We start from the raw sequence: 68,871 nt of genomic DNA on the forward strand, positions 1-68,871 counted from the left end.
TATTGAGTGTTTGTTCTGGATTTTTGGTTGCTGATAAAAAGCATACACCCTTCATGGCTGCGTCAAATGGCTTTATGTGCAATGCTTAGTTGTGTTACCGTTTTGTAATGCGCAGGTTTCAGTTTCTGCTGTTGGACATAATGTGAAAGTTGCTTTCCATCCAAAAACTAAAATCATTACATTTCAATTTGCTCTATACACTATTTGTGCCTGTATGTAGCACTTTATTTTTAGTTCACTTACAATGAAGGCCCAACAACTTTACAAATACAAACAATAATCCCAAAGGTAACTTTACTAATAGCAATATGAATTGGATGTCAGTACTGGACATGACCACACAGAAACCTTGCTGTCATTCTTTAACCTACCAAACAAATAAGTATCAGGCCACTTTGGGGGCTACAAGGTTAGGCCTGCTGCTAATCAATCAATCTAATGTTACACTGTGTACCTTCTATTGTCCAGTAACAACACCTGAATGTATTATCTTTTTACAATGAGAACTTCCTAATTAGGCTTTGTTCCTAAATGTAATTAACTCACAATAGCAGATTGTTCTTCACTATAACTCTAGTTAAAGAGAAATGGCATTAGCTGATTTTGTAAAGTGAAATTCCCTGCAAAAATAATCACAGAGTATAGTCAATTGGAAGAAGGGCCAGTTTACACCACAATTTCTGTGATCCCGATGTGTTTCTGCATGCTTGTTTTTGATGCGTATCAGGGTGTTTTTCCTATTTCTCTTGAATTGAGGACCTGTGTGTTCTGGTGCTTTTGTTATCCATTCTGCTATGTTTGGAATACACTGCACTGGTGTGAACTAGAGCCATTGGAATCCATGTTAAACACTGACCATGCGTTTTTGATGTAATATAAAAGCGCACTAGACTGCATATGGTGTGAACCAGCCCTGATGGAGCTGATATGTAAAGAAGTGGTAGCTATTTCTACTTATGCCATTGTCAATTATCTTCCTTCCGCACTGGTCTGGAGGTGCTTAATTAAAAATTTAGTGTGAATCCTTTGTCACTACTAACATCTGAATTCTGTGTCATTTACTACTGACCTGTGAACATTTCTGGCCATCGTTGGCTAGAATCGGAGCTCAGAACACAGTGATTCCAGGTTCTGACTACTGACCTCTGAACCATTTGTCACCACTGGCCCCTGAACCCATTGTCCCCACTGACCCCGGAACCCCTTGTCACTACTGGCCCCTGAACCCATTGTCACCACTGACCCCGGAACCCATTGTCACCACTGACCCCGGGACCCCTTTTCACCACTGGCCCCTGAACCCATTGTCACCACTGACCCCGGAACCCCTTGTCACCACTGGCCCCTGAACCCATTGTCACCACTGACCCCGGAACCCCTTGTCACCACTGACCCCAGAACCCACTGTCACCACTGGCCCCTGAACCCCTTGTCCCCACTGGCCCCTGAACCCCTTGTCACCACTGGCCCCGGAACCCCTTATCACCACTGGCCCAGAACCCCTTGTCACTACTGGCCCCTGAACTCCTTGTCACCACTGACCTCGGAACCCCTTGTCACCACTGACCCCTGAACCCCTTGTCACCACTGGCCCCTGAACACATTGTCACCACTGGCCCCTGAACACATTGTCCCCACTGACCCCGGAACCCCTTGTCACTACTGGCCCCTGAACCCATTGTCACCACTGACCCCGGAACCCATTGTCACCACTGACCCCGGGACCCCTTTTCACCACTGGCCCCTGAACCCATTGTCACCACTGACCCCGGAACCCCTTGTCACCACTGGCCCCTGAACCCATTGTCACCACTGACCCCGGAACCCCTTGTCACCACTGACCCCAGAACCCACTGTCACCACTGGCCCCTGAACCCCTTGTCCCCACTGGCCCCGGAACCCCTTGTCACCACTGGCCCAGAACCCCTTGTCACTACTGGCCCCTGAACTCCTTGTCACCACTGACCTCGGAACCCCTTGTCACCACTGACCCCTGAACCCCTTGTCACCACTGGCCCCTGAACACATTGTCACCACTGGCCCCTGAACCCCTTGTCACCACTGGCCCCTGAACCCCTTGTCACCACTGACCCCTGAACCTCTTGTCACCACTGGCCCCTGAACCCCTTGTCACCACTGACCCCGGAACCCCTTCTCACCACTGACTCCGTTAGTTTTTTTTTTTTTCTTATTCAGAACTAGTGTTAGGGATATGAAGTTTCATTTTTGATGGGCAGGGTGGAGTTCATTCCCTGGTAAAATCCCCCGGCCGGCGGTACTCTCCCGATATACATGATGATGAGAGTAGTGGTCTGTAGAAGGTCCCAGTCATGACCTGTCATGATACAGACTGGTATGACGTCACACTTCCTGCGTACAGAGGCGTCTGACTCTGACTTTCAGTGACTTCTCCCCCACGTGTCACCGTGAGTCAGGGTGGGGAATCCTCCCCATGATGTCATGGCTGAGGAAGTTGTTGGGTGGCCCCCTCTCCTCCCTGCTGACGTCTATGGCTCAGCTACAATCATTGACTCACACTGACTGAACTCTGTGAAGGAGCTCATTAGAACGCCGCTCTCCCCTCTGTACCACACCGCACCCCTCACTCCGCCGAGGCGCGCTCCCGAGGTGCCCCCCACGCGCACACGCATCCCTCTCCCGCGCCACGCCCAACCCACTCCCTGCCCCGCCCCCTGAGCCCAGAGCCGGGTCCGTTAGAGAGAGCCGTTCGTCCGCCCGGTGTGCGCAGCCATGTTCAGCTGGGTTAGTAAAGACGCCCGCAGGAAAAAGGAGCCCGAACTCTTCCAGACGGTGGCCGACGGCCTCCGCAAACTCTATCAGCAGAAGCTGCTTCCTCTGGAGGAGACCTACCGCTTCCATGACTTCCACTCCCCGGCCCTGGAGGATGCCGACTTTCACAACAAGCCCATGGTGCTGCTGGTGGGCCAGTACAGTACGGGGAAGACCACCTTCATCCGACACCTCATGGAGCAAGACTTCCCCGGCATGAGGATCGGGCCCGAGCCCACTACAGACTCCTTCATCGCAGTCATGCACGGCCCTGTAGAGGGGGTCCTGCCCGGGAACGCGCTGGTCGTCGACCCCAAGAAACCCTTCAGGAAGCTCAGCGCCTTCGGGAACGCCTTCCTCAACAGGTCAGTGTGGGGGAGGGGCCGGGGCACTACAGGGCCCAGCATTCCACAGAGTATCACTGCGCTGGGGACTACAACTCCCAGCATTCCACAGAGTATCACTGTGTGGGGGGACTACAACTCCCAGCATTCCACAGAGTATCACTGTGTGAGGGGACTACAACTCCCAGCATTCCACAGAGTATCACTGTGTGGGGGGACTACAACTCCCAGCATTCCACAGAGTATCACTGTGTGGGGGGACTACAGCTCCCAGCATTTCGTAGAGGGTCACTGCGCTGGGGACTGCAACTCCCAGCATTTCGTAGAGGGTCACTGCACTGGGGACTGCAACTCCCAGCATTTCGTAGAGGGTCACTGCGCTGGGGACTGCAACTCCCAGCATTTCGTAGAGGGTCACTGCGCTGGGGACTGCAACTCCCAGCATTTCGTAGAGGGTCACTGCGCTGGGGACTGCAACTCCCAGCATTTCGTAGAGGGTCACTGCGCTGGGGACTGCAACTCCCAGCATGGGGGGACTGCAACTGCCAGCATTCGGTAGAGGGTCACTGCGCTGGGGGGACTGCAACTGCCAGCATTCGGTAGAGGGTCACTGCGCTGGGGGGACTGCAACTGCCAGCATTCGGTAGAGGGTCACTGCGCTGGGGGGACTGCAACTGCCAGCATTCGGTAGAGGGTCACTGCGCTGGGGGGACTGCAACTGCCAGCATTCGGTAGAGGGTCACTGCGCTGGGGGGACTGCAACTGCCAGCATTCGGTACAGTATCACGGCATGCGGGACTACAAGGCTCATCATTCTCTCATATATATGTAGTGGTCCCCAGACACACACATACAAGTCTCAGCATTCCCTATTACTGAGGCACTAGAGGTCTCAGCATTCCCTATTACTGAGGCACTAGAGGTCTCAGCATTCCCTATTACTGAGGCACTAGAGGTCTCAGCATTCCCTATTACTGAGGCACTAGAGGTCTCAGCATTCCCTATTACTGAGGCACTAGAGGTCTCAGCATTCCCTATTACTGAGGCACTAGAGGTCTCAGCATTCCCTATTACTGAGGCACTAGAGGTCTCAGCATTCCCTATTACTGAGGCACTAGAGGTCTCAGCATTCCCTATTACTGAGGCACTAGAGGTCTCAGCATTCCCTATTACTGAGGCACTAGAGGTCTCAGCATTCCCTACCAGTGTCTGACCTCCACAAGGGCTATAGCAGATTGCTCTCTTATTCTCTTCTAACCAATGGTCTTGTCACTCTGGTTATGATTGGCCCCCTTCCTTACCCCCGTTTGTATTGGAGAGTCACCTGCCTGACCTCTCACAATTGAGGTGACCACACAGGTATCCATATGATCAGCAACTGCCGCTCAGATGATCAAGAAGAAATATAATTCACAAACCTCCATCTGATTGATTTCAGATCTGACAAGTCGATTGGCTGTGGTGGAATTGTATAATTTCCGATCGATCAAATGAATATCTGCATGTGGATGTCAGACAACCGATCATAACCTAAATCAATGAAATGTATCTTTTTTTCATAGATCATTTCTAATTAGTTGTGATCCTGTATGTGTTTGATATTTTACTCAATGATGAATCACTTGTTTGAACTCGCACATACCTAGATTGATCACATCCCCTTGTACATGCACAGCCACCTTGACACCCCGGTCACATCGGGTACAATTTGGCATGCGATTTGCATGGCATGTGACTTGCAAATTGTATTCCAAGTCGCACCCTGTTGTCCACAATTGGAGCGGTCATAACGGTGCGGTTCCGACTTGGTCAGAGCCTCACCGATTTCTAAAGTAGTACATGAACTAGTTTTGGTGCGATTCTGCAAAGACCTCTGTAAGCGGTATTTTACCTCATCCGAGTATGTGTTAGGATACCGCATAGCATTTTTTAAAATAAGTTTTAATTCACTAAAAAACGCTACTAAAATACCACATGAGTTATTTTATCAAGTCATGCAGCGTGGGGTCCCTCCTCCCATCCATACCAAGCTCTTCGGGTCTGGTTTGAATTTTGAAGGGAACCTCGTCACCCCTCCTTTCCTGACCTGCATGCTTAGATACGGGCTTGTAATGGATTTTTGGAGGGGATTCCATGCTTTTTTTTTTTTCTCTTCAATTTTGGCATGGGCACACCCCTAAAAAATCCAAACCATACCCAAAGGGCTTGGTATGGATGGGAGGAGGAACCCCACGCCGTTTTTTTTATTTTATTGCCGGCAATTTTCTTTTACATTCAGCTGTCAGTGGGGAACCCCTCTGACAGCTGAAACATTAACACATGGTTTTCACTACTAAAATACGGCATGACTTGATATAATAACTCATGCGGTATTTTAGTGGTGTTTTTCTGGGGAATTCAAACCCTTTTTTTTTTTTTTTTTAATGCTATGCGGTATCCTATCGCATACTCGTATGCGGTAAGATATCGCTTGGTGAATTGTGCCCTGTGTCAGATGCCTTGCAAATCGCGCCTGAAATTGGCGGTTCACCTGATTTTTAAATCGTGCAACTTCACTGTAAGTCTCACGATTTCAAAGTCGGGCTTGATGTGACCGGGGGCTGAGGATAGGTTAACATAGCGTGTCCGGGACACACCAGAGAAACATTCTGATCTTTAGCAGATGCATGAGGGTGCCATTCATTCTTAATGGCACCCCCATACATCAGCAATATGCTCATGCGGCACAATTTTAAAGTGAGTAGGCGGCCTACGCACAGGCTATAAAGGTCTGAACAGCGTTTAAGCGATGGTAAAGGCAGTTTAAAAAAAAAAATCCTTTCCTTGCAAATTATGAGCACAAAGTGCTAGCATGCATGGCATAATGGCATATTATGAGGAACTCACCCCTGACGGGGCTTTCATCTTCACCCTGGTTTGCTGGGCATACCGTCCCTCCAGAGCTCAGTGCGAATGCCCCGGTGATGTCACCTGTTGCAGAAGTAGTGAATACCTCTGAAATGTTGCACGTTATAGTGGTAGTAAACTTCTTTTTTAACTTTTATCTACATTTTGGCTTATAATAAAGCTTATCAGTAGGTAAAATGATTATCTCTTAAACGTGCACCATTTAGGAGATATTTGCTGTTTTTTAGAGACTGTGCATGCGCTCTGAAGGGATGGAATACCTGTGTTGCTCCTTCAGAGTACTGTGCCGTGATTTGGGACTCCAGTGGGAGTGATGTCATCGCGGCTCGGCCAGTCAAACGGCCGGAGCTCGCAAACCCAGAAGCAAAACCGAGGAAGATGGAAGCCTCAACATCGGTAACAGCAGTGACAGCGCACCACTAGATGGCTTAGTTTTGAGGCAGTTCTTTCACAATGTGCTAGTGTGTGATGCATACTAGTACGTTATGACATTTCTTTGAAGGGGTTTTTTTTTTTTTTTTAACCTGCAGTTTACTACCGCTTTAAGGAGATGTTCCTACAGGTAAGCTTTATTATAAGCTTACCTTTAGATACAAGTTAACAAATGGTGTTTACTACTGCTTTAAGCTGACCATACATGGGTCTGTTTTTGTTTTGTTTTTCATTCAGCCATAACATTGTATGGGAAAAAAACTGACCCAATTCTCCCATCCACACATTCCAGGTGGATGGGGGAATCCTCCCCACTCTGTCATTGTATTCTGACAGCAGAGAGACTTCCCCGCTGTCAAAATACACAGATCGGCTATAGCAGGCAGCACTGATCAAGTGGCTGTTTTGCCAACAGTGGTTGAACAGAAATGGATCGGTAGGTCAACGTCTGTTCAACCACAATGGCCATACATGGATTGAAACTTGGCCAGTCCTTGCTGAAGCTGCCGAATTTCAATCCATGTATGGCTGGCTTTACTTCTGAATACAATTTTATACTATCTTTCAATTCACTAATACATACTTGGCCTGTATTGTATTTGTCTCAGTTATCTGCTTTTTTTATGGCACATTTAATGGCATAGATTGACCTTTTGAACCACAGCAAATCAGGCAAACCAGAGCTAAATATGATGAACAGAAATTGCAAGTGAGAGTGCGGGAGTGGATATTCAGATTCCTACATAATTTCAGTTATGACCGGTTCCTTTCGGGCCTTTTGCACACTGCAGCTTGAAAAAGCTCAGTACAGCATTTTTATTTTCTGATCTAAAATGTAGTGCATTGTTTACAATGTGCCTATACACACTGGCATGTAAACGAGCGCTGTGTATTCATGAGTAAATAAATAAAAAAAAAAATAGACAAATCTGTGTTCCCGGCACTAATTTGCTTGCATATGAGCATAAATATGAATGGATTCTGCATAGGAATATATTGTGGACGTGAATAAGAGCAAAACAAATGTCTGAAATTACGTCCAGAAATGCTGATGTTCAAACATCAGTAACATGTGCAAGGGGCCTTTGAGTGCACCTGTCCTAAAACTGTAGCAGTGTATATCAAACACTAGGGCGCCTGAACCTACATTAAACGCAAACGTTTATTCTATTGCAGCTTCCCATTTCCTAGATAAGGTGGCTGCATTCATTTTCTTCTTTAGGCTTTCTTTCTATTTTCACCTGGTGATCTAGACCAGGGGTCTCCATGCTTTCTAAAATGAAGGGCCAGTTTACTGTCATTTAGGAGGGCTGGACTGTGGCCCTCCTAAATGACAGTAAATTGATAGTGGCCCATTGTTGGTGTCATTTGGAGGAATATGGCCCAATCGTTGGTGTCAGTGGGAGGAATAGTGCCCCGTCGTCCGTGTCGGTAGGAGGAATAGTGCCCCGTCTGTGTCGGTGGAAGGAATAGTGCCCCGCCGTCTGTGTTGGTGGAAGGAATAGTGCCCAGTCGTCTGTGTCGGTGGGAGGAAAAGTGCCTGCTTTAAAAGTACCTATAACAAATTAAATGTATGCAGCCAGTCTCCAGCCATGCTCTGTGGTCCTTGTAGCTGGGGTCCCTGGTATAAATCTGTGGCTGCTGGCATATCTCCCTAGTGGGCACACAGACTGCAATAAAACCTGACAAGAGCTCTACTCCTTCTCCACTTTATCCAAAACTACAAAAACACAATTTTTGCCTTTAGTGACACTTGAAGACTGCATTGTTTGGGGAATGGAGTGAAATCTGTTACATTTATGTACTATATTGGGAACACTGCTGCAAAATCATCACTCGGCTATCTTGCCTTCAGTCTTAAAATTATGATTTGAGTTGTAGTAGTTGTCCTAATAAAAGTCACACCTGGGATTTTCCCAGTACAAGAAACTATGGAGGCAAGTTCTACTTTAAGGTATGAGCACTCCGCCTTGGCTAGGTTAACACCTATTTGTTTTTCAATATGTTTGCAGAAACGCACTACAATCCACTTTCTTTTGGAAAAGTGCAGAGACTTTTTTACATGCAGCATGTTGCGTTTTTGGCTCCATAGATTTCAGTGGAATTTGACGCATTTTCCTGCATGACAAGACACCTGCCCCAGCAACATTAACACATCCCAAAAACACAACGCATCAAAAACGCATGTGAAAAACATAACGCACTGCAAAATGTGCCGGAAAAAGTCACCAACCACAACCTGCTTTGTGTGAACCTAACCTTAGTGTGGCTTTTAAAGTATGTGCTTTAAAATGTCAGGATAAATTTGGTTTAAGATGGTCATTTTAATCATTCCTGCCAGTGTTAAATGGATTGTCTTATATATGTAAACTGATACATTCTGCTGGAGAGCTTGTGCTTCTGAAAAACAAGACTTCCTGGCTGGTTCACCAGATAACAAATAGAAGAAATCCTAAACAAGAAAAGGAATGCGAGTATCCCATCTAAGAATTGGTAAGCTGCAATATAATAAATGTTTGCTTTTAGGTTTAATACTGCTTTAAAGCCTAACTTCAGCGTTGTTATCACTTTAAATAGGCCCAATCGAACTATACCCTTACGAATACATGCAATTGCCGTGAGCGCTGCATAAACTGTGTGCCATACAGCAGTTTTAGCAGTGACACAGGAACTTCCCATTCCTAGAACAAATAGAATTGGGCAGACCGCTGTGATCGGTGCTCAGTCAGGGCAGTGATTCCTCATCTGAGTATTCACAAATACTGAACATTGTACTTGTCAGTATTAGTTACTCTGGGATCACTGAGATAGGTCAGGTCTTATGACTTATAAGATCTACCTATCTGTGGCATTCTATAAAATATATATTGTGAGGTTTCAGTATTGTAATTCTGCAGCAACTGGAGTGACATACACTATTTTGCCAAAAGTATTGGGACACCCCTCCAAATCATTGGATTCAGGTGTTCGTCATCTTCATGGCCACAGGTGTATAAAATCAAGCACCTAGGCATGCAGATTGCTTCTTCAAACATTTGTGAAAGAATGGGTCGCTCTCAGGAGCTCAGTGAATTCAGGCGTGGTTGCCACCTGTGCAATTATTCCATCCGTGACAATTCCTTGTTACTCAATATTCCACGGTCAACTGTTAGTGGTATTATAACAAAGTGTAAGCAACAGGCAACAGCAGCAACTCAGCCACAAAGTAGTAGACCACGTAAAATGATAGAGCAGGGTTAGTGCATGCTGAAGTGCGCAGAAGTCGTCAACTGTCTGCAGAGTCAATTACTAAAGGCCTCCAAACTTGGTGTGGCCTTCAGATTAGCACAATAACAGTGCATAGAGAGCTTCATGGAATAGGTTTCCATGGCCGAGCAGCTGCATTCAAGCCTTACATTACCAAGTGCAATGGAAAGCGTTGGGTGCAGTGGTATAAAGCATGCCACCACTGGACTCTAGAGCAGTGGAGATGTGTTCTCTGGAGTGACCAATCACGCTTCTCTGTCTAGCAATCTGATGGTTGTGTCTGGGTTTGGCAGTTGCCAGGAGAATGGTACTTGCCTGACCTCATTGTGCCATGTGTAAAATTTAGTGGAGAGGGGATTATGGTGTGGGATTGTTTTTCAGTGGTTGGGCTTGGCCCCTTAGTTTCAGTGTAGGGACCTCCTTAATGCATCAGCATACCAAAACATTTTGGACAATTTCATGCTCCCAACTTTGTGGGAACAGTTTGGGGATGGCCCCTTCCTGTTCCAACATGACTGCGCACCAGTGCACAAAGGAAGGTCCATAAAGACATGGATGAGCGAGTTTTGGGGTGGAGGAACTTGATTGGCCTGCATAGTGTCCTGACCTCAACCCGATAGAACACCTTTGGGATGGATTGGAGTGTTGACTGCGAGCCAGGCCTTCTCGTCTGACATCAGTGCCTGACCTCACAAATGCACTTCTGGAAGAATGGTCAAACATTCCCATAGACACACTCCTAAACCTTGTGGACAGCCTTCCTAGAAGAGTTGAAGCTGTTATAGCTGCAAAGGGTGGGCCAACTCAATATTGAACCCTACGGACTAAGACCGGGATGCCATTACATTACATGTGCGTGTAAAGGCAGGCGTCCCAATACTTTTGGCAATATAATGTATGCTGAACCATTTGTCTGTAAGGTCAGCAATTGACCTTGTGAATATATAATCCAAGTATTCAATTCACAGATATCCATTAACTCTCTTAGTGGCAATTTTTGGCCTTTCCTGACACACTTCAAGGATGAAACATGCGATCTCCACCTTAAACTGTGTACCTGCTATGCACTGACTTTTTGCAAAACTCAGGATAATTGGTCGTATATCTTTTTGTCTGTGTTGATTGATTCTCACCTCCTTTTGCCTTTCTGTGACCAGAGAATCAATCTTTTATGACTTTGGCCTGTGTCTGTATATGGTCTGGTTTTGATCAAACCCCCCCCCCCCAAATTCATGTGATCCTTATCAGTTTCTAATTGGGGCAGAGAAAAGTTGCTCATTTGATCACCCTATAAATTTAGACCAGTTTATGGGGGAGCTCACAGACAGAGGGGGTACAGTCGCAGATGGGGGGCATTGTCCTGCGTGAGTGCATTTTCTGCTGGAGTGCAAAACAGCAGTTGAACACAGCAGGATAACTCAAACAGCAGGAAGATGCAACAAAGAACTCTACTTTTCTTTGGATGGACTGCAAGCAAACACCCTGGGAAACATCTCCTACAAGTTTGATTCCCACTCCTACCTTTTAAAATGCCCCCTATACTCCTCCTTTTCATATTACTATCCTCTGCTCTCAAAATCTCCTTTCTTTACCCGTCTGCTCCACCCCAAAGTTTATACATATCACCCTCACTTCTACCATCTCCCTACTACTGCTCTCATCACCTCCTTATAATACTTTACTCACCTGCTGACCCAAACACCAGGAAAGGAAGGCATGTGCACTCGTATACATCCATCTTACTTTCCTCACCCTCCTTCTAACCTCCTGGGGATATCTCCCCAAACCTTGGTCCTCCAGTATCTCAGCCCCACACCAGGCACCCTCCTTTTCTGGGAATAGCCGCAATCCGCTTAATTTAATCTCGATCCTAATGCTCCTAAAAAAAAACACCCTCCCTTTTTCATGTGTGCTCTGGGTTGTCCGCTCTGTCTGTAATAAGCTCACCTCTGTCCATGGCCTTTTTGTCTCCCACTCTCTTAACCTACTAGCAATTCCAGAAACCTGGCTTCGAGCATCAGATTCTTCTTCTCCCGTAGCACTTTCCTATGGAGGCTTTCTCTGGACCCACTCAACCAGACCCAGTGGTCGGAAAGGAGGTGGAGTTGGTTTGCTTCTATCCACGCTTAGCACCTTTCAAGTCCTCCCTAACCCTCCCTCTCTATCCTTCTCTTCTTTCGAGACTCTGCATTCGGCTGTTTTCTCCCATTTCTCTGAGGATTACAGTGATCTACCAGCCTCCTGGACCAGTGTCCCGCTTTCTTGATGATTTCTCTGCCTGGCTACCCTACTTTCTGTCCTCTGAAATACCCAATATCATTCTTGGGAGATTTTAGCATCCCCATTAATGTGAACAACCCGGCTACATCCCAACTCTTCAACCTAACCTCTTTTGTCTTAACACAATGGATACAGTCCTCCACTCACTCTGATGGGAATACATTAGACCTTGTTTTCTCCCATCTTTACACTCCCTACAACCTCACATGCACCCCCTTTCCTCTCTCTCTGATCACAATCTCATCACGTTCACAGTGTTCTGTCTTCAAACACTTATCTCTTCAAGCAGCAAACCATTACCTGCAGAAACCTTCACAACTTAAACCCTTCTCTTTTCTACTCTGCAACTGACTGCCTCTATGACAGAATCTCTTCCCTGACCTGGCCACTGCTGTCTACAACAGTTCGTTTTCATCCACATTAGACTCACTTGCTCCTCTAACAACACAAAGCATCAGGCCCCGACCGTTACAACCATGGCAGACTGACGACACCAGAAATCTTAATAGACACTGGAGCAATTGTGGTGTAAAACCAAATCTCAGCAAGCATTCAGCCTATATAAATCTGCTTTCTTAACATACAATTCCTCCCTCCATGCTGCCAAACAAGCCTACTTTGTCACTCTTATTAATACCTTGTCATCCAGTCCTCGTCGTCTCTTCTCTACTTTTTAACTCTACTTTCTCCACCTCCACCCAGTAACTCACTCACTGCTTACGAGATTGTAAATCATTTCAAAAACAAGATTGATGCAATTCGTAGGGGCATCTCCGCTACACAGACCTCTATCCCTCTTTGCATACCTTATACTAAACCTTCCTCAACACTTTCCTCTTTTGAGATTGCTGCTACTGAAGAGGTCACTAAGGTTTTCTCAGAAGCCTGTCTCACCACATTCTCCCTGGATCCTCTCCCCGCTCAACTACTACGGTCACCCTCTTCTTCTGTCCTATGCTTATTCACTCACATCTTCAATCTCTCCCTCTCTAACAGTGCCTTCCCCTCCCCTCTAAAGCATGCACACATCACTCCCATACTTAAAATCTCTCGCTGGACCCCACCAACCTGAACAACTTAAGACCCATCTTCCTGCTCCCGTTTTACCTCTAAACTCTTAGAACGCTTAGTCTACAATTGCCTGAGCTCCTACCTCGCTGACAACTATCTTCTTAACCTTTACAGTCTGGATTTTGCTCACCCCACTCCACTGAAACTGACCTACTAAAACTCACTAATGATTTACTAACTGCTAAAACCAATGGCCACTACTCCATACTCTTACTATTTGTCCACTCTGTGTCTTTTGATACTGTTGACCATCCCCTCCTCCTTAAAAAAAACTCCACTCTCTTGGCCACCGAGACTCTGCTCTCTCCTGGTTCTCCTCCTACCTATCGCAACGCTCTTTCAGCGTTACCTATAACTCTGTCTCCTCCTCTCCACTTCCTCTTTCTGTAAGGGTCCCTCAAGGTTCTGTCCTTGGACCCCTTCTCTTCTCCATTTAGACTTCCTCCCTTGGTCACTTGATAAACTCCCATAGCTTTAAGTACCATCTCTACGCTGATGACACACAAATCTATCTTTCTACCCCTCACCTCACCCCTTCAGTCTCCTCGCATTACTAACCTACTAAGTGACATATCGGCATGGATGTCACTCCACTTCCTCAAACGCAATCTTTTCAAAATGGAGCTCTTAGTATTCCCTCCAGCCTGTGCCCCCTCCCCTGACTTCTCCATCAAGATCAATAATACAACCATCAGTCCCTCCGCTCATGCCAGGGTACTAGGTGTAGTCCTGGACTCTGATCTGTCCTTTCAGCCCCAAATCCAATCATTGCCCAAATCTTGTAGACTTCACCTCCGCAACATCTCCAAGATATGCCCGTTCTTAACCACTAAGCAACTTATTCACTCCCTTGTTATCTCTTGCCTTGACTATTGTAACTCCCTCCTCATTGGCCTACCTAATCGCAGGCTATCCGATCTTCAGTCTATCATGAATGCTGCTGCCAGACTCCTGCACCTTACTAACCGTTCCATATCTGCCAATCCCTCCACTGGCTTCCCATTGCCCAACGAATAAAATTCATTAACAATAACATATAAAGCGATTTATAACTCTGCCCCAAATTACATCATCAGTCTTGTCTCCAAATATCATCTAAACCGTCCTCTCCTCTCCTCCTACGACCTCCTGCTCTTTGGCTCCCTTGTCTCCTCCTCCCATGCTTGTCTCCAGGACTTCTCCAGAGCCTCCCCCATCCTCTGGAACTCTCTTCCCCAATCTATCCGACTATCGCCTGCTCTGCCCACTTTTAGGCGATCTCTTCAGGGAAGCCTGTCCCACCTTCGGCTAATAACGGAATCTTGTATTCCTCCTATCAGTTCATCCCCCATCCCCTCTTTGCTTACAATCTAAGAGGGAGGGGCTGGTGGTACAAAAGGTAATAAACCTTTTGTACCACCAGCCCCTCCCTCTTAGATTGTAAGCTCCAAGGAGCAGGGCCCTCCTCACCCTCTTGTATTGAACTGTATCGTTGCTGTATTGTTTCCCTTTTTATATAAAGTGCTGAGCAAACTGTTGGCACTATATAAATCCTGTATAATAATAATAATTAAACTGTTCACTGGCATTTGGGCCGGTAAGGTGAACTTTGTCACAGATCACACATAAAGATATCCCAGCTTTTTAACAAAAGTTCTCCACAAGGGACTCTGTGTATGGTCTCTCTAGCTGTTGGTTAAGTGCAATACAAGGAGGATCAACAGGTAAGGGCATGTAACTATTCAGTAGGCAGGCTTTACAATACATTTTTTAGCTGCCATAAGTGCTTCTTAGTGCACAGAACTGATTTTTGCCCTCCTTATTTCGGTGTCTTGTTCACCACTGTAAGGCCTCATCCACACTTGACTGTTTTGTACCTTGAAGCTACAAAATGCTGAACATGAAAAATCCCATTATTTTAACCACTTACCTACCGGGCACTTATACCCCCTTCCTTACCAGGCCAATTTTCAGCTTTCAGCGCTGCCGCACTTTGACAATTGCGCGCTCATGCAACATTGTACCCATATGAATTTTTTTTTCTCACAAATAGAGCTTTCTTTTGGTGGTATTTACTTGCCACTGGGTGTTTTACTGTTTGCGCTATAAACAAAAAAAGAGCAAAATATTTGAAAAAAAATAAGGTTTCTTTGTTTCTGTTATAACATTTTGCAAACAGGTAATGTTTCTCCTTCACTGATGTGCATTGATGAGGCTGCCCTGATAGGCCATGAGGTTCCTGTCGCTCACTCATATTCTTTTCAAGCAGGTTTGGTTGTGTAGACTTCTTTTTGAGCTTCTGAAAATTGCACAAATATGTGATTCTGTCCTGTAGAAGCTCTTGTAGGGCTCATTGTTACTAAAACGCACAAAAAAAAAGTCAAAACACAAACTCGGGTGTGAACCCACTCCAAGGCCCTATTCACACTTCATGTAGTGGAAATGTGCATTACCACTTAGATTTTCTGTTGCACGATTTTTAAATGTTTCTGTGGGTTGCACATAGGGCAGCTCATTTGTTTGAATGGGCTGCCCTATGTGTGACAAACATGCTGAAGAAGTCCTAGAACCTCTTCAGGCATGGAACATTGCATGTTTTGGTGCATTTTCAAAGTGACAAAATGTGCCACAAAACATGCGCCTGCTAATGGCATTTGGGTTGTCGTTCATTTTGACTGGCACCTGAACACGCATTGTGTTTTTTGCCACGATTTTAGCATGATGTGGAATCACAAGATTTTGCCTGTGATTCCATGATACTCTAATTTGTGAACAGGGCCTAAATGAGATGTGCATTGCAGCTTTGTGCACCTTTGTTACCTTCACAAGTTTTTAATTCTCAGGACTGCAGCCTTTCAACAGTGCAGATAAAACTGTTTGACTTCTAAGAGCTCATGTACACGGGGCGTTTGGAAAACTTTTCTGAGCGATGGAAACTGAGTGCTAGAAAACGTAGGTTTAAAAAACGTCAGTTTAGCCGAGTTTGCATACGGGTTTATGTGCGTTTGTGTTTAGAAGTGTTTTTAAAAGATAACCTCAGAAGACCTTCCCGAATGCACTGAAAAATAGTAAAAAAAATTAACTATTTCAGACATTTTGCGAGAAACAGAGAGCAGAAGCCGAGGGATCAGTATGTGCTGATGTCTTTTCTGGTTGTATTCACTATGGATCCCATCATGGGCATAATGCGGCACGTTCTATAATTTTTTTCCTTCACGCGAAACCTGGAACTGACTGCGCTGGTGTACCGGGTCCATTTGAATACATGGAAAACACTTTGCATGCATTTCTGATGATGAAAAAAGGCTCTGAACAGCATCTGGACACGGAACAGTTAAACGCTTCTAAACGCGGTTAACTGCGTTTACAAGCGTTTGGTGTTTGAAAAAAAAAAGTTCAGATATGTCAGTGGTGGTAATTGAACTCAGCTAAGCTGTACTGTAAAGTTTAAATAGGAGTCCTGAACTTCAGGGTAGAACATTGATAGGATACTGATAGACGCAAGACTATCTGGAAAGAGTTCATATATTTGAAGGATATGCAGTAAGCATTAACTGCTTGAAAGAGTTGCTTTTTTTTTTTTTTTATTCTTGACCGGAATATCACTTAAAGGGCCAATCCGCACTTGTGTGTGTGTGTGTGTGTGTGTGGGTGTGGAGGGGTATATAATATATATTATAATATAATTTTTATTTTTTTTTTCTTTTAACATTGATGCACATGGTTTTGTCCGATTAAATTTTTTGAGCGTTCCAAAATGTCTTTGGGCAATCATAAACTTCCCTATTTTGACTGTGATTGAACTATTTGTATTATCATTGCCTGTCTGGCTGAAAAATGTTTTTCTTTCAAACCTGTCTTCAGGATATCCTTACGTGAGTAAAGCAGGAACTGTATGGACACATTTTTCAGCGTTTAAAAAAAAAAAAAAAAAAAAAGTTTTTGGGAGGGGTAGAGTGGTATGTCATTCTTTTAAATTGCTTACTCTGTTTTTATTACAGCCCCATTGTGCAAAGCAGCCATGTGTAAGACTGACTGTAGTTTGAATCAAAGTGAATTATAGCATACTCCTGGTCAGTGATACTAGATAATACAGACCCATATCTGCCAGCCACAGCATTCCCTGAGTAGTAGATGGAGGGATTTTTTTTTTTGTCTTCCTTTCACACACAGCAGACTGCGGTTGCGATCAGTTTTCTCAGCAAGGGATCTGTCTGCTTATCCCCTGCTGAGCAGGCAGATGACAGGTCCGTGTCTGCTCCACTTGTGTGGTTGGATGTAAACAGATCACCTGTCCGTTTACGCCCGACTACCATCTGATCCCACCTGCTGGACAAAAGGGAAACTGATCTCGGTCTCTTATTGGCGGATCAGATGGATGTAGGTGAGTGTAAATGGAGACATGTCAGTTGACGCACTCTGCTCTATAGAGGTTCCAGTTGGGCCCACCTAAAAAAAACAGATAGACGAACCCAATCAGAACATCCGTGTTAAAGGGGCCTAAATTGTGACCGCTAGTGGGGGAAGAAGATCCCCCCTTGCTCTCATAACGGAGGATCGGGGGGAAAGAATGCTGGTCCTTTTGTAACATGTTGCACCCTGAATATGAGTGTAACATGTTACGAAAGGTGAACTCATCCTTTAAAATACACTAAAGTTTTCAATGCATTCAAAAGTTCTTGCAGATGCTTCATAAACGTGCTGCTGTTTTATTTTGTCACTTTTTCTCGCCATGTTATATTTAATACAGGTTATATATAATGTAACTTTGTCATCAGTTACTTTTATTTGGTTTGTTCTTTCTATGGTTGTGCTGCAAGCATGTTTACTATAGAATATTTGCTGACATACAAAGACCGCTAAATTACACAGTTGCCCTGTTCTGTTTAGCTGACTGTACTAGCAGATTTGACCGTCTGCAGTTTTAAGAGAAGGCAGAATTTGGGGATCTCCAGCGTTGCTGTCACACTGTGTTCTGCTCTCTGAGTCATGGGTTTTATTTCTGGGAATGCCCTTAAATTCTTTACAATGTGAACTTGAATGAGCCATTGTTTGTGTAATATACTAACAGCAGTAAACTGGACTAAAGCTGGCCATAGACATTAGACTAGGGTATGGTCAGATGTCTGCATGTCACAGTTTTTATTACTAAACAGGGACCAAGTGTTCCTGTTTACCAGGTGGGGGGGGGCTGGAGAGACAACTGTGTTCCCTACAGACAGTCCCAGAGTTGGTTTATCTTTGTGTAAGAAAAAAAAATGGTAACGATTGTGCCGGATTGTGTGAGGCTGCTAGACTGACCATTTTAACCACAGATAACACACAGTAGTTACGAATTTAGCATGCAGGTTTAGATCTATACAAGAGAAGCTGGGAGAGTGAGACTTTATTGGTGCTGGTGTATTGTGTTCTTCCAGCAGCAATCGCTGCAGGTAATCTGTGGATGGGTGGACAGCCACGAAAAGCTGTGGCCACCACTGACCTCTCATTGAAGTGTAGAGGGCCCTGCAGCAGTAATTAGATGCTCACACGTGGCTGAAACATCTGTAGGAATCAGCAGGATCCTGTAGCTATCATATGCACCTGCGCTTGTTGTCCTTGTAAATGTAGCCTTAAAATCTTATGTTCATTTCATGTCTGAAACAATAAACGCAACACCCCTCCCACGACTGATATCTTTTTTTTTTTTTTTTTTTTTTTTTTTAGTAATTGAATTCCCCTCACCTTCGTGTTCATAGTTAAAACTGTGGCTAGTTGCAATGTGCCTGATCTGAATACAGTGGCATCTTAAAATCTGTTTGCTTTTGCTGAACGTGAAAATGCAAATATGGAAGGATGGTACATTTGCTTTTTAAAAAGTACAACATATTTCTTCCAGATTACCCTATGCATTGGCCTCTGCTTTTCCCTTTACCCTTAGCTGGTTTTCCTCTGCTGCCCCCACCCTAGAGAAATATGTGTGAATCACCAGTAGGGACCAGGGCCAATAATGACTGTTGTAGCACACTCCATCTTGAAGATCAAATTGCAAGTATTTCTATCCAAAGAATATATTGAGTCCTTTAAATTGGACCTTACGGTCCACAGCACTTAAATACTATACTGCAGGAATGTTTGATTCCTATCGCCCGACGCCCAGGACATGTAGTTCCGGGCGTCGAGCAGGTAGTTTTTTTTTTTTTGTGTTTTTCTACCTTTTAGCCCTGCGGGCAAGCAGCAGGCTCACCTGTCAGGGGGAAGCATTTGGGCGGTAGCGCTGCCGCCCGATTGCTTCCACAGAGTGCCACCCCCCACCCCATGAGGTCTCACGGGCTGCACTTGTCCATCTGCAGGCCTGGGATAGGCTCATCACCGTCTGCTAGAGGGGAGGGAGGAGAGCGGACACGCCTGCTCCCCTCCCCTTCTTGTCCTGACACAGAAGAGACGTTATGATGTCACTTCCGTGTCCCCATTGAGAGATTCCCTGCCATGGAAGCATGGAAAGAATGTAATTGTCAATAAGTCCTCATGCAGACTGGATGTTTTTACAGTGGCTGTTTTTGGCTTTTGACTTTTTTTTTTTTCTACAGCCAGTATACTCCCCAGCATGTTATCCTATGTGTCCATGCACACACAGACTGTAATCAAGGTTTTTTGGCTGGAATAAAAACCGAGAACTAGTGGGTTTCTAGAGGAGTTTTTTAGCTGTAAAAACGCTCTAATGCTGAAAAATGTGGCAAAACGCAGTTAAATGCTAATACAAAAATGCTGAAAAACCAACTTTACACAGCTAACGTTACCAGCATTATTAAAATGTCCAGAGTGCATGGAGCCTAAAGAGAACCTGTCACCAAAAATCCTCACGTGATGAAAGAAAAATGAAAAATGTCTTTTTATTGTAAAAAATGAAAGTTACACTCAAGCACAATACTATTCAAACCCCCCCCCCCCTAAAAAAAAATTGAGGCCACTCCCACATATATGCATGTACAAACGTGAAAGCGCACGCTGGGGCACCTACACATGAAAACGTTGATTGCGATACACGTCACATATCGCCACACACGTCAGAATGAGAGCAATAATTCTAGCACCAGACCTCCTCTGTAATGCTAAACTGATGACCTATAAGAAGCTTTAAAAGTGTCGACCTGTAGAAAATATAGGGTGCTGAAGTTCGTCGCCATTTCATGAACGTGCACAAATTTAAGGTTTGACACATTGGGTATCTCTTTACTCGGTGCAGCCTAGTCTTTTATATTTTACCAAAAAATAGGGTATTTTATTGCTTTTTTGTGCCCTAAAATTAACTTACTTGTATTTTTTACTGAAATTTTGAGGTAATATCATGCGACATAAAAAATTGGAACTACCACTATTTTATTCTTTAGGGTCTCTGCTTTCAGAAAATATATAATGTTTGGGGGTTTTATGTAATCTTCAGGCCTAAAATGATTTTTTAATCTTGATCAAAAAATGCAAAAACGCCTCTGGCACAGGAAGGGATAAAGGATCAGCCCTGACCCACCCTTTCCCTCATTACACTGCAAGGTCTCTCCCCTCCCCGCTAGTCTCGGGTAAGATGCTGGAGACAGGCAGGGAGGGAGATAAACAGCACAATGTTAAAAATATTAAACGTTTAAGTCGCCATAAAGCCCCTTTTTGTTTTTAAAAGCCCCAGACATTCCTAATGTCACCTCTGATTTAAATACAGTTTTGGTTCAAATGTGTTTATTATTTTTATCTGGACAAGTAGATTGTCATGAGGGACAAGTTAGATTGGGGCACAGATTTAGTCCCTGGACAAGTAGTGTTTTTTTTAAATTTCCACACCCCTGTATACTGTAAGTAGTGATGCACCGATATATCTGCTGCCAAAAATAGGGTTGTCAGCGTTTTGCTGATGGAGAAAAACAAAAAAAAGGTGCCGATAATAATGGACTTCTATGAAAAATTGCTTCCCATTGACTTCAATGCAAAATTGCCTCTATTTAAGGTTTTTTAATTTTATATATATTTAATTTTATTTTCTATCCAATTTGTTACTTTCAGTAACTTATTTTACATTACTGGATTTTATTTTTTTAATTCATGTTCATTTAAATTCATGATATTAAAAAGTCAAATATAATACAATTTTTATATATAAAAATATATATTTTTTTAAAAACCTGTCCATTTCAGTTTTCGGCTAAGTGCATTCTGAATTTTCGGTTTTGGTCCAGAATTTTAATTTCAGTGCACCACTAATTGTAAGGTCAAGAAAAAAAAAAAACGCCCACCTTACACCCTGGCTTTGGATTGGTTTGTCTAGGCGAGGATGACATCAATCATGGGAAAGTTGAGGATCCCAAATCTTGCCACAATTTGCTCCTGAACTAGGATCCTTGGCTTTTCCACCAGTTAGAGCAATCTTGTGACTTCTATCAGCGTCCAGCAGAGCACTGGATAAAGCTTGTAGGAGGAGTTTTCTTTCTGCTCTAGGAGGATGCAGAACCCCTGACCTCTGCCTGGACAGTGCTGATTGGCCCTGTGCTGGTCACATGCACTCTCCAAAGAAAAAAAAAAACCTTTAGAAATACCAAACTGAGCATGTTCAAAGTGACTCCATATGATATGTCTTATCAGGAGATAAGAGGGGGACACTGGAAGAAGGGGAGGATCAGAGAAGTCAGGATCAAATAGTGTTTTTACACAATGCAGAGGATTAACCCCTTAGGTTCCACAGTGAGTATGACCAGCATGCTTTACTGCATGTATACACTGATTTTACTGTTGTGGGTTTAGTAGCACTTTAAACTCTCTTTTCCCCCCATTATGGACTGTTTTTTTTTTTCAGTTACAATACTTGCAGCATACTTTTTTTTTTTTTCACTTGGTATTCAAGTGAGCAACAGGTGAAACCCAGTGCAGTGTGTTTGGGTACAGCTGTCTAAACGTCTTGTGCACACTGGAATGAACAGCTGTCATCTTGTAGCACATGTAGAGTTCGCATTGATGCAGATCCTATTCACACTCACTGAGGCCCTTGGCATATAGTATGTATGTATTTACACACATGAAGAGGTTCAACTTGAAAATACTTTATCTAAGTACAGTTAGGTCCATAATATATTTGGACACAGGCACAATTTTAGTTTTTTTTAAGGTCTTTACCAAAACATATTCAAGCTATAGTTATATAATAATGGATATGGGCTGAAAGTGCACACTCCCAGGTTTAATTTGATGGTATGTACATCCAAATTGGAGGAAGGGTTTAGGAATTACAGTTTTTAACATTAGCCACCCCCCCCCCCCCCTTTTTCCAAGGAACCAAAATTAATTGGACAATTGAATCAATGATACGCCCACCTCCTGGAGAGTGTCCTTCACGTGTCTGGATGTTGTGAATGGGTTTCTGTCCCATAGAGAGGATCCTGCTATCATCCCCCACTGTTGTCTTCCATGGACATCCATGCCTTTTTATGTTGCTGAGCTCACCAGTGTGTTCTTCTTTCCTCAGAAGGTACCAAACTGTTGATTTGGCCACTCCTAATGTTGCTGCTTTATCTCTCATGGATTCGTTTTGTTTTTTAATCTTTACAATGGCCTGTTTCACTTGCATGGAGAGCAACTCCTTTGAACGCATGATGTAGGTTCACAGCAATAGATTCCAAATGCAACTACCACACTGATGCAGGCCATAGACGGGTCGTTTATCGGCCAAATTTTCGTCCGCACGAAAAATCGGCCGATATTCATGCCATTCGTGGGGCCAGCCCGTCGGCAGTTTTTCGCGGATCTACTCATTTATTTTTATCGGTCATGCTTAAAAATCCACGAAAAACAGCCGTTTTTCGTGGACATTGGTGGCAGCATCGGTAACTTCATTGGACAATTTTTTGTTTATCGGCCAACAATTCGGCCGATTTTTCGTTTATCAGCCTACAATTTGGCCGATAAACGGCCCGTCTATAGCCTGCATTAGAATCAACTCCAGACCTTTTACCTGCTTAATTGATGAAGGATTAACAAAGGAGTAGCCCACACCTGGCCATGAAACCGCTTTTGATTCAGTTGTCCAATTACTTTCGGTCCCTTGAAAAAGGGGGGATGGCTACTCTTAAGAGCTGTAATTTCTAAACCCTTCCTCCAATTTGGATGTACATACCCTCAAATTAAACCTGAGAGTGTGCACTTTCAGCCCATATCCATTATATAACTATAGCTTGAACATGTTTTGGTAAATACTGGAAAAAATACTAAAATTGTGCCTGTGTCCAAATATATATGGACCTAACTGTACCTGATTTTAGACAGTCATTCACACACAGTGTAACTTGCACCATACCATACGTAGCTTTCAATCGTGGGTCTCCTGTGATTAATTGTGTGTGATAGAAACTCATTTTAAATTACATTTCTGGCCGCCTTCTCTAAATGGTTATTGCCTGCCTGCCTGTGCCTGGCTTCAGTATTTACACACCTGGAACAAATATGCTGCAAATAAAAGCCAGAGAAAAGCGGTCAGAATTCCATCATCTCTTAACTTGAAGCTTCAGCATGGCATCCAGGCAAGGAGCATTTTCAGGTAAAGAGGTCAGGAATGACAGCCTCCATATTTCCCATGCCATGTCTTTTTTTTTTTTTTTTATGTTTCTGTGTACACCCTAAACTAGACCATAATTGGGTACTATACCCTTAATAATGCCTTAGAGTTTAGTTTTCTTAGAATGGTTTCATTTTCCACTGGAAATAATGCCTAATTCTGATTTTAATTTCGCCACTGGGAGTTGCTGTGTCCAGTAGTGAGTTCTCCCCCTCCTTTCTGGTCCTCTCTATTGCCCAATTGGATTGGATAGAAAATTACTGTAAAATCCCCTGTTCAATCACTTTCTCCAATCTTCTGGGGTTGTCTTTGTTTCCACCCGTCCTCCACAGCCCTCTTCCCAGTATCCTTGCTCTGCCCCTGCTAGTCCCAGGAAATCTAACACTCCTTCTGGCTACTTGCCCGGAGGAAGGGAAGCTGTAGGAGGCTGAAAGTAGCACATTAGAAGCTGCCTACTCCTGAGCCCCACTACAGCCTACTCCCGAAGCCACCCCACCAGATATGCACTATGAGGTCTGGCGACCCTGTGTGGTCACTTTACAGTTTTCAAGCAAATGAGAGACATCCCTCCAAATGCTGTACTCATCGCTTGTCTGTAAAAGATCCACCCTTTCCAAACTCTTACGTAATTCCTGCACACCCCTCACCCTTTGTTCCCACCATTGTATTTGCACCTCCTGCTGTTACCGCCAGAACCCCCACCATGCCTCCCACTCCCAACACCATCTTATCCACATAATCAACTTCATCCCCTTGCCCTCAATACCCCCAACCCTCCCCCACGCACTCTACATTGCACCTCCATGCTCTCAACCAGGGCTTGACAAATCCCAGGCGCCAGGTCACCATAGTGACTGGAAATTGTGTCCTGGCTTCTGGGTTCACACACTGCCTCCTATTGTCTACAATATGAATCTGTGAGTGTAAAAAAGCATGCAGAGTCACATGTGTGAACCAGGGCAGCTCTATTCACACCTGAGAGTCTTGTGATAGCAAAACACAAGTTCAGGGGCCAATATTTTCAGTGACACCTAAAACGTGGGGCATTTTTTGCTGTGATTGTCAAGCGGCAAATTGCATCGCATGAAGCTTGTCGCCCAAAATTTACCTTGCCCTGGGCGCTGGCAACCCACCTTACGCTAAAAAAAAAAAAGATCTAACGTTTGTTAGCTGGCTCCTAGAGTCAAAGCAAATTTGTCAAGCCTTGCTGTCAACCATTCCTGTTCTCACCATGCCCTTTCACCACTGCACCTTTATCCCTTCTCTTCCCAGTTCTCAAACTCCTTTGCTAGGAAATATCAAAGTAGAATTATAGGCAAAACTTTTTGTTTTACATTTTAGATACAGTAAGGGAGGTTTTATAACCTAACCCATGTAGGGTTTCTTTTTTCTTTTCTGTGTCCCATAGAGGGGACATCCTGGGTCACCAAAGCTAGTGTCCCCATTAGAAGTTTTCCCCTCTATTACTGTTCTGTTGTCATTCCAAAATTTTGTTTTTGTTTTTTTTTTGCCTCCATTTCTGATGAATGTAAATGGGACAAATAACGAGGGTTAATTTCCCTACTAGGAGCACAGACAGCAATAAAAGCTGACAGATGCTCAGTTTAGTGTGTATTGCTAGAGAGGTTTTTTTTTTCTTTTTTTTTTTCTTAGGAGAGTGCATGTGATCAGCACAGGGTCAATCAGCACTATCCAGACAGAGGGTCAGGGGTTTTGCATCTTCCTAGAGCATGAAGAAAACTGTTCCTACAAGCTTTAACCAGTGCTGTGCTGAAGTCACAAGACTGTTCTAACTGCTGATGAGAAAAGGTATTTAGCAGTTTGTTTACTAAAATAATTGCACTTCCAGAACTAGAACTATAGGCAAAACTTTTTCTTATTTCCCATTTTGGATAGATTAGGGCAGGGTTACAGTATAACCCGTCAAATGTTTTTGCCACGTGTCCCATTGGGGAGATTTCCTTTCATTTCCTGTCCCACAAACAGTAAGAGGAAATCTCTGCAAATTAAGGGAATTCCTTGGGGACCCCTAGGTCCCCAAAACTAGTGTCCCTATTGGAAGATTTCCCCTCTTGCTTTTCTGGGGATAACCCATAATTAGGGATTTTCTTTTACTTTCACTTTCAATGATAACAGTAGACAGGACAAATAAAGAAGGTGAATCTCCTTAACGGGAACTTCTGGTTCTGCCCCTCTATACAGGGCAGATCAATAGCTGCGGGAGCCACTGACTTACATTGCTGTCTATCAAACTATGTGATGAGGGGGCGGGGCAGGGTCATGCCCCACAGTCAGCACAGTCAGTGTCTATAGATGCAGGCAGCGAGCCCGCACAAGCACCCCCACAGGAAGCGGCTCCCCCTGGGGGTGGGGTGTTACTGGATGAAGAGGAGGAGCCAGGAGGGCTGGCAGGGAACCCGGGAAGGAGGATCGGGGCTGCTAAAAAAACAAAGCTTTAAAAACACTTTAGTTTTGCATGAATTTCTCTCACTTCCTGGGACAGGAAATTAAGGTTAACCTCCCCAATGGGATACAGATTGCCAAAAAAATCTCAGGTTATAGCCCCCCTTACTCTATCAAAAATGAGGAAATTACTTGTTCAGTGTGCTAAGTCGTTTATGATGAATGTTTATTTTTATTAATTTGTAGTAGTTTAATGTTTCCTTTTTTCATTTACTAGGTTCATGTGTGCACAACTGCCAAATCCTGTCCTAGAGAGCATTAGCATCATAGACACGCCAGGCATATTGTCTGGGGAGAAGCAGCGAATCAGCCGAGGTATGTGACAATGCCTGATGGTTAGATATTTTGTCAGAGGTTTACATGTGTACAGTTCTTTTGATTATGTTTAAAGCTTGTCGCCACTCACTTCATACGATTCATGCTTACAAGTACCAATACTTTCTCATTTTCCATCAACGTTACTGCAGATTTTATGGGGATCTTGTCAGCAATATGCATGAAATTACTTAAAGTCTGTCACTTTGCTGGCTTCTTTCTTTGTCTTTCCCTTTCTTGGTTGCTGTTTTTTATCATCAGTGTGCCAGTTTGTTTGCTGCCTTGACTACATGTCTTTAGCCTGCCCAGACCGCATTATGATTAAGGCCTCTTCACACTATGCCATTCTGTTGAGGTGCTGTACGTTAAAGCGGAGCTCCACCCAAAAGGGGAAGTTCCGCTATAAGGCTTCCTCACCCGCTCCCCATTAAGATTGGCACCTTTAGGGAGCGGAGGGGCAGGTATCTGAATTTGACAGGTTCCAACTTCCGGTGTGATCGCCTGAGGCGATCGGAAGCGGAAGTAGTTCTCCCCCACTCCCTCCAGAAAGCGCAGCGCTACTCACGTATGCGCAGTGGCCACCTGGCTGTGAAGCCACAAGCGGTCACAGCCAGGTGCCCACACTGAAGATGCCGGCGCCAGGGAGAGAAGATGGCTGGTGAAACCAGTCATGGGGAGGACACTGCTGGACCGAGGAACAGGTGAGTGTCTGTCTGTATTTTAAAAGTCAGCAGCTACAGTTTTTGTAGTTTTTTCCCCAACTGGAACTCCGCTTTAACGTAGACCATTAATCTAGAATGAGCACCCAACCCTCTGCAATGAAGTACAAATAGAAGCAGCACCTTTTTCTTTTAACACTCTGCAGTGTGTGTTGTGGTACCCTACAGTGTAGATCCTTTGGCATCTATTGTACTTGTGTGTTAGGGTGCTGTTCTCAACAACATGGTTATAGGTTTAAAATAAATATAGTGTTGCGCTTCACCGACAAGTAATCAAGTGTATAATATATAATTACAAAAGAAATTTGCCAAAAACAATATCAGGGGAGGGGCTCTGATGTCACGACGCTTAAGGAGACAGGAGCCACACAGTAAGTATACTGAACTTAATGCTAGCATACACTGTGGATTCGTTTTTAAAGTGATTTCATCAGCATTTACATGTGAGTGCAATACCTGGCATATGTACCAATGGAAGAAGAGTCTTAAGGAAGTGAGGGGATCCCTAAATCTGAAGATTAATTAGCCTATCCCGTCTAAGTCCAAACAAAAGGGACACAAGCTATTTATGACCTGACTTAACGGTTTGGTCAGATCTACCAGGTGAGAGCACAGCTGGTTGAGGTGCACGCATGGTTGGTACAAATACGCAATAGTGGTGAATTGAGCACAAGTCATTTTTGTCCACATCACTGGAAAGACTGTGAAATCACGGATCATATATGGACACTTAATCTTGGAATATTGATACTGGTTTTGGACACTTTAAGTTTGGATTACTGTTATTGTTTTTGCCAAATTTGTTTTGTAATTATTATACACTGTGGAATGCGACACTATTCTATTCTATTTTGGCTTAATATGACACATTAGTATGGGTATGTGTGATGTGTAGGCGATCTGCTGTTATAATTTAATCAGTGTATATCACTGCACCTTTATATTTGTCAAAACACCATTTTTGACACCATAGTAGCTTGCAAGATCTCACCTATTATCATGGTTATAAGTTTAGTTAGCTTTATTTTTTGTTACGCTTTAGGGAGACTTCACCTTATTTCCTTTACCACAAAGTGAAGGGAAACCCTCTCTTTCAGAGCTGCTGTATATCCTCAGTGGAAAATTTCCTTTTACTTTCTTTTTTGGGAACAACTGTGACATCCTTATATTCTGTCCTAAAGACCGAGAGTGAGTATCCCAGTAGGGACAACAACGGTAATAAAAACCCAACAGGGATTTTTACCAGTCCTACTTTATCTAAATCTTTTGGCTTTAGAAACACTTAAATTTTCAGTGCATCAGTATTTGTGACCACTTTTAAATGATTAAATTGGCCAGCGTGGAGAGAGCACATACCAGCAGATTCACTTCTTTGCTCTGGTGTTGGGAAGCAAAACTGCCAAGCCTGGAAAAACAAGGGCCTAAATGTGAAAGATCCACCTTTTTTGTTACTTTGAATTTGAGAATCATTGCGCTCAGTCTAGGGGTTTAACCCTTTCCATGGCATTTTCCATTATTGTCATGGGATTGAAAAGCGTAAAACAAGCTCACAATTGAAACAAAACAAATTGCAAATATATTTAACATTCCGCCCTCTGTAGCGTGAATCCAGAACTGCTCCGAACACTTTCAGGTTAAGAGCTGTCAAGCCCCAGGTGCCCTGCTGTCATAAAATATATACGATGGAATTCATAAAGTGTGTTGTAGAATTACCACACCTCTGCACCATAAATGGCGGGGCTTGCGACAGATTCATGTACTTGTTGGGAGCAGATATGTGAATTTGTCAGAGGTGGCGGCCGGCACTAGAGGTTGGAGAATCCATGCTCGCTAAGGAAAGGTTTTATCCTCTAATCCCGTCTGCCTTGACCAACGTGCCTATTAGGCAGTGATGTCAAGAACTGTTTGCATGTATACACAGGACTTTTTTGACCATTTTATTATGCCTGAAAAATCAGTTCTGCCTTTGTACAGTTAAAATACTGCAAACAAGACGCATTCTTTTCTCTGTATAGTAAACATATTGTATGATAATACAGTACATAGACAAAACTGAGACAGATGTGCAAAAAGCAGCTGAACCACCTTGCCTTGATCTTGATGGATGTTTGTCAGTTCTGTCGTTAAGTTGTTAGAATACATATAAACACTAAAATCTCTTTGGCATTTTTCATTATGCTGAGGGTGTTAAGGCGTGCTCTGTATAGAACAGTATGCCAAGCTATAAAGACAGCTATTCAATCAAAGGGGATTTCTTTCCAAGAAAGCATTCCCTTCTCCGGAATGCCTGGGATAGCTGTACTGTGCCAGGCAGTACCATTTAAAAATCCCCCTTGTGCTTGTGGTATTTAAACATTGCAGTCTTGCATAACAATTCCTTTCAACATTTGTTTTCTGTCTTAATAGTAGTGCTGTCAAATTGCGTTGTTTGATAAAATGTTTCCTGAAGATAGTGGTGCAATGGTGTCTGTGGGAGGATTAGTGCTCCAAGGGTGGCCCCCTGAGCTGCAGTTTGGAGGCCACTGCTCTTTTTATTCTGTGGATTTGTGCATGGGCTTTTCTCTGCTTCTCCTGCTGCTTCTTGATCATTACCCTAACCTGTCATCAGGGAGGCAGACTTGACAAAGCTTTGCTCCTTTACCAAATTGGAGATCTCCACACAGATACAGGGCTCAATTCACTAAAGTATATTGCATGAATTGTTCATTTTGACTTGTAAAAAAACTGCCTCCTGTGTTTTTGTCTTTTGTTTTGCTTTGGGGTTTTTTTAACTGGACACTTTTTTTTAATTTTTTTATGGGTGAATTATTAGGGGTACCATGCCCCATGCTCTTTTAATGGGGGGGGGGGGGGCGCGGAATCTGGGGGCCAAATTCCGATAAGCCATCCGCTGGCCAGGGTTGTGGGGAAGAGACCATTGTCCCCATCGACATGAGGACAAGGCACTTTAGAGAGGGCATAGTATAGTTTACATATATATTGTACAGTATAGTTTCCTTTAGCTTGGCTAATGGTGGCCACCAGTGAGCACTTGATTATTTACGATCACCCATTGTTATACCCATTTTGTGACTTAATTTTTTTGTTTGGGTACTTGTAAAAAGAAAAAAAAAATCTCTAAGTAGGATATTGGGAAAAGACTCTGGCAGTCTTCTGTGATCTTAGCCTGGACAGTCATTACACTGGATTAGCTTGGTTGCTTTGTGTCAGAATCTATTGTGGGGGGAAGGAGAGGTGAAAGCATTTTTCTCCCATGTACACAGCCACTCTGATGACTTTGGCAGCTGACTCTTCACAATTGCTACCCACACTCATTTTCCACAAACTAACCACAGCTCTATTGGCTGTTCCTGTATTTGTTTCACTCTTCCCTGCCTGCCTCAGTAGTTCCTTCATGCAGCCTACAGGAAGCATTGTGCAGGGGGTAGATAAGGGACCAGTAACCAATGCAGTAAGTTAAAGCAAGGAAGTTTCCTGAAACAATGCAGCAATCTCCAAAGAATGAAGGGTGTACACTGATTTCTTCCATTTGCATTCATATTTAAGGGTCCGACATGTATCATGTTTACCGTGCTAATTCTCCATAGCATTCTTTTGAGATTAAAATCAGCCAGAATTTTGTGTTTACAATTGGATTTTCTCTCTCGGCACATTTCCACATCATTTTTTTTTTTTTTTTTTACAGTCCTTTAAGTACACTTACAAATTGAACTAAATGTATAGAAATGACTATTGAGTTAAACTCTTGGTTTGAAGTCACAAAGTACCAGATATGCTTTCCCAAAAGGGTGCTTTTATATAGCATAAAATAGCATTTTCTGTTTCCTTTCAGAAATATTGGACAGTGCTTGTTTCCATTCAGTAGGCATGCTCTCAACTCCCTGTCGTCTTTCCTCCTTGATATTAAAGGCTATGTCTCTACCTTTTTGCCAAAAAAAAAAAAAATTAAAAGCACCTATATTGGCAGCCAAAAATGTGCAGTCATTAATTTGTTGTAAATGACCCTGCAAGGCATTGCAACTGTAATCAGTGGATTGTGAGTGCAATGCACAAGCTCCTTTGGACTTTTCTTCCAGCTTCTTGTCTGTACTGAGGTATGTACTATCAGTTACCGAGCTGGAGGAAATGTCAATGAACTACGAGTGCATTCTATTGCAAACTACTAGGCTGTCTGCTGTCGTGGCTCTGCTTACAGCTATGTTGCATGTTACAGCCTCAATATCGGCATAACATGGTTTTAAAAGGTGGAGTCGGCCTTTAATGCTTCCCTTCTAGGTGTCCTTTTCAGACGGGAACCGCCTGCTCCCTGCTAGTAGTATTGGTGGCTTCCTGTGCAGGTTCAGCTTTACAATCTGGTGGTTCACACAACTTTTCTCTGCTTTCCAAATCTCCCCCCCCCCCCCCCCCCCCACTGCTTTCAATTATATATACTTTCCCGAATGCGATAAGCATTCAAAGCATGTGAGGGCCACAAAGTGGAATTTCTGTTTTGTAATTTTTTATTAGAATTTTTCTTTTCAAAAAGAACAAAGCATAGCAAGTGCATAAATGTTCAAACCGCACCGTTCCATAAGTTGCAATGTACAGAGTAGAATTTCTGATCCTGCTTTCAACATAGCACTGGGTACCATCCCCAAACCAACCTAATCCTGTATTATTTTAAAAGTATAACTTGCAGCCATCAACACTGCTTTATTTTGCATACTGCAGCTGTGTTAGGTCCTGAGTACAGCAGTCTTTTTGAACCAATTGGCAACATCCTGTCATGTAACATGAAAGTGTCCTTATCATAGTATTGTCAGAACAGGGACTCTGTCTTTTTTTTTTTTTTTTTATTCTCACTTTGAAAACAGGATGTCGGGCCATGGTATTTGATTCTTGTGTCATCTGTACAATAAAACATAGAACATTGGGCTGCTGGTAATTAATAGCATGATACCAAAATGATTTACCAAAAAAAAAGGTCATGTATTCATATATAGTCTGACTTTCTGACTTTGACCTGGCTTTTGAACAAAGGTTTCTTCAGATCTTTGTAATCACATTAGAAATATCCCATATGTGATGTGATGCTGTGCTGTGCATAGAGAAATTAGCTTTAACTCCTTACTTTCAGTTCCCTGGATTTTGCAGCATTTTTCAAAGAGTAAAATATCCCCAATAAAATCACCTTTTTCAGGCCTTCATGTATTGTTTTTTAAAACAGGAGTCTGCATAGTATTGCATTATCACAGGTGTAATGTTGGGCACCTTGCACACACTCTGCAGCTCTGCTGCCCGTTTGTCTGTATGGGCTGTCATTCACAGAGCTGTAGGCAGTGTGAATGCACTAGGAGCATGCTGACCAGTGCACCAGCAGTTCACAGGTCATTCACACCATCCATCTGCAGAGATAACGGATGGGGCTTGTAGTATTTTCATTCACACATTCATGTGAAGAAATGATGGGGCTCTGTGGGCGGCACCCCGCACAGCCACGCTGTTTTAAAAAATTGACAGTGGGTGTGGGGAGAAGAACCCCAGCCTCCTGTCACACTGAAGGGAGGTAGTTAGGGTGTGAGGAGTGGGGGGAAAAAAGAGCATGTTACATGCTAAATATGGCGTAACATCTAAAAGGTGAACTTATGTTATGATCATGTCAACCTGTCATGAAAGCAGCTTGCAGAATTCTCATGCCGTTACACGTGTCCCTGCCTCCCAAAATAAATTGATCTCTAAAATGTTTTTAAATGTCTACTTGTGTAGGAATATGTAATATGTGTGATGTTAAGGGGGGATGTGGAATCATGACCCAACTGTATGTATATTGGTGTGTCATTTTATATACAACCCCGATTTCCCAGTTGGGGTGCTGTGTAAAATCAACCTAAAATGAATAGGATGCAGTGATTTGCAAATCTCAAACCCATATTTTGCTCACGATAGAAAATAGAAAACCAATCAAATGATTAAACTGAGAAAGGAAAAAGTTAAGGTAGTTTTGAACATGATGGCAACAACACGTCTCAAAAAGTTGGGACAAGTCCATGTTTACCATGGTGTAGCATCCCTTCTTCTTTTAACAACACTCTGTTCACATCTGGGGACTAAGGAGACCAGTTGCTGGAGTTCTGGGAGAGGAATGCCATCCCCTTCTTGCCTGATACGGGGGTCGGGGGAGAACAACAAATGATGAAATGTTTGGTTTTTTTTATTTCTATGCATTAAAGCAGAGTTTCACTCACCCTGTCAAAAAGTACAAGTCAGCAGCTACAAAAATTGTAGCTGCTGACTTTTAAAAAAACAGCCACTTACCTGTCCCGCGGTGTCCCCTGCAGCCAGTTTTACCAGCCGTCCTGTATTCCAGGAGGCCGACATCTTCAGTGTGGGCACCCGGCTGTGATAGCTTGTGGCTTCACAGCCGGGTACCCACTGCGCATGCGTGAGTAGCGCTGCGCTTCATGAATGGTCCTGTAGTCTTCTGGGACCTTTCACGTGTCTCAAAAGACTACAGGGAGGACCCCTTCCGCTTCCGATCCCAAAGGTGCCAATCCTTAATAGGGAGTGAGGGAGCAGTCCTTAAAGCGGAACTTCCCCTTAAAAGCTCTGCTTTTAAGGTCCAAAAAACCCTACACTATCTATACTAGCCTATAACCCCCTTCACCATCCAAACCAATATATATTTACCTTTACTACAGTTTATGCCCATTTTTTTCTTCCTTAATATCACATTTTTACAAGGGTGTGAGGGGAAGGGAGTCTTAATAAACAACCTTTGATGTAAGTTTCACTTTAATTGTATTTCATCATAATCTGTGTTTTAATGTTGCTATGGTAACTATAAACAAGTTAAGTGCCAGCATTTTTTTTAGATTAAGATTATAGGAAACTTTTGATAGTTTATCCTGTAATAAAAGCATCAACGAGCCAGATGTTGGTGAGATGTTTGATAACGTTTTTATTACCTTTCTCCATTGCATTAGTTTTTGAACAGGAAACTGAAGTCAGCGGGAACAGGCAAGCTATTGTGTTGATTGCACCCTGGGACACCTCTACTTGAAATACATTCTTGTTCCACTTCACTGAACGGAAGATTCATTGTGGGGAGGAGGTTTATGTAATGCCAGAGTTCTGAGAGCAAGGAGAAGTGTCCTGCCTGTTGTGTTAATATGGACTAGAATAGCATAATGTATGTATGCCTGAACTGTGCCATAAAAGAAAAAAAAATAGCAGAATCTGTGACAAATGCAATACAGGCCAAGGTATTGGGGCCTGTTCACAAGAGATGCAAGGATCCATGTATCGGCCTGGTCTCTCGCAGGATGCACCTTAAGGCCAGTGGCTCTGCAAGACTTCCAAGCAGTTAGGGTTTTAAGAAGAAATAGCCAGCAATGGCAGCCCATATGATTCTCTCATTAAATTATCCTTTTAAGATTTTAAAGCGAAAACATCCTAGAATATTATTTTTTATTTGTAATATACCGTCTCAATGTGGATTACTCCTTGCCTGCAATCTAGGAATCCAAGACGCGACGGAACACAGAAAAGGCTGTCCTAGTAGGCACCTTGTGATGCCTTCTCTTGACAGGACTTTATGTATAAACATGTAAAATAGCTGGAAGGAAACTTTCTGCTGTAATTTTTTTTTACCTTTCCTTGAAATACTTGTTGCCTAGCTAGTATGCAGATACGGATTTCTGACTGTGTGCTAGTTCCAGGTCAGGGACTCAAAAAAAAAAAAAAAAAAAAAAAGACAAGCTGCAGCATTAGAGACCGACAGATGTAGTGCATGTATAGCCACTTTTTTTTTTTTTTGACTGAGTACATAGGGGTGAAAATCCCTTTTCAGTTTGTGTCCCATTGGAAAGATTTCCCTTCACCTCTTTTCCTGGAGATACAATGTTAAGTTACAGAAGATCTCTACAAAGCTAGAGGAAATCTCCTATCCAGTTGTCATAACAGATTTTCTCATTGGAAGGTTTCTCCTTGCCTCTTGTTCTGGCCACAACTCTAAGGCTCCATGCACACTAGTGCTAGAAAAAACCGCTGGATGAGAAACGTGATAAAGTTTTATGTGCCGGCTTTTAGTGGCATTTAGAAGCATTTAGGAATGTTAGCGTTTTTACAGTACATTAAGAAAAAAAAATTCTCAAAAAGCTAATGGTATTACTTTAGTAGCGTTTAGAAGCGTTCAGTGTTTTTCTGTGTTTTTGGTTTTTTTTGCTGGGAAAACGCTCCTAGAAATTCTACAAAGACAATTTTTTTTCCTGCTTCTAAACACTGAAGCTTGAAAAACACTTCTAGCATAAAATTGTATGCATAGACACATGGGATAACATGGTTAGCTTCTAGAAACAGATCACAAATACTCATAATAGCTTCTAGGAGCTTTACATGGAGCTTTACATTTTGGATGACCTTGAAAACGCCCTGTGGGTGGGGCGAAACGCATTGACGCACTTCCGGTCTGCCGTCTTCTTGGCCTACGTCACTTCCGGTATTTGGAATGCACGCCGACTTTTGCGGTTCAAGCAGCCATTTTTGAGGTGGAAAGCTGGTCATCCTCTACAGTGATCCTTAAAGCGTGAGATCCCTATATTTACAATTTGGAAACTTGTTCCTTTGAAGCCTTTGAGGCTATTAAACAAGGCCTGTTATTTTATTGAAACATGTGAGTGTCCTTATTCTATGGATTTATATGGTATTGAGTGGCGGTATTACACTATGTAGCCTTTCTTTCCTTGCACACTATTGAGGATTCCATGGAGAAGTAGAGTGGAGTCGATTGCTGTATCTAAGCAGGGTGAAGGCGATTTGAGATCCTCCTGAGGGACTATAGGATCCCTTATATCCTATGAGGCTTATTACTCACCTCCATTTGGTGAGTGCGGTCAGTATTATTTTTCACGTGGTGATTAGGTGGAAGCACATTTTGGAACATTGTTTTGAAAATCCTTTTGGGAAAATAAGGACTTATGTTTGAAATATTATATATATATTTTTGCATGGACATTTATTTATTTGTGATTATTTTTATTTAATTTTTGCGCTGTTTTTTGTGTTCTTTATTATTGGTGGTTTTCACTGGTGCACAGCTGCATAATTGTATACTTTCTTTGATTGGCGCTGGGATTTTTTTAGTTTGTATATTCAAAAGAAAAAAGCTCTGGGTTAACAATTAAAAATTATCTGATACTACTGCTTTAGGTGAATAGTCTCGAAGTTGCAGAAAGTTAGGAAATTATTTGATATTTGCAGCTATTAACAATTCTTCCATTAAAGTGTTACTAAACCCACAACAGTACAATCAGTCTGTATATGCAGTAAAGCATGTTATACTCCCTGTGGAGCCTAAGAGGTTAATCCTCTGCATTGTGTAAAAATGCTGTTTGATCCTGACTTCTGTGATAAGACATATTGTGTGCAGACACTCTTCACAGGCTCAGTTTGGTGTCAGTTCCCCTCTTAGGGAGATTCACCGTCTTTTTGTCCTGTTTACCATTATCATTGAAAGTAAAAGAATCCCTAATTTTGGGTTGTCCCCAGAAAAGTAATAAAGGGGAAATCTTCCAATGGGGAAACTAGTTCTGGGGACCTGGGGTCCCCAAGGAATTCCCTTAATTTGCGATTTGCTCTTACTGTCTGACTGTGGGACAGGAAGTGAAGGGAAATCTCCCCAATGGGACACAGGTGGCAAAAAAAAAATCTTACAGGGGTTATACTGTAACCCTCCCCTAATCTATCCAAAATGGGAAGTAAAAAAGTTTTGCCTGTAGTTCTACTCTTAAGTACATCAAACGTTTAGAGTTTGTTTTTTGAAATGCTCAAAACCAAAATAATATCAGATCTGCATTTACTTTAGAAATAACACATTATGAAGCTAAAGCGAGTTAGACTGAAAATCTTGTCATGCTTATTACTTGAATGTGACTATCATTATGGTTTGTAGGGTCCACAGGTGATGTTTTTTGGACTAATCATAAGCAAAATATTTTTTATTGGCTCCTCTGATGCAGTGGAATAAGGAATCAGTTCAGGGGTAGAATTTCACAGATTCTTTATTTAAAGCGAAGTTCCAGCTGAAAAAAAAAAAGTCGGGAGCTACAAAAACTGTAGCTGCTGACTTTTAAAATACAGTCACTTACCTGTCCCTCGGTACACCGGTGTCCTCACCACCGCTGGTTTCACTGGCCGTCTTCTCTCCCTGGCGCCGGCATCTTCAGTGTGGGCACCCGGCTGTGACAGCTTGCAGCTTCACAGCCAGGTGCCCACTGCGCTTGCACAAGAAGCGCTGCACTTTGTGAATGGCCCAGTAGTCTTCTGGGACCTGTCACGTGTATTAGAAGACTATGGGGAGGGAGGGGGGGAGGACAACTTCCGCTTGCGATCGCAGTTGAAGAGGGAGCAGGTACCTGTCTAATTCGGGTACCCGCTTCCCAAAGGTGCCAATCCTTAATGGGGAGTGGGGAACAAAGGCTTAAAGCGGAACTTTTAATGGAGCTCCGACTTAATAAAAATAATGGAGGCTACACAAAAAATTGACACTTCAGGCCCAATTTAGACATTTTCACTTAGGGGTGTACTCACTTTTGTTGCCAGCGGTTTAGACATTAATGGCCGTGTGTTGAGTTATTTTGAGGGGACAGCAAATTTACACTGTTATACAAGCCGTACACTCACTACTTTACATTGTAGCAATGTGTAATTTCTTCAGTGTTGTCACATGAAAAGAGAATAAAATATTTACAAAAATGTGAGGGGTGTACTCACTTCTGTGAGATACTGTACATAAAGTACTTTTTTTTTTTTTTTTTTTTTTTTTTTTTTTAAACAACGCTTCAAGAAAATATAGTGTTTTTAGGGCTCATATACACGGGGCATTTGGAAAACTCTTCTGCACGATGGAAACTGACTGCTGGAAAATGTAGGTTAAAAAACCTTCAGTTTTGCAGCTTTTGCATACCACGTTTATGCGCATTTGTGTTCAGAAGCATTTTTAAAAGATAACCTCAGGAGACCCTCCCAAATGCCCAGAATGCACTGAAAAATAGTAAATAACTATTTCAGACATTTTGTGAGAAATAGAGAGAGCAGTATGTGTTGAGATGACTTGTCTTTTCTGGTTGCATTCACTATGGATCCCATCATGAGCATAATGCGGCACGTTCTTCCATTTTTTCCTTTGTGCAAAACCTGCAACTGACTTCGCTGGTGTACTGGGTCCATTTGAATACATAGAAAATGCTTTGCATGCATTTCTGATGATGAAAAGGGCTCTGGACAGCATCTGGATACAGAACAGTTAAAAAAAGCCTATGAACGCAGTTTACACATGTTTACAAGCATTTGGCGTTACAAGCAACGCCGGTAAAATCTACTCCTGAACGCAAGTTTGGTGCGTTCAAAAAAAACGACTGTAAACTCAACTGCCTGTAAACGACAATGTGTACATGGACACATAGGAAAACATTAGGGAGAGTTCAGGGGCTGCTGAAAAAACGCAGAACAGCTCCTGAATGTCAATTTATCAGCTGCAGTGTACATGAGCCCTTAGGGTTAGGGTCTTTTTTTTTTGTTTTTGTTTTTTGTTTTTTTTTCAAATATCGTTCATGACTTCTTTTATGTGCATGAAAAATAGCAAAAATGGGCCAGCCACCTGAGGTACAAAACTGGGGGCAATGTCTGCCAGCGAAAGGATTACACTGGGCGACAAGGATAACCGTTTTTTTTTTGTTTGTTTGAATGTATGTCCTGCAGCCTTTGCAGTTTCTAATTTATATCATTTAGAGCCTCGTGGAATCCTAAGACTAATACTAGCAGTGCATTTACTAGGCGGGTTTCTGTTTATAAATAGTGACTGTTTTGTATGAAACCTTATAAGGGAAACTGAATTTGACCATCAACCTCTGGCACTCTTCTCATCCCATAGGATTATAGAAGTTACAGTTTAAAAAAACTGCAGATAATTAAGTGGAAGGAATGCTCTCCAACTGAACAGAATGGGAAACCCTCTCTCATTTCACATGCATGTTTCTAGTAATTTTGTCAATTTTCTTCTTTGGGTAACAAGTAGGAAGTTCTGCAAACGGCGTAAACCTTTATTAGTTGTGAAATGCATGTCAGGCATACTTCTCATGACAAATTAGTGCCACTTACCAGTGCAAAGTCAGTAAACTGCAGCATTGAAATGATCCAAAAGTCTGGTGTTTGTGATACAGGTTTCCTGAGGTGGCTTTGTTTTATGTTTATTTTTATTAAAGCTGAACTTTAATCAATAAAAGTTTGATAACAATGTTGTTTAAAGTGTTACTAAACCCAGGACCCTGCATTCACTCTATCTGGTCTCCCACAGTACACAAAACATGAAAATGCAATTATTTTAGTAAATATAAACTGCTAAATACATTTTCTCCTCAGCAGTTAGAGCAGTTGTGACTTCTATCAGTGTCCAGCAGAGCACTGGTTAAAGCTTGTAGGAGGAGTTTTCTTCCTGCTCTAGGAGGATGCCTGACCTCTGTCTGACCTCTGGACAATGCTGATTGGCCCTGTGCTGATTACATGCAACCTCTAGCAATACATACCAAACTGATCATGTGCAGAATGGCTATGGGTTCAGTCTGTCTTATCAGGAGATAAGATGTGGACATTTGAACAAGAGGAGGAGCAGAGAACACAGGATCAAATGACCTTTTCACAATGCAGAGGATTAACCCCTTAGGTTCCACAGTAAGTATAACAAGCATACTTTACTGCATATACAGACTGTTTTTACTGTTGTGTGTTTAGTAACACTTTAACAAAGGAACATACATCCCACATTAATAATTATGCTACCAAAATTAGTGTGTGCTGTAAATTACCTCCAGGATTGCTCCTGTTTCTTCTTACTGGAGGCCGCCATTTTGTTGAAGCCCAGCAGAAGTCACATCCTCACTGAGAATTCTCTGCTCTCCTTGGTCTCAAAAGTGTCACTTTCTTCCATTAACCCTTAGTGATTAAAGCGGCGTTCCACTCAAAAGTACCCACTTCCGGCTCAGTTTGCCACGGCGAAGTGAGCCGGAAGTTCGGTTCCCTCCTGCTGTCTCCTGGCGACTTTCACAGGTCCCAGGAGACTACCGGACCAATTAGGAGGTGCAGCATGACACAGCGCGCAAGCTGTTACAGCTTGGTGCCCACAAGGGGAGAAGGGATGGCGTGGGTGAGAACATCGCTGGACTCCAGGACAGGTAAGTGTGTGTTTTATTAAAAGTCAGCAGCTACAGTTTTTGTAGCTGCTGACTTTTAATAAATACAAAACGGCTGGAACTCCACATTAAGAGTAAAACAAATCCAAACACCTAAACATGTTGTTGCAACTTTGACATGCTAGTAAAGACGCACATATCATCCCAACTACTTTTATATATCCGGGTATATTATACCTTGTTTTTTTACAGGGAATATTGGGCTTTCTTTTGCTGGTAAATAAAAAAAAAAATCAGGAGATATCTGCTATTTTTTTTTTTCTTTTCTTTTCAGGGGAAAACTGTCCCAAAATAGTAAAAAAAATAAAATCATTTTGTTTTACTTTTAGCTGTATATTTCTTGCTACTACCATAACCTACCACCAAAGAATAACCCAAATTAAATTCTCCTGCTCCTGACAATCACAGCGATACCACATGTGTTTGTCATTTGTTGTTTGTACCCGTAGTAAGGCCCAGAAACAATCGTGCACATTTAGTTGTTTTTTTTTTTTTTTTTGATCCAACGTAAAGAACACTGACACTACTTTTATAAATACAGTTTTTAAAAGAAAATCCTGGCCAAAAATGTATTGATCGTGACCTTTGACTCTGACCTTGGCCTTTACTTGACCCCAACACTAACCCTGGGACTGACCTAGATCTAACACTGATGTAGACATATTTCATTTTATAATATTTATTTTTATTTTATTTAATTTTTTCATACACTTTTTGTGTTTACATTCTACCTGCATGAGGGAAAGAAACATTGTTTCTCTCCCCCATTGAGAAATTAAAAAAAAAAAACACGGGTGGGCTGCACAGTGACTGATCACAGTGACAGTCAATCGGAGGCTATCACTGCAATTGGGTGAACTGGGAGTCCTGGGTCCCGATCGTTAGTACAGGACCTGGGCATCCCGTTGACAGCCCGGTATTTGTGCTGGGAGCATGCCATGCAGTGTGCTCCCTTCACAAACATGTTTGCATATATGAGGCCCCGCGGAAAAAAAAGCCAAGTTCTGAAGGGACGCATATATTCATAGTGTCGGCTTCAAGGAGTTAAAATATGTACATTTTCAGCCTTATATGTCTTGGTGAATTTAGAGAGGAAAGCTGACAGAAGCTTTACAGAGCTGAAGTTCACAGGTTACCAATGAGGGAGAAAGGAGAGGCTATCAGGGAGACACTATCCTTGTAAGTTTAACTCTTTTGTGTCTCTCTGGCAGCAGAGTTTGTCCTGTCACATTTTCTTCCTCCCTAATCTGTGTTCCCTGGGCACAGTCTGTCATTCTTATTGCTTTCTTCCCTCTTCAGCAACAGTAAATTTTTAAAACTGTAAGCTGATTGGCCTCTAGTGGCTCTGATTTAGGCACAGTGCCGAGAATAGAGAGCCTCTGAGCATGCTCAGAGCAGAGTGAGACAGGCTTACTGGATTTTGAACAATATAGGCACATATTTTAAATGTTTTACATAGCTATACCTGCATAAGGGGCCAGCATAAAGTCATCTATCAAGATCTAATTTTCTGACTAAGGTTCCACTTTAATCATTGTGATTTCATATATAGAATATTTTATACAGTTACCCAAAATAAATATGCTAATAATTTTCATCAGTAGCTAGAACTGTTCTTGAAATCATAAACCATTCAATGTACAGAAAAGTTTTGGAGTTCATAGTTGGCAGCTTGCCCCCCTGCCCTACCACTCCCAGCCCCTCTGTAGTACACAGTAAAAAGTGAAAGTTGCATAACTAGCTGAGTGAATCATCACTGTCTTGGCTAAAGGCAACATCAGGAGAAGTGATCTTGTATTTCAAAAATATCCACCCTTGAAAATTCATCCTCCTTTATGGATATGTCCTGTCATCCCACAACACTATTCACTGTGGTAATAAGTTTAGCTGGTGCAGCTGGGACCGCATATTCTTCTATTTGTACATATTGGCTTTCTTCTGTATGTTAACCTTAAGATTTGTTAGTTTTGAATATTTTTGATTTTGCAGATCGTAGGCTGCTCATAGACTAAAGCTGGCATATTGACAGGATGGAGGAATCTCCTTCGCTGGGACAATGTATTTTGACTTGTCCGTTCAACAAACAGGAACGAGCACACACTGATTGAACTGCATGATTCCTGCTGAACTGGAAGACTTTTCATCAGTCTATTGCCAGCTTTAGAAGGGCACTCTTAAGCCTGTGATTTTGTTGCTTAGTCACTTTTTTTTTTTAACAAACTTTAATAGTGTTGTGTGGAAACTATCCTAAAAATAAATCAGTGCCATAAAAATGTATGTGTGCTGATCATGGTGCAATGCTTTCCAGGCTCCCCAAAAAATAAATAAATTATATTTATATATAGATCTTGGCGATCAACTTGTTCTGTTATCTAGTTTGTAAGTTATTAGATGTAGTGTTGAGAATGTTTACATATTTCCAGCTGTAATTTTACATTGTAAACATTACATTTTAAAGTCTAAGTTATTACTCTATAGTAGTTATCTTATACGAGGTGTGTGTGTGTGTATATTGCCACTCGTATCGTTTCATTTTTGCAGATTGAGCACCATAGAGGTTTTTGGCTACTTTTTTTTGTGTTTCATGTTACAAGGAGCTTAAAGTGTTACTAAATCCACAACAGTAAAATCAGTCTGTATATGTAGTAAAGCATGCTTGTTCTACTCACTGTGGAACCTAAGGGGTTAATCCTCTGCATTATGTACAAATGCTGACTTCTCTGATCCTCCCCTTCTTCCAGTGTCCCTCTTATCTCCTGATAAGACATATCGCGTGGAGTCACTGCACATGCTCAGTTTGGTGTGTATTGAGGTTTTTTTTTTTTTGTTTGGAGAGTGCATGTGATCAGCACTGTCCAGACAGAGGGTCAGGGGTTCAGCATCCTCCTAGAAAGAAAACTCCTTCTACAAGCTTTAATATGTACTCTGCTGAACACTGGTAGAAGTCACAACTGCTCTAACTGCTGATGAGAAGAGGTATTTAGCAGTTTATATTTACTAAAATAATTGCATTTCCATGTTCTGTCAGACTGGATATAGTGAATGCAGGGTCCTGGGTTTAGTAACCCTTTAAATAAAACGCTACATTATCCACTTGTCTACTGGGTACTTTCACCCCCTTCCTGCCCAGGCCAATTTTCAGCTTTCAGCGCTGTTGCACTTTGACAATTGCGCAGTCATGCAACACTACCCATATGAAATTTTTATCATTTTTTTGAGACCGTTTTCTTTTGGTGGTATTTAATCACCACTAGGTTTTTATTTTTTGCTAAACAAACCAAAAACAACTGAAAATTTTGAAAAAAAAGTTTTTTCTTAGTTTCTGTTATAACATTTTGTAAATGAGTAATTTTTAGCCTTCACTGATGCGTGCTAATGAGGCGGCATTGATGGGCACTGATGAGGAGGCACTGGTAGGTGGCACTGATGGGCATTGACAGACATCACTGATGGGCACTGAAAGGCAGTACTCATATATGGCACTGATAGGCGACACGGATAGACAGTACTCATAGGTGGCACTGAAAAGCATCTCAGATGGGCACTGATATGTGGCATTGATGTGCACTGATGGGCACTGACAGGTGGCATTTATGGACACTGACAGGTGGCACTGATGGGGCTACACTGATCATCCGTGCCCTGATGATCAGTGTAGATGTCCCCTCTGAGGAATGCCAATTACCGGCTCTCCTCACGAGCTGTCAGCGTGACAGCTCGTGAGGAGAGGAATGTGGATAACCGGCATTTCCTTATTTACATGCGATCAGCTGTGATTGGACACAGCTGATCACATGACAGAGGCAAAGTCATTGGCTCTTTCCGCTGATCAGTGATCCGCTCTGTCCCAGGGACACAGCACACCACCGATTGCCACGCTGAGCATCCCCGGGGTGTGCACGCGCGGTTAGAGTGGGAGGATGTCAAGACGTCCTCCGAAAACGAGAAAACCGCCACGCTCCCGTCATTTCCTATATATGGCGGGCATGAGGCGGTTAAAGCAGTACCAAACCCAAAATCAAAAATGTAATATATTGCAGCTTACCAATCCTTAGATGTAGTGGTTGCATTAGTTTTCTTTTTTTTTTCTTTTTGTTTTCACTTGGTGATCTAGCCAGTAACACACTTCCTGTATTAGAGTGCCACCTCTCTGGAGGAAGGCACAGGGCCACCTTTGAATAGCAGCATTGTCAGTCTGGAGGGAGGGGAGTGTTAAATGGACTAGCAGATTTGAATACATAACAAATTGAAGCCAAACTCCAGCTAACGCTTTATTATCAGTTACAGCAAACCATTTTTTCCTTTTTGGATAAAGGTTTTACATGAGTAAAAGCTGATCATCCTAAGCACCCCTGACCATGTTAAATGATTTGTCTTATCTCTGTAACTTAGTCTGTTGGAGAGCTTGCTCTTTTGAAAAACAGCAGACTTACTGCCTGGATTACCAGATGAAAATATAAGAAAGTGAGCCTAAAAAAGGAAACGAATGCAGCCATCACATCTAAGAATTGGTAAGCTGCAATATAATACATGTTTGCTTTTGGGTTTTATACCTCTTTAAAATATCCTGATTTTTGTCAGGCGATCTGAGTGAAAAGCGCTATGTGGCATTTTTGCTGTATCTCAATATCTAGCGCTAATGGGGAAAAATTGGTGGCATTTTTGGAATCAGCTGATCAAATATATCCAGGAACAGTTCTAACAGTTGAGGCACCAAAATGTTTGTTGGCCTGTGTAATTATCCAGATGCACGCATTTTTAATTAGTTCCCATCTGTCCTATAGACAAATGATGACCGGGTGGGAGCGTTCTGGGTGAACATCTTATGACGTTGTCATAAGAATGTCTCGCATGGGCCCCACAGGGCACGCTGCGGTGCGATCGGTCACCTGCTGTGTTCGCCGGACATAAAAGATGACAGGCCTCTGTACCGGACCACTGCCGGTACCATGTGATCACTGTGACCAATCACAGAAGATCACTTGACAATCATACACAATGGATAGCTTTCATTCATGTAATCTATTATGTACTATTGTGTTGCTTGCTGTGGTTGGTTTCAATGAGCATATGGTACAGACAGGGCCAATTGCAGCCCATCAGTACCATGTGATTAGCTGTGGCCAGTCACTGCTAATCACAAAAAAACAGACCAACTGAACTTACTATTTTATTCAGTAAAAATTATTGCTTATAACTGTGAATTTCACTGTTCAAAATGTGTGTGAAAAAAAAAATCCTGATCACTTCCCAGATTAGTACACTGTTGCTATGGTGACAATATTAAAATATATACACGTGCCACATCCCTAATACTGTATATCAAACTAAAAAACGACCTAAAAATTGAGACTTTTGAGGCACAACATAAGTATAACAATACATCAAAATCCAACATATATCACATCTTTCTGTTTTATCATCAACAATACTGAATTCATGCAGTATAAAAGTTTACAACATCAAGAAGCAACCTATCTTTACTCGTATAATGCAGTTCTTTATAAACTTTGGGCTCATTCTTTTTGGGGTAGGGCTCAGCGCATTTCATGGACTTGATACACTTCTTCAGGAGCCATCACCTTATACAGTGAAGGAAATAAGTATTTGATCCCCTGCTGATTTTGAATGTTTGCCCACTCACAAAATGATCAGTCTAAAAATCGAATGGTAGGTGTATTGTAACACTGAGAGACAGAATAGCGACAACAAATTCAAAAGAAATGCGTGTCTAACAAATTATGCACTGATTTGCATGTTTATGAGGGAATAAGTATTTTATCCCCTATCATTCAGCAGGCTTTCTGGCTACCAGGTGACTTTTATACAGGTAAAAAGCTGACATTTGAAGCAGTCTTTTAAAGGGAGTGCTGCTAATCTCATTTTGTTAGCTGTATAAAAGACACCTGTTCACAGGACCAATCAAACAATCAGGTTCCAAACTCTCCAACATGGCAAAGACCAAAGAGCTATCCAAGGATGTCAGGGACAAGATTGTAGACCTACACAAGGCTGGACTGGGCTACCAAACTATTGCCAAGCAGCTTGGTGAGGTGACAACAGTTGGTGCAATCATTCGCAAATGGAAGAAACACAAAACAACTGTCAGTCTCCCTAGGTCTAGTGCACCATGCAAGATCTCACCTTGTGGAATGTCAATGATCATGAGAACAGTGAGGAATCATCCCAGAACTACATGTGAGGATCTTGTCAATGATGTCCAGGCAGCTGGGACCACAGTCACCAAGAAAACAATTGGTAACACATGACGCCGACAAGGATTGAAATCCTGCAGTGCCCGCAAGGTCCCTCTGCTCAAGAAAGCACATGTCCAGGCCCATCTGAAGTTTGCCACTGAACATCTGAATGATGCAGAGGAGGATTTGTTGAAAGTGTTGTGGTCAGATGAGACCAAAATTGAGCTCTTTGGCATCAACTCAACTCACCTTGTTTGGAGGAGGAGGAATGCTGACTATATCCCCAAGAACACCATCCCAATTGTCAAACATGGTGGTGGAAACATTCTGTTTTGGGGGTGTTTTTCTGCTAAATGGACAGGACAACTGCACTGCATCAATGGGACGATGGGCGGGGCAATGTACCGTCAAATCTTGGGTGAGAACCTTCTTCCTTCAGCCAGGGCATTGAAAATGGGTCATGGATGGGTGTTCCAGCATGACACTGACCCAAAATACACGGCCAAGGCAACAAAGGAGTGGCTCAAGAAGAAGCACATTAAGGCCCTGGAGTGGCCTAGCCAGTCTCCAGACCTTAATCCGATTGAAAATCTGTGGAGGGAGCTGAATGTTCGAGTTGCCAAACGTCAGCCACCAAACCTTAATGACTGGGAGAGGATCTGCCAAGAGAAGTCGGCCAAAATCCCTCCTGAGATGTGTGCAAACCTGGTGGCCAACTACAGGAAACGTCTGACCTCTGTGATTGCCAACAAGGGATTTGCCAAGTACTAAGTCATGTTTTGGTAAGGGGATCAAATACTTATTTCCCTCATGAACATGCAAATCAGTGCATCATTTGTTAGACTTGCATTTCTTTTGAATTTTCTGTTGCTATTCTGTCTGTGCTACAATACACCTACCATTCGATTTTTAGACTGATCATTTCTTTGTGAGTGGGCAAACAGTCAAAATCAGCAGGGGATCAAATACTTATTTCCTTCACTGTAAATATTAACCTGCTAATGTAAATAGAAAAAACAAAAAACACAATCCAAAAAAAAATTAAAGACAAACAAAAAAAAAGTGATTTAAATACCATCAAAGGAAAGCTCTATTTGTGTGAACAAAAAAATAAAAATTTCGTATGGGTACAGTGTTGCATGACTGCACCATTGCCATTCACAGTGTGGCATTGCTGAAAATTGGCCTGTGCATGAAGGTGGTGGAAGTGCCCATTATTGAAGTGGTTAATAAGTGATTGAATCTCCACCAAAGAGAGTTTTGATAAGTCACATTCACATCTATAAATAAACCCTTTAGTATGCAAGGTACAAACTCACTTCCTATTTTGTAAGTTAACCACTTTAACACAACACTATATCTGATAAATGGATACAGCGCGTCTCTCTAGTTCTGGGAAGGACGTCCCTGGATTTCCTCCTGCGTGCCCCCAGGGGTATGCAGCCAGGGGGCTCTGTGACCGCTCTGTGCCTTGGACACATCAGATCGGTGACAGCTGTGATTGAATACAGCTGATCACATGGTAAAAAGCCTTTGCCAGTTATTGCCTCTCCTTTCTTCACACATAGACAAGGAGAGCTGATCTGTGAGGGGCACAGTGAGTACCATTTAATAGGTCCGTGACCAACAGTGCCCTGATTATTTGCGCTTTCAGTGCAGCCTTATCAGCACACATCAGTGAAGAAAAATTACTTATTTGCAAAACTTTATAACAGACTAAAAAATGTTTTCTTATTAAATACCGCCAAACAAATCTTTATCTATCCGTTTTAAAAAATATATATATATAAAAATGTCATCTGGGTATAGTAATGCATTACCGCACAATTGTCATTCAAAGTGTGACAGCGCTGAAATCTGAAAATTGGCCCCGGTAAGAAGTGGGAGAAAGTGTCCAGTATTGAAACTGTTCAGACACTTTGACAGCCTAGTGTTAAATCATATTATACAATTATACTGCTTGACGACAAGCTACCATTTAGTTTGACTTAGTAGAAAAGTGAATTTCTTGTATGAAACAGAACCAGATGTCTGGTTATATAACCTAATAATACCCAGTTCCTAATATGCCACATTCTCTAGTACAGTTCTGCTCTGTGCCCTCTTGTAGCTGGGAGAGGTGCATACAAAAGTGGACGACATATTGGAGAGTTGGTTTCATGCTGGCATGAGGAGTTTAGAGATAAATGCTTTCATATCCACTGATGACATCACCTCAAATAGCATGGGACTGATTCTTGAGATGTGTAACAAGATAGCTGGCACACAAAAGTAGAAGCTCCGCTTATTTGAATCCTCCCTAAACCCCCCCCCCCCCCCCCTTCCCCGTCCAGTGCATATTTGGCGCCTTTTGGGAGTGAGGGGGGATCGGATACCTGTTTTTGACAGGTACTTGCTCTCACTTCTAGCTCGCCGTGGTGAAGTGAGCTGTAAGTTCGGCCCCCTCCTTCCTCCCGCAGTCTCCTGGGAACCTTCATGTCGCAGAAGACTGCCGGACCAATAAGAATGCGCAACACGACTCGCGCATGTGCATTGGGCACCTGGCTGTGAAGCCGCAAGCTGCCACAGCCTGCTGCCCACAGTTGTGATGTCGGGGAGAGAAGAGGCGGAGAAGGGATGGCGTGGGTGAGCACATCGCTGGACCCTGGGACAGGTGAGTGTGCGTTTATTAAAAGTCAGCAAATACAGTTTTTTTGTAGCTGGTGACTTTTAATAATAAAACACAAAACTTAGTGGAACGTTTTAAAAATGCCTTACACCTCATTCATACATCCTATAAGGTCCGAACAGTGGATTCCTGTGGCAAGAATCAGCAAATTCTTGTGGTTGGAATCCTAGACTGTCTACAATCACCTGTGATTCCAGCCACAAGAATCTGCTGTTCTATCTGCAGGAATCTGCTGTCTTGACTCTATGGATGTGTGAATGGGACCCTTGGCAGCATTTATTTGCCTCCTTCTACTCTGTTGCAAACATAACATTTTTATTCTCCACTTCTGAAACTTATGGGAGTGTCAGAGGGTCTGTGTGATACAGTGCTATGGCTGCTTTTCCTCCCTGGCCCTAATATCAGCCATAGTCCTGGCAGCAGCTAGAGAAGCCTCATATGATGTGCAGATCACTGCAAACCACATGAGGCTTCCCCAGCTGTTGCCAGGACCCTGACATTTGTATGCAGGTACTTTTCTTTGGTATGCTTATCTTGGTATGTATGGAGTTTTAACTCTTTAAAGCATCAGTTTTAAAAAACTGCTAATTAACTTCAAAATTAAAATCTATAGAAAAAAATATATGGTGATGGGACAAACTAAGCAAATTAAATAATTTTTGCGTACAGTGAGGAAAATAATTATTTGATCCCCTGCAGATTTTGTAAGTTTCCCACTTACAAATGAAAGGTCTATGATTTTTTTTTTTATCATAGGTGTATTTTAAATGATAGAGACAGAATATCAACCAAAAATCGAAACAAAGTATAACACTGGTGTGGGTGTCAACTTTTTTTTTTTTTTCAGTCAGAGCTGCATGAGCAATTATACATATTTACAGAAGTGAGAATTACCCACTTGTTAACAATCATCTCATTTGCAGTACATTCATTTCATTGTTCTGTAAATGAAGAGACTACAGCAAATGGTTAAAGCATACACTATATTGCAAAAAGTATTGGGACGCCTCCCTTTACATGCACATGTACTGTAATGGCGTCTTAGTCTGTAGGGTTCAATATTGAATTGGCCCACCCTTTGCAGCTATAATCGCTTCAACTGTTCTGGGAAGGCTGTCCACAAGGTTTAGGAGTGTGTCTATGGGAATGTTTGACCATTCTTCCAGAGGTGAGGTCAGACACTGATGTTGGACAAGAAGGCCCGGCTTGCAGTCTCCCCTCTAATTCATCTCAAAGGTGTTCTATCGGGTTGAGGTCAGGCCAGTTAAATTCCTCCACCCCAAACTCGCACATTCATGTCTTTATGGACCTTGCTTTGTGCACTGGTGCGCAGTCATGGAACAGGAAGGGGCCATCCCCAAACTGTTCCCACAAAGTTTGGAGCATGAAATTGTCCAAAATGTCTTGGTATGCTGACATCTTAAGAGTTCCCTTCACTGGAACTAAGGGGCCAAGCCCAAACCCTGCAAAACAACCCCACACCATAATCCCCCCTCCACCAAATTTTACACTTGGCATGCAGTCAAGCAAGTACTGTTCTCCTGACCACCGCCAAACCCCGACACGTCCATCGGATTGCCAGTCAGAGAACCATGATTGGTCACTCCAGAGAACACGTCTCTACTGCTCTAGAGTCCAGTGGTGGCATGCTTTACACCACTTCATCCGACGCTTTACATTGCACTTGGTGATGTAAGGCTTGGATGCAGCTGCTCGGTCATGAAAACCCATTCCATGAAGCTCTCTACGCACTGTTGTTCTGCTAATTTGAAGGCCACACAAAGTTTGGAGGTCTTTAGCTATTGACAGTTGGCGACTTCTGCGCATTGTGCACTTCAGCATGCGCTGACCCTGCTCTGTCATTTTACGTGGCCTACCACTTTGTGGCTGAGTTGCTGTTGCTCCCAGTTGCTTCCACTTTGTTATAATACCACTAACAGTTGACAGTGGAATATTTAGTAGCAGGAACTTTCACAGATGGACTTATTGCACAGGTGGCAACCTATCACGGTACCACACTTGAATACACTGAGCTCCTGAAAGCAACCCATTCTTTCACAAATGTTTGTAGAAGCAGTCTGCATGCCTAGGTGCTTGATTTTATACACCTGTAGCCGTGAAGGTGATTGGAACACCTGAATCTAATGATGAATGGTGTGTGTGTGGCTTTTTTTCAGGGGGAGCGCAGTTCCGGCACCTCCAGCACTGAATGTGTGTAATGGTAGGGAGTGCTGGAGGATCGATTGTTGCTGGGGGGGGGTGTCTATTGTTGCTGGCTTCTGGAGGATCTGTTGTTGCTGGAGGGTCTATTGTTGCTGGCTACAGGGGATCTATTTTACTGCCTTTTCTTGTTATTAAAACATCTTTTTTTGCAAATCGCCTAGCACCACAAAATGATACTCGGTTCTGTATTCTCTAAAAGGTGATACTAGGAGGGGATTAGGGGGTGAAACAAAGTAACGGTACTCAGAGGGGGATCAGGGGCAGAGACTGTGTGTGTGTGTGTGTGTGTGTGTGTGTGTGTGTATTCTCCTCTTGCTTTTATCTTATCTAACCTGAAAATCTCTTTTCTGTTCTCACAGGCTATGACTTTGCTGCAGTCCTGGAGTGGTTCGCGGAGCGAGTGGATCGTATCATTCTGCTCTTTGATGCCCACAAGCTGGATATATCAGATGAGTTTTCTGAAGTTATCAAAGCTCTCAAAAACCATGAAGATAAAATCCGTGTTGTGCTTAACAAGGCAGATCAAATCGAAACCCAGCAGCTTATGAGAGTATATGGAGCCCTCATGTGGTCATTGGGCAAGATAATCAACACACCAGAGGTGGTTCGTGTGTACATTGGTTCATTCTGGTCCCATCCACTGCTCATACCAGACAATCGTAAACTGTTTGAAGCTGAGGAACAAGACTTGTTCAAGGACATACAGTCACTGCCAAGGAATGCTGCTCTTCGCAAGCTAAATGACCTCATTAAAAGAGCTAGGCTGGCCAAGGTGAGAAACAGGTGTAACCTTTTACATTTCTGTAACAACTCCATGGTCATTTTCATGTTTTAAAGCTGATTTCCATGTTTTCTTCCACTTTAAATAGCTGGCTCTAAGTGTTGCTTATTGCTTGTTTCAGGTCCATGCCTATATTATCAGTGCATTAAAAAAAGAAATGCCAAATGTATTCGGGAAAGACAATAAGAAGAAGGAGCTTATTAACAACCTTGGTGAAATCTATATGAAAATTGAAAAGGAGCATCAGATTTCTCCTGGAGACTTTCCAAACATTAAGAAAATGCAGGTGAGAACTGAGGTCATAAGAAAATACATGGAATGAAATCCTCTGTGTAGGTCAGGCACTGCCTTAATTTAAAAAAAAAAAAAAAGATTCCCTGTACAGATGTTGCACGTCCTATGCTCCAGAAGTTAATTTGCATTATGCTTGCAACAATGGTTAGCAGTTCACTATACAAAGAAAGTTTCAGTAAAGGTGTTTGATGAGTCTGACAAAAAATTCAGTTAAACAGATATGTAGTATATACATTACTGGCCAGTTCACACCATGCCCGCACAGGAATACGCTATGCGTTCCTATGCGGTTTTGTGCGGTGTGATTTCAACCCATTCATTATGAATCGGTGAGATCGCACTGCACCAAAAGTGATTTTTTTTTTATAACGCATTGCAACTGGATCGCATGGTACAAAAGTACAATGCGAACTGGTGTGGGCAGGTGCTGGCAAACGCACTGTTTGCAACCTGAGTTTGGGGGTGTCATTAACTTTCTATTGACCACTGCAAGTGGCGTGTTCCTGTGCGTGCATGGTGTTACGCAAAAGTTTAATCTGTTTATAGTTTGGGACTCTGTGTTTCTCCTTGCAACGCACTGTATGATAAAACACATTTTTTTAACAATAAAGAAATCAGAAGGAAATGCGTATTGAATCTGACTAAATTTAACAGCAGGCTAAAAAAGATGTTTACATAATTGCTTTTGCCATTATGTAGATCCATGTGTATCAGAGTGATTGAAAATGAGGACTTCCCTCTGTCATGTCAGATACAGACTGGCTTTGTAAGCTGCTTCTTGACCCATTTATTAAAGCAATATTGTATTTCCTTGCCCCGCTCCTTGGCGATATTTGCTGGGAGCCACACGGCTCCCACTTCAAAAGCCTCTGTACCTTCTCCTCTTTCACGCATGCATGCCACTATCTCCATTTATTTCTATATAAAGGCTGTCAACTTTTCAAATGTAATGTTGGGCAGCCTTCCCTTGAGAAACTGAGATTAGTATTCTTTTCAGCCTAGATTTATTGCCTCTTATTCTTAAAGCGGAACTCCACCCAAAAGTGGAAGTCCCGCTTTAAGTCTTCGTCCCCCGCTCCCCATTAAGGATTGGCACCTTTTGGGGAGCGGGTACCCGAATTTGACAGGTACCCACTCCCACGTCTGCTGCGATCGCCTGAGGCGATTGGAAGCGGAAGTTGTCCTCTGCTAAAGGGTGGACGGGAAGCAGTTAAAGTGGCCAAACGAGCGAACCCTGAAAGAATTATGAAAAAAAAAAACAACCCTACGCTAGATTCTAATTGGTATTAGACTGCTGCACTTTGGAAACCCTGAATACTGGATTCTAAATGTAAAAAAAAAAAAGTGCGCCATCCCTTTTTAAAAATATTGACATCACTCAAACTGATACGTGACCCATAATGTGAACAGCTCCTCAGCATACAAAAATAGCTGTACAACATCCAGAGCAATAATGTTCAAAACCATAATCTTGCAATATAAAAACTACCAAATGAACTGTGCAAAAAGTAAATATGTGCAAATTAAGCTGTTTTAAAAGTAAAGTGCATTCAACTGTTATTCAAACCCACTTGAAAATATTGCTGTGCAAAATGCACTATAATGGAAAACGTTCAAGATGATATATAAATGTAAAAATATGCAAAAGCAAATTAACAAAATAAATTAAATTCTTGAGTCACGGTATAGTTCAAGGTTTTATAACTTTCGATTAAAACTTGAGTTCTTACACATTACGCTATCAGACTTCTACTTTACATCTAATGTACATCATTGCAAAGGAGTGTTTGGTGGAGCAGAGATTGGAATACATAGCCCTGTGCTGGGGCCAGAGTTGCTGAATCTGAGTCGGGTTACTGAATGACGGAGAGGTCTAGTGGTGTGAGCATCGGCTCTCATCCTGGTCTACTTTCAAGAGCTACTGATCTGTTTTACCTGAGTTCAATTTGGTATGGTGAGAGGCTTGGCTTTCTGTGGAAACACACAAGCACTGGAGCACTTTTTATGCATAAGGGCACTTGGATCGTATTTTTTTGTACAATTATTTGTTAATTTGCAATTGCATATTTTGCACATTTATATGATAGATTGCACTCTATATTGAAGGTTATTCATTATTGTGTATTTTGCACAGCAATATTTTCAGATATTTTGCATAACAGTTGTATGCACTTTACTTTTGACACAGCTTAATACGCACATATTTGCTTTTTGAACAGTACATTTGGTAGTTTTTATATTGTAAGATTGTTTATTTTGCACATCATTGCTCTGGATGTTGTATGGCTGTTAGTTTGAGTGATATCAATATTTTTAAAGGAACCCTGAAAGAAGACTGCGTGAAGGTAGATGCGCCCCTGCACTGATAGGACAGCACTGAATGTCTTACTTTTGACAGGCAAGTCTGTCATAATATGTTAATATGTAGTGGATACTAGCACATTATGGCATAATGTTGCAGGGGACCTAGATAAATAAAAATTGTACTTAATACCACTTTAAGCATACAATGATTTCTATCAGAAAATGGTGTCAGTCCATAACAGCAGAAAGCCATTCTGACAGCAGAAATGTTAAGAAAAAGTTTCTATCTGTACTACAGGGTACAAATTAAAATGTGGTAAAACATGTTTGCTTAATTGTAATACACTATCAACTTCTTAAATTTCAGAAAAAAAAAACTCTTGTTTGTTATATTTTTTAGGAAGTTTTAATGACACAGGATTTCGCCAAGTTCCAGTCCTTGAAGCCAAAATTGCTGGACACAGTAGATGACATGCTGGCCAATGACATTGCACGGCTTATGGTCATGGTACGGCAGGAAGAATCCCAAATGACAAACCAGGTCGTTAAAGGTGGTGCATTTGAAGGAACCATGAATGGTCCGTTTGGCCATGGCTATGGTGAGGGAGCTGGAGAAGGCATCGATGACCTAGAATGGGTAGTAGGCAAAGATAAACCAACGTATGATGAAATCTTCTATACTCTTTCACCTGTCAATGGAAAGATCACCGGTGCCAGTGCAAAGAAAGAAATGGTGAAGTCCAAACTTCCCAACACAGTGCTGGGTAAAATCTGGAAGTTGGCAGATGTGGACCGTGATGGGCTTCTTGATGATGAAGAATTTGCCTTAGCAAACCACTTAATAAAAGTAAAGCTAGAAGGTCATGAATTGCCAGCTGAGCTACCTTCACATTTAGTTCCACCTTCAAAACGTAGAGGGGAATAAACAATGTACTGCCTTTTACTTTTCTCCTCTCCTACAGAGTCTTCCACACACATCATCTTGAATGCTTCCACCACAGAGAACTCCAGCATTGGGAGGGGAAGTCTGGGACTTAAATATAATAATATAACACAGCTTTAATAAAATAAATTAAACAGGACTGGGTTTTGAAGACACTGAGTCATGTGTAAGCAGTGAAATTCAGTTGTTAGATTTGTTGAGCAGCTTGAGAAAGAGTTGCTTTAATTACACCTTCTCTCTTAGGTATTTTGTATTTATGAAGAAAGGTCAGCAATTTTAATAGAGCACAAACTATGCTTTGAGCCACTCTACATGCCTAGATTTGATTGAACAAAACAAACGCTTGCATCAGAGGCGTCCTCTCTATGTTCAACAGCTTTCTGCAACTGTTTTGTGAACCTCCATAACATAATGTGTAGCTGAACAGTATATTACTGCTTCTCTGGATACTGAAAACCACCTACCAAGGATACGTTAGAACTTGCCTAGTGGACTATGCAGTCCTTGATAACATGTTTACTTGTGTGTACTTAAAGTGTAGGATTAGCAAAAAGATAGCAGGGGGAAGTATTGGATCTCCAAATGGTTTTTACTGCTATCCAGTGCTCTTGACAGAGGCATTTCCCCTCCATAATGTCACAATGACAGCGGTTTCCTCAAAGTGAGGGAAAATCTGCCACACAGATGGAAATAAAAAGGTTAAAGAGGTTCTGATCTTTTCTTATACTTACAAAAAAGATTTTTTGTTTTTATCTTTTGCAGATTTTTCCTCAATTCCTCTTGGGTGAAGCAGTAGTTAACAGGATAGTAAGTGAGGGGAAATCCCTCTTATGGAGCCTTGTATAGCATTAAAAGCCTGAATGGTTCTAATTAATTCCCACTTTATCCCAAACAAAACAAAAAAAATGTTCTGGTGGAAATACACTTTATTCAGGGACTCCTATTTTATTGTAGTTGTGTTCCCCAACTAAAGTGTAGAGTTGTTTAAAAGTTTAACGTTCTGTATTTAATGCCAAGACCTTTCTTTATGCTAACAGTATCCTCATCAAATTCTTCCCACCAGCTTGATTTGTGAGCTGTCTTTGGTAATGAACATATTAGCCTGGTGATTTCCGGCGTATCAACCCAGCTTCTTTCTTATTCCACCATTACGTCAGTGTTAAACAGTGTTGAGCTAAGTTTTCTTACAGCACTTCAAAAATAATTGGAGTGTAATAATCTGTTCACTACGGGGTACAAAAGAATTTTCTTTTTTCATAGAATAATTGTGTTCATTTGTAAGGAAGCAGTTAATCTATATTTACAGAATGCACTCTTATGTTTACAGAATGCACTCTAATCTAAACACCACTCTGTGCCTTTTCACCCATACTTCATTTTTTTTCATCACTTATATAATTTCTGTAATATAATTCAATTTTATTTTTTTTTTTTTAACAAAGCTTTTATAAAATATTTCTTGGTAAACTGAAGTCTTTTCTTTAACATTGTTTGAATGATGTGGTGGCATGGCCCTGTGTGTCTGGGGTCCTTTTGAAAAATTAAAGCCTTCTTAATTGAAGATATAAATTAGGAGTTAAAACACCTGTGCAGCATTAAAGATGAAATCTGGAAGCTTTGCCTAGTTAGAAAAAAAAAAAAGAGGCAGGCAGATGACAAAGGACTAATCACCAGCATTTCTTTATGGTCTCTCAGATTTTCCCCCCAATAATGACTTGTACTCCATATGTTGTTCTGCACTGTCTTGGATGTGTTGCGTTGGCCATCATGATAGAGTCACAGCTTTCAGTTGGAAGAATCATAATCAGCATACTAATGACATCACCAATTCTCGCTCTAAGTCTCCTTAGACTAGCACTCCAAAGGCTGCAGTGCCCTTAGATCTCACACTGCAGATATACAGCTATGAGGCTAGGCACATGCGTGGTTGGACACCCTCACACTAGGAAGTGTACTGCTGGGTTTTTTTTAATCCAAAAAACAAACAAAATGTACATTTTCAAGATACTCCTTTGGCACATTTGCAAATCTAGACGTTCACTATAAAGTAATTCACATTTTGATTTCAGGTGCACTTTAAAGTGTTACTAAACCCAGGACCCTGCATTCATATCTGGTCTCTCACAGTACACAGAAATGCTATTATTTTAGTAAATATAAGCTGCTAAATATCTTTTCTCAAAAGCAGTTGGAGCAGTCTTGTGACTCCGATCAGTGCCCAGCAGAGCACTGGTAAAAGCTTGTAGGAGGAGTTTTCATTCTTCCCTAATGAGGCTGCAGAACCCCAGGAAAAATAACTAGCAATACACACCAAACTGAGCATGTTCAGCTTTCCTCCAAGCCAAGTTCTACCAGGAGACATATTGGGAACAGTAGAAGGGGAGGATCAGAGAAGGTTCCACAGCGAGTATAACCAGCATGCTTTACTGTATATACATACTGATTTTACCGTTGTGGGTTTAGTAACACTTTAATATTTTCTATTGCTATAGTAGAAATTCTGTGGTTGAAAATTAATTGAACTGGAACAGTCTTACACAGCAAGATGTTAAAGCGATTGTAAACTTTTATTTTTTAAACCACAAACCTTGTATCCTTATCTACTCTGTGCAATGGTTTTTTACAAAGTGGCCCTGAACCTCCCCCTCTGGCACTCTGGGCTCATCCTCCTTTCCAAGTGCCCTAATAGCAAACCACTTGTTATGGGACACTCATGTAGGCTTGGTCCTGAGTTGGGCTGTTTGTCTATTCAGATGCATGTTGTGGCTTGGCCCCGCCTCCTACTTTTCTGCTCACACATTTTGATTGACAGCAGCAGGAGTTGAGTCAATGGCTCCTGCTGCTCTCAGCCAAGCCTGTGGGAGAGTGGAGAAGAGCTGCTGCAGATGTGTGCTGTGCTGGATTGAGATCAGGCTCAGCTAAATATTTAGAGGGGAGTTAATATTGAAAAGTTTTTTTGTTTTTTTTTTAACACTAATGTAGAGAATGCAATTTTTCTTTAAGGGAAGCTATGCAGAAAAGAATATCAGTGAAGGAGAAATCCGTAAAGGCATTCTCATTGATCATTTTATAGGATCACCTTACTGACAGAAGTACAGCATGGATAGCATTCATTGGGCCCTATTTGCTGATGTTTGAACAAAGATCTGTTCTTTCCCATATTGAGTGAAAACAAGGTTATTCTTTTTTGTAAATATATATTGATAAAAAAAGCAAGTACATATTGATAAATAAGGTGATCCTGTAGTCATACCAAATCATGTGAGGGGGAAAAAAAATCAGGTCTTGAAATGAACACATTCTACCTTTTTACTACCATTCATTTTGCCAAGTGAGCTTCCTCAACTCCTTTAGTAAATTGATGCCATAGTCTTCCCTCAGCTACTGCTATAAAAAAAAAGTATATCTATAAATATGTATAGCATATAGATCTACACTCATCGGCCTCTTCATTAGGTACACCTGTTCAATTTCTTAGTAACACAAATTGCTAATAAGCCAATCACATGGCAGCAACTCAATGCATTTAGGCATCTAGATGTGGTGAAGATGACTTGCTGAAGTTCAAACCAAGCATCAGGATGAGGAAGAAAGGGGATTTAAGTGACTTTAAACGTGGCATGGTTGTTGTTGCAAGACGGGCTGGTCTGAGTATTTAAAAAACTGCTGAGCTACTGGGATTTTCACGCACAACCATCTCTACGGTTTACAGCAAATGATCCAAAAAGAGAAAACATCCAGTGAGTGGCAGTTGTGTGGACAAAAATACCTTGTTGATGTCAGAGGAGAATAGGCAGACTGGTTGCTGCAACATTCAGATGGTAGGGTCAGAATTTGGCATAAACAACATGAAAGCATGGATCCATCCTGCCTTACATCAATGGTTCAGGGTGGTGGTGTCATAGTGTGGGGGATATTTTCTTGACACCAGAAAAGCGTACCTAATAAAGTGGCTGTACTATGTATTGGATGTATATAGATTTAGATGGCTAGCCTTGTCCAGGTCTGGGCACTAGAGCCTTAACATGTAAGCAGAATACATCACCATGCTTGTGAAGATGGATGGTGTCACTGCTATGAATGGAAAACAATGAAGATGACAAGTGATCAGAGGGCTCTCTTTACAAGCTCTGGGGAGTACAGGGATCACCATATTGGACTGATCTAATATGTTCCATTTTATTCTCCGGATAGTTTTAGCAGTGGCTCTTGCCATTTTTCAGACTTTCTACATAAAGTGAGAAGAGTGATGCACTATCTGGTATCTTGCTACCCAATCATAGAAGGGTAAAACCGCTTACATATATGTATTTATTATGTGGCTATGCCCACTCCTTCACTTTTGTAATATAGAACTGTGGTGCGTAGGGAATTGATTGTAGATAGAACTACACCTGCTCCATATACCTTGTTTTGCCACACTCCAGTTATGTGTAATGAAGTGTTTACTTAGCACAGCATATAAGGTTATGTGGAAGTTTCAGCTGGCTGTATTAATATGTCTTCTGCCCTTTGTATAACTAGGGATTCCAAGACAATACTATACTTCTGTCACTGTTAAAGGATAAGTTCACCTTTGGGAACATGTTACATGCTCTGCCCATTTTTAGTTTCCACTCCTTCAATGGCTCAGCGATCAGAGCACTGTGCGTGACAGCAGTATGGGGAGGTGTTCCCCATGCCATCAGTCACTTTTTGAAAAGTGTGTGACTGCGTCATGTTGAGCACTGTGGTAGTTCATTGATTTTTCCTGTCAGTGTGAAACTGATTGCCAATATGAGGTACGAGCACACAGATACACTGACAGTCTGCAGGAGTCCTGCATGGCACCTGTGATCTGCTGATCATGGGTGCAATGCTTTCCAGGCTCCTTTTAAAAAGAAAAAACAAAGTAAATGCACATTTTGTTTATTAGCTGCAAAAAATGTGCATTTATTTAAGGATCCTGAAGAAGCCCGTTCACATTTGAGTATTTTTCAGTTTGATGCTCAACAAGTAAAATCTCATTATTTCCAATGGCCCATATTCACACATGAGCATTGTCACCTGTAGCAAAACACCTGTCACTGAAAAGAGTGCTTGCGCTACTTTGCAGACAGATCCCAGCGTTTTGTCCCCTTAGACTTGAGTGGAAAATGCCTGAACAGTTGGGAATGTGTGGTTTTTCAAGCGATTTAAGCTCAAACAGCAGCTATTTGTATTTGCCACAGCAAAAACACCTAAATGAAAAAACAAAGCTCAAAAATGCCTGAAAAAAAAAATTCTAAGCTCAGTGTGAATGTAGTCTTTGATTAGACTTCCCAGCATGCTTTCCTCAACTTTCTCTTGTCTCTTTAGAACAGGCAAGCCAAGCTACTGTTTTTGCCCCCAGGTGGTCCTATCTTTAAATCTTTGGGACTCTGCATAGTTTAAAGTGTATGCTACCTTAAAATGAAGATGCAGTATATGTGTGTTTATACATATAATTATTAGACAAGCTACCCATCAAAATTTGTATTTAACCCCTTCATGCCTAAGGGTAAAACAAATCAAAATGCCTAAGCACAATTTTGCAACATTGACGTGTTAGTAAAACCGTATATATCATCACAACTACTTTGTACACCCAGGTGAATTATACCGTGTTTTTTTCAGGACAAATTGGGCTTTCATTTGGTGGTAAATGGTACTGGATAGCTCCTGATTTATTTTTTTTTTTATTATCAGAGGAAAACTGGCCCAAAATAGTAAAAAAACAAAAATCATTTCTTTCACTTAGTAAGAGAGGTGACCAAGAACTGGATGCTCACTCTGACTGAGCTCCTGTGGGGAGATGGGACAAAGTTCCAGGACAACCATCACTGCAGCCCTCCGCTGATCTAGGCTTTATGGCAGAGCCTCTCCTCAGTGCAAAACACATGAAAGCCTGCTTTTGTTTTTCTTTTTAAATAAAACCTCACTCTTTGGTCAGCCACTCCTGTATTAAAAAAAAAATAGATACAGCTGCAGCTAGCTACATTTTATATTTGTTAATATTTTGCTATTAATGTTACACATACACACTCAGTGAAGAAATAGCTGCTAACATCAATGTTACTACTCAGATCAGAATCTCCCGTCAGATACAAAGCAAGTCCCAGCAGATACAGAGAATACAAGCTTGTAATTATTTCTGTCTCTGAAGATGGGAATGCCAGACAACCAACTTGAGATGCAGTATTTTTCTGAATAAAAAAAACTCAGCCTTAATTTACATGGGTATCACTCTGCAATTCTGGGGGGAGTGACCTGCTCCCTAAAAAGGCCTTGCTCCAGGTATGTCCGGTCCACTTCCTGTTGTATACTTACTGCCTGTGTAGCTGAAAAGGGAAGCACTCAGTTCTGCACTCCTGTGACCCAGAATCAACTGAAGGGGCTAAAGTTTCTGAGAGGATCCTGACAACAATGTCAAGATCCACCCTGATGCCTGACCGGCAGCTGGCTCAGTCTCCCAGTGCACCACTGAGAGCCTGAACCAGCTGCTCCTGCCCCCTCCACAGTCTGGCACTCTGTTGAGCACTAGAAGTGCAGAGCAGAGAGTTGATGAGTGACAGTTACCGCTCTATGCTCAGAGTAGACAGAAATTAGCTATCAACGGTCATGTGATAGCACAGTTCTGAGGCTTAAATGCAGTGGGGGACAGCTTGCAGCATCAGACTGATGCTACAGCATGGAGGTAGGTATATGTATTATTTTTCATTCCCACACTTCTCCTGTAAGTCCATTTACTGATTAGTACAATTAGAAATTTATCATAATAGGCAAAGTTAAACGGTTTAAAAGAAATTAATATGTATTCTTTTTCTGTTCTGTATTCCAAAGTACCTTCTATTGCTATCTGCTTCTTCCAAATCTTTAAATTCCTTATTAGTTGCTGTGATCTGACTTCCTGTTAGAGGATTGTTGTGTTTGTTCTCCATGGTCCCACTGCATATAGGAATGTAGCCACCCTCTTGCTCGCTCCTGAGATGGATCCAGCCCTCCAGGCCATTTCATCGGGCCTTGGTACCTTTCCTGCAGCTGCAGCACCACCCTTGTCTCTAGCCCCACCTTGTCTCTAGCCCCACCTTGTCTCAGCAGTCAGCAGCAGAGAGGAGGACAGACCTCCTCTGCCAGATCCTACACTTCTCTGTTCACCTGTAGCAATGCCTTGTCTTTGACTCTCCTGCTCTCAGCATTCAGCAGACTGCAGCAACTAACCCCAGCCCTCCTCTGGTCCTCCTCCAGACCCTGCACTTTCTGCGTTACAGCTCCACCCCCAGCTTCTTCCCATCAGCAGCACAAAATAAGGGGGTGCACTGTTATGTGAGTGAGGGTGGGGGACATTTGGCTTCGTATGTGAGAGGGGGTGCTCTGGACATCTAGTCTTACAGATACAACTGGCCCTTTGAGGGCAATCATAATGCTGATGTGTCCTGCGATGACACCCTTGCACTAGGGTCTGTGGACTATGGGATTTTTAATGTGCATAGAGCAGTATACTGCACATTACTGCAACTAACATGCAGTGCTTGTTCCAAACAAACACAAGTGAGGGAAAAATAGAGAAGTTTGGGAGCTCATAGAGGACTTTGCAAGGAGGCAGAAAACCACAATAAGAAATTAATTCATGAAAAATAAACGACAGGGTCACTAGGTAGTGAATGTGTATAGGTTACTTGGGGAACAAGGATATCATTTGGTGTCACTTTAGGATAAACACTGCATGCTGACAACCATATTGGGTGAATACATGTACAGATAGTATTTAGTATAAAAATTATTTATTTTTATATTCAGCAAGCATTTATTTGTATTTTTCTCCACATTCACATGTAAAGTAAACTGCCTAGTAAAAGTGACAGTAACAGTGGTTGGAACAAAATATAACACCGGCATGTGTGTTTGACATTTTTTTTTTAGTTACATGAGCAATTTTACATCTTTACAGAAGTGAGAATTACCCACTTGTTAACAATCATCTCATTTGCAGTACATTAATTTCAATGTGCTGTAAATGAAGAGACTACAGCAAATGGTTAAAGCATACACTCTATTGCCAAAAGTATTGGGACACCAGCCTTTACATGCACATGTAATGTAATGGCATCCCAGTCTTAGTCTGTAGGGTTCAATATTGAGTTGGCCCACCCTTTGCAGCTATAACAGCTTCAACTCTTCTGGGAAGGCTGTCCACAATGTTTGACAGTCTGTCTATGGGAATGTTTGACCATTCTTCCAGAAGCGCATTTGTATCAGTCACTGATGTCAGAGGAGAAGGCATGGCTCACAGTCTCCGCTCTGATTCAACCCAAAGCTGTTCTGTCGGGTTGAGGTCAGGACTCTGTGCAAGTTCCTCCACCCCAAACTCACTCATCCATGTCTTTATGGACCTTGCTTTGTGCACTGGTGTGCAGTGATGTTGAAACAGGAAGGACCAATCCCCAAACCGTTCCCACAAAGTTGGGCGCATTAAATTGTTCAAAATGTTTTGGTATGCTGACATCTTAAGAGTTACCTTCACTGGAACTAAGGGGCTAAGCCCAACCCCTGAAAAACAACCCCACACCATAATCCCTCTCCACCAAACTTTACACTTGGCACAATACAGTCAGTGTCTGCAGTGTCACTCCTGTTAGAAGAAGCAGCAGCCAACGGCTTTATCTCCCTCCAGCTTGAACGGAGCAGAAAAGAGCTGGCGCTGAGACAGAGAACTGCCCTCAGTCTCAGAGCCTCACTGCTGAGGAAGGAGGATGGACTGTTTCCTTCTTCTTCTCTCCCCTTGTCACATGAAAGGAGAGAGGAAGGAGATGCTGTAGTTACCCATCTCCTAGTAAATGGAAAAAAGGGGGGGAGTGCAACAACTCAGGGGCATGGGGGCACCTGAAGTAAAGGGGTACTCTACTGGGTACATCTGATGTAAAGGGAGACTGTTGGGGACGCCTGATGTAAAGGGAGACTCTAATGGGACACCTGATGTAAAGTGGGACTCTTGGGGACACCTGATGTAAAGGGGGACTCTAAAGTGGATTGCAGCTGGGGGGGCACAATTCACCATCCTTGCCCTGGGTGCTGAATTACCTTGTCCCAGCACTGATTGTTAGGGTTTACATACACTTGAAATTAAAGCCAAATGTTTTTTGTAGAGAAGGCTTAGAACCCCTGTCAAGGTTTATTGCTGTTTATGTCCACTGAGAGCCTGAGCCAGCCGATCCTGCTCCATTCACAGCCCGACACACCAGGGAGCAGTGGAGGTGCTCTGAACAGACCAAAAACTGAGCAATCAACAGTCAAGTGTGGTCCATAAAGACAAGGATGAGGGAGTTCAGGGTGGAGGAACTTGACTGGCCTGCACAGAGTCCTGACCTCAACCCGACAGAACACCTTTGGGATGAATTAATGCAGAGACTGTGAGCTGGGCCTTCTCGTCTGACATCAGTGCCTGACCTCACACATGCGCTTCTGGTAGAATGATCAAACAAAACATTCCCATAGACACACTCCTAGACCTTGTGGACAGACTTCCCAGAAGAGTTAAAGTTGTTATAGCTGCAAAGGGTGGGCCAACTCAACATTGAACCCTACAGACTAAGACTGGGATGCCGTTAAAATTCATGTGCATGTAAAGGCAGGTGTCCCAATACTTTTGGCAAATACCTTTGATGTATATGATGTCATGAGTTTCTAGTGAGTGAGCACTGAAGCTGGGATCACGTGTGGCACCAGAGATTACAAGAGAAGAATTTGTTTAGTCTGGCACATTGATCCAATTGAGCCACAGCAACTGCATGGATACAACTGCTGCTCCCAATTTGACATCTGTGTGGGTGTGACATGAATGGGATTGCATGCATGCAGATTGCAAGGATCACCTGTGCAGGTGTGACAGGGCCCTCACATGAGTGTACGCTTAAGTATGCCCTTGTGAATGAGAACAAAATCTTGTGCTTTGCAACAACTTCCCCGTAATTGCTTACCCTAGCTAAACTGGCCATGCACGCATCATATTATAGATGATTCCTGCTGAATCAGCCAAAATTCTTTGCATGGGTGGCCCTGTCATCACCTCCCAGCTCAACTAATTTTTTGGGTTATTCAATTGACTTTTGTTGATGAAGCTGGGTGAAGAATAATCCACCAAACAGTGAGAACGTCCAATCAGATGCAGTCACTGTTCAGGTATTCAGACAGCCAGCTGTCCCAGTATAATATCTGGCACTGCTGATTCCTCCATCTGTACTGTTTAGTATGGATGGGCAATTGAGTGATTAACAGAGGTGAACAAGAGAAACCTTAAAGTATAACCAAAGGCAGAACCTTTTTTTTTTTTTTTTAGTTTTGGATACAGTGGAGAGGGATTAGAACACCTGTCAGGTTTTTATTGCTATTTGTGTCCCTATCCTCGTTCACCCTCCCTATTTGTCATGTCTAAAGCAGAACTCCGGGCAAAACTTTCTTTACATGTCCTTGTTGCTGATTTCCTACCATCAATGAATATGTAATCCATCTTCTGGTTCACTCAGTAGTTGCTCTGAAATAGGCTACTCATTTTTAACTCAAACCGTTCATTCTCTTTGGTTTCCTGTTTGTAAGACCAGTGGCTGCTATGCCTCCTATTCCCCTGGCCACTGGTCTTGGCACATCCTTCTGTAGTTCTTTCTCCAGGAAGCAGTGGTGTAATTGCAGTGGTGGGTGGACCGAGACTCTAAGAAGCATTCAACATGTACAGGCCTATTGTACCCGCCCACATTCACTACAATTCCCTGTGGTTGATGGGAACTGTAGTTTCCTTTTACTGCAGAGAGAGAGGAGATGATATGATGTAATCTTGGCTGTTACATCCCTCCTTGGCAGAGCAGATGCTGTTATCTTTTGAATCACAGAGACGAGGTCATGAAAATTCAATTAGACTTTTCTCCTAAATGGTAAGGATTTTCAAAATTATATTAACTGTTTGTTGTATTGTGTAGGGGGTGTATTATTGGGTGATTTTGTTTTTTTTGCCCACCCTGGATTCCTTCTTTAACCACTTTCTGACCACCCTATAGCAGGACTACTGCTACAGGGCAGCAGGGCTGCGCAAAATCACGTATATATACGTGATTTTGCATCTCTGGGTAGGGGGCGCGCGTCACCCTACCCATGCCGCCATTGGCGGCTACAGCTGTTGTTCACCGGGTCCTGGCCAGAGATTCCCCGCCAGCACCCTGTGATCGCTGAGGAACACGGGCAGCGGCGAGGTCTTTATGTAAACAATACATATCTCTCCTCAGTCAGCACCAGCATGCTGCTTTGTATTGCTCTGCATAGCACAGCAATACAAAACAGTGTGCTTATGTAGTAAAACAGCACATAATGTGAAACACACACAGTTAACCCTTTGATCGCCCCAGATGTTAACCTCTTCCTGCCCAGTGTCATTAGTACAGTGTCAGTGCTTATTATTACTACTGATCACTGTATCAGTGTCACTGGGGATGTCAGTGACAGTTCCCATCTAATGTCAGAATGCCCACTGCATAAGTCGCTGATCGCCGCCATGACTAGTATAACATTTTTTTTTAAATTCCAGTATATATACCGCCATTTCACGTAAACCAATTAATTTACATGTACTGGGATTTTTTTTTTTTTTAGTAAAGACGTAGCAGAATGGCCTAAATTTATGATGAAATTTGATTTTTTAAGTTTTTTTACTGGTTATGTTTTATAGCAAAAAGTCAAAAATATTGGGGGTTTTTTCAATATTGTTGGTCTTATTTTGTTTATAGCGTAAAAAATAAAAACGCAGAGGCGATCAAATACCACAAAAAGAAAGCTATTTGTGGAAAAAAAGGACATAAATTTAATTTGGGAGCAGCGTTGCATGACCGCGCAATTGTCAGTTAAAGTAATGCAGCGCCATATTGCAAAAAATGGCCTGGTCAGGAAAGGGGGTAAATCCTCTGGACGGCAAGTGGTTAACATTATCACTAAAGTGAAAGAAAACCCCAAATTTTGTGTTGTCCTCAGAACAGTAATAGAATGCAGACACTAGTTCTGGTGACCATGGTGGTATCCAGGGATTCCCTCACTTTGGAGAGATTTTCACTTCCTATTTTAGCTATGGGACAGGAAATCAAGGGAAATCTCCCCAAACGGGACACAGATGGCAAAAAAAAAACAACTGAAAGCCCTCACTTACTCTAGTTAACCTCCCTGGGGGTATTCCCGAGTGCAGCTCGGGGTAAAGTTTCAGCACCACAAGCGATAACCCCGAGCTAAACTCGAGAATACCATGCAGCGTTGCTCCGGGATCTCTTTTGCACTTACCTTGTCCTGCACTCCCACGATGTCCCCCCTGCAGTGTCCTCGGCAATGTCCTCCAGTCGATGCCGGCATCTGTCTTCTGGGTTCCGTTCCCTGCGACGTCGGGACATACGGGGGACAGGAACAGCGCGAAATTGAAAAATGTGTAAAAGTGACATTCACTAAATACACTAAAATCACATAGTAAAACATTACTGTATAAAACCATTTCACATACATTTTGTCCCGAGTGCTTTGTCCTGTGTCCGGCCTGCATTTTTACTGTTCTTTCTGCCTGGAAACTGAGAAATGTCCATGGCGTCCAAAAAGTGTCCCTTTAGGTCAAAAGCGGTTTTAGACCAGCGAGAGAACAGCGATAGTAAATTACAACCACTTGCAGAATTGAGTGATAATGATTCGTGGGGGAAATTCGTCATCGGACACTGAAAACGATTTTGCGACTTTGCTCAGTGATGTGCGAACTTGGCGCTCTGTTTCAAATTTCAGTGTTTTTGGTTTGATTACATTATTGAATTAAATTTATTATTATATTATTTTTTATGATTATTTATTAAATTATAATTTATGATTTTGTGTTTCAAATTTTATCATACCCGGGATGTTTACTAGACTCTTGTTCGGACAGATTTCAGTGAGTTATCCCTAAAAATTACAGGCCTACAATAGAAAAATACATATTTCCATGCAAAATAATTTAACACTTTGAGCACAGAAATATGGACATAATCAGACCGATAGGGAGGCTACAAGGAAAAGTCTTTGGTTCTACTTTAACAAATATAACCAGCTTTACTTATATACTTTCAATCTGAAAAA

At 42.3% G+C, this 68,871-nt stretch overlaps 1 protein-coding gene across 1 annotated transcript; it reads left to right on the forward strand.

The window, feature by feature from the left end:
- The first annotated feature begins 2,555 nt into the window (after positions 1 to 2,555).
- EHD1 (EH domain containing 1) lies at positions 2,556 to 57,216 on the forward strand. The gene is made up of 5 exons (XM_089653962.1): positions 2,556 to 3,155; positions 26,300 to 26,397; positions 51,787 to 52,199; positions 52,330 to 52,494; positions 55,207 to 57,216. The coding sequence occupies exons 1-5, from the start codon at positions 2,752 to 2,754 to the stop codon at positions 55,729 to 55,731; spliced, it is 1,605 nt and encodes a 534-aa protein (XP_089510088.1). The 5' UTR covers positions 2,556 to 2,751; the 3' UTR covers positions 55,732 to 57,216.
- The last annotated feature ends 11,655 nt before the right edge of the window (positions 57,217 to 68,871 follow it).

Source organism: Staurois parvus, unplaced genomic scaffold (assembly GCF_062004578.1).
Source record: "Staurois parvus isolate SC_StPar_1 unplaced genomic scaffold, SC_StPar_1.0 ptg000730l, whole genome shotgun sequence".
NCBI lineage: Eukaryota > Metazoa > Chordata > Amphibia > Anura > Ranidae > Staurois > Staurois parvus.

Coding starts and splice junctions, on each gene's coding strand:
- EHD1 (XM_089653962.1), top strand. CDS start 2,752: ATGTTCAGCTGGGTTAGTAAAGACGCCCGCAGGAAAAAGGAGCCCGAA. Junction 3,156..26,299: donor GGGAACGCCTTCCTCAACAG/GTCAGTGTGGGG, acceptor TTCATTTACTAG/GTTCATGTGTGCACAACTGC. Junction 52,200..52,329: donor AAAGAGCTAGGCTGGCCAAG/GTGAGAAACAGG, acceptor TGCTTGTTTCAG/GTCCATGCCTATATTATCAG.